Source organism: Dipteris shenzhenensis, chromosome 2 (assembly GCF_047967505.1).
Source record: "Dipteris shenzhenensis isolate YYH24624 ecotype China chromosome 2, Dip_SZ_1.0, whole genome shotgun sequence".
Lineage (NCBI taxonomy): Eukaryota > Viridiplantae > Streptophyta > Polypodiopsida > Gleicheniales > Dipteridaceae > Dipteris > Dipteris shenzhenensis.
The window spans coordinates 48,024,580-48,092,998 of record NC_141597.1 but is presented as its reverse complement, the minus strand read 5'-3'; the positions used below and the strand labels follow the sequence as shown (position 1 = coordinate 48,092,998).

Sequence of the window (68,419 nt, the reverse complement as noted above, 5' to 3'; positions counted from 1 at the left end):
GACAAACATGTTTTGGGAGACTTGATGCTTGGACAAGATGAAAGATCCCCATGTAATATTTTTGAATCACTGACCTCGAGGGTGGAATTGGATAATAGCATGAGAGTAAAAGAAGAAAAAAATCCATACGTAGAGGCTATGCAAAATAATATCAGTACTAGAGAAAATATAAATTTGGCAATGCAATGTCAAGGGCAAAGCCTACTAATGGGGGATGCAATGAACAGGTGGGTTCAACTATACCAATTCAATGTCAAGATGATGATTCTTGCATGTAGGGAGTGGATCCCAATACTTCAACCTTTACATGCTTGCCACAAGTGTTTATGAGTGTTCTTGCTTCAACTTGACAATTGCAGATCTAAGAATAAGAACAGATATGTGTTTGCATTTCTTTCCTTGCTTGTTGGAAGGGGAGTCTTTGAGATGGTTCAATTGGGATTCCTTATGGGTGGACACACACATAAAGACATTGATGCTTTGTTTAGTCGACGATCAGAATGTCTAAGAACAAGTTCCACACATTTCCACATCTAATGCGAAGCTTCAATGAGTGTATAAGTGCAAAAGCTGCACCACTCGTGGTTGGAGAGATTCCAGACTTCAAGGGTTTTGTGGATGATTTTTTGTGTGACAAGAACGATAGATTGGTTGGACACTCTAAACCATTGCAATGTCAATTCTTCATGCAACAAGGTGTTCCTATTTATATTTGATGCAATACATGATGCAACCCAAGGCAACCAAACTCCACAAGAAGGGATAGAACTTTGGAAATGTGATCTGCAAGGCCACAATGCTTTCAAAAGGCCAAACCAATACCGTTCCACTCTATAAGTACGTCAACTATAGTGATCAAGTCTTCTCAGGTTTGAAGAGTTATGTGGACTTTTGGAAACAAGGTGTGGATGCTCGATCTTGTGAGTCAAGCTTTTCTAAGTGGATGCAGCCAGTCATTGAATATTGAGATAATGTGATCAATTTTCCATCTTCATGGATGACAAAAATAACAGCTATGATGATGAGAGCAACATGGTAGGATTGGAAGATCTTAATGATCATTATTGTGGTCCAGCATGCAGTAAGCCAAAGGAAACCTTTGACCTTAAGATTGATGTTAAAAAGGATGACTTCATTCTTGTAAGGCCGCGTGACAAAATTTATCCAATATGGTTTGGAGTTGCAATGTTTGAAATTGTTCAAGATAGAGAGTCTCCAAATTATATGAAAGTTAAAGGTACAATATTGGGCTCCCACAAGAAAAAAAGTGAATGACACAATTGGAAACATGTATATAAACCATTGGAAAAGGATTGGCTATGTGAAAAAAAGGATCCACAGCGATGGGAGCATGTTAAGCTGATTTTTTGGAGCTGGACAGCCAGCACAAAAAGAGGCAAAGTGCACCTATGAGAATACTTGCAAGGGTATAAGAGAAAGCACAAGAAAATCTCTTATTGGGGAATGTTGATTGTGACATTACAATGTAATATGATCCATTTGGGCATGTTCCTTAGAAATCTGTTTGGAATATTCATTTTTATGCTATTTGAAAGATTCATTTTTGTGCTCTGAAAGATTGAGGGGGGGAGAGAGGGGGGATGGGCATTGGAGGGAGGGTTCGGAGGAGATGGCATGCACGACCAACCCTTTTTTTTTTAAATCTTGTTTGAAAAAAGGAAAACTGCAAACAGATTCAATCTTGAATATGAAATTTAATATCACTTGAAATCATTTTAATTCAATCAAGTTTAATAATATTAATTCATTCCAATATGATGTACTAATTAATTAATTTATCAATCAATCGAATATTATTGATTAATTGTAATCGAGATGTAGGTAAAATAATTGAGAAAAATGTTGTCCTATTTTAAGGAGATACGGACAAGATCTAGGACTTCTTTTTTGTGGTGTGGGTGGGATATCGGTTTGTTCAAAAAACCACTTTAAAATTGAATGTGACTCTTTTGGCACCTGCAAAAAAAACATACATGTTATTTCAAAATATTCTAAGTATTTTTACATTATTGCATTAAAATTCAATTTTCCATCATACCTCAAAGGCAACCAACCACCAAATCTCCTATTGTGATTGCACACTGAACTGTCTTGCATCATAAGTCAACTTCAAGGTCCAGTATTCTATTCATCATTGTCAAACTAACTCTTTCTAACTTTTTACCTTTGACCACCTCACTTTCATCAGAGTACAATCTTCAGAGTACAATTGCATTCCTCCATAGACATATCATAAAACTTCACCATGGCTTGCAGAACACTTTGAACTTCCAACAAAAAGTTATTGTTGATTGTCAATTCCAACTCTTTAGACTCTCCAGCCTTTGTTTTCAAAGTTAGTGTACTACATACATGCTGGGGCTCATCGACTAAATCAAGTATGCCCAAATTGAGTGCATGCCAGGCCTTATCAACATCAGTCGGTTTAGGAAGTAGGGCTTTAACTTTTGCTCCCATAGAAAGACATGTTGTTTTTAAGCTCTTAAATATGAGACGATATGCCCTTGTGCTTAGCCCTGTAGTATCACAAATTCTCTATGCACTAGTTGCATTGAAATGCTCCACAACTTTGTTCATTGGCTCAGATGTTATCTCTAATTTAAAACTTTTGAATTCTGGATGTTATATACCAGACTCCAACATTTTTTTTGTAAACACTTCACCCATAGCACCATAGTGTTCATCATGGATAGGCATGAGTTCTGAAACACTCCTACAAGCTCTCACTCGATGCTTCCAGTGACCACTTTTCTTGGATATTTCATCTGTTGGACGCAATTTCCTCTTACGTAGTCTTGGACCCATTGGAGTATCCTTCTCATGACTAATAATGTTTTTTCTAAGTTTTTGATCTCATCCTTCAGAGTTGTGTTTTGCATCTGTAAGTGAATTGCATTTATAGTGCTCTCTCCCACCTCAAGCCATTGAGTAATGATCTTTCCTCTTTTACCCACCACATGCCACATCTCAAGAGGGGGCTTGTCAGTAGCCACCTTGTCTAACTTGACGTCCGATGCCACTCTTGTTGACAATTTCTCTAACACACTCATGTCAGCTTACTCTTCATCACCATTATTTTTTAAGCTTGTCCATAGCATGTGTTGGGTATCTTTGGCACATGTCACCAACTCCATCTACAAGATGGATTTTGCCTCATCTTTTGCCAAAGGTTCAAAACCATTGTAGAATCTCTTTGCCATGACTACAGCATAAGTTGCACGGTCTTGTTCATGCTTGCACTCCTTCTCAAGTGTCATTTCTTGTTTTGATTCCACTGCTTCAAGGTTTCATCCATTTCGAGTCCATTTTTCCATTCAGATCACTCGTGCTCTTACCAGATGGAAGACAAGTCTCATAGGATTCTCTTGGCCTCTTTAGGCCACTTATGCTCTATCTTAATGGCATGCAAATATGATTATGAAGGGCTTAGAGCATGTTGTTTAAGATAGAAATGATGCTACTGCTAGTACCAAGGCATTATTCTTGGACAATGAAGTTCTAGGATATGCATATCATTACAAATGCAATCTTAAGCATGTGAAGTTGCTCTATTGTGTTACATTCTCATTACATTACATCCTCTTTAGATATAAATGCAATATTAGCATCTTTTGGACAAGTGTAATGAGAGAAGAGGGAATGCCAGATCAAAGCTAAGTATTTTTTATTTTTTTAGACCTCACCCACCCATGCTCCACCCACATATGGCTTCATTGAGGGGAAACACTACTCAGGCTAGTGGGTACTGTGTCCACAGCTTCATGGTCAAAACTATATGCACACTACAACCTCACTCATAGCAGTAGCAGTAGCTGAGTACTTCACACATGCTTATATAACCAATGTTTACACAACCAATAGGAATATATTAGTAATTAGAGGGGGATTTGGGCACAGGCTTGGGGGGGAAGAAAACCAAACAACTTTTTTCAAAAATGGATTTCCTCCAACCTGTGGCCCGTTCTCCAATCCTTATGTTGATTCATGCATCTGCACCATCATCCCATTATGGATTATGCAATTCCCTTATCCCCATACCAACAGCTACATTTATATTGAATAGCCCATATTCAATTCATTCCTTTTCCTCAATCAACCCATCTTTAGTACTAAGAAATACTCCATTGACTCCACCTTTGCATTGGGAGCGCGCATTGGGTGCAAGCTTTATGGTGATTGGAAGCTCAAATCACAAGTGGGCATTCATTTTACAAGTCTCGAAGGGTGTGATGGAGCAAGGAAACCCCATGGTCAGTGCCCAAAAGCGGTGGTTGGAATTCATAGAAATGCCCACAAAGATACCATAGTGGGTGACCAACAACAAGAGGAGCATATACTTGCCATAGCCATAGCCACTCAATCTGCTCCAAGAAATTTTCTTCTCCAAGGGTTTGGAAGGGAAGGGGGAGAAAGATTTACACCATATGTTTTGGGGGGGAAACAGAGAAACGTTCTATACCTGCTTCCTAGATTTAGTGATACACAATCTACACCTCTTTCAGCATACCGTGGCTTGCAAAATCTGAGGTAAGGCTGCATCTTCTACCTCCTCTCCTAATCTTGGGCATTTCAAATTGACAACAATAAAACACATGCAAGCCTTGCTCGTAGGAAACTCCGAGCATCATGATGCTAAACTTATCTCTAGTGCTAGAAAGACTATAGCACATCATGGGCAATCTATTAGAAGGCACCTTTTCTATGACATCAAGGTACAATTCATGTTTTAACATCTGTAAGCTACTTGAAACATGAAATTATAGCAAAAGTGGATTTGGCATAATATCTTTTGCAAGAGATATATTTACAAAATTGTCAAACTGAGATTGATGCTAATAAAATTTTGCAGAGTCGAGGGACCTTCCATAAAATCTATGCCAATAGAGATGATTTACTTGCAAAATTTTCCAATATCCGTTGCTACACCTATGATCATAAGGTGGTTCCTTTTTTTTTTTCCCTCTATGTTCTCTCATAATTGAAGGTTATAGTTTTCTTCATCCATTACCCAAATTCTAGTTATATAGAATCTAAAATTCCCCAATTCCTTGCCATAGAATTACTACAACATAGAATGACAAAATGAGGTTACTTAGAGTTTTGAGAGAACCTTCATATGGGCTGAAAAATATGCTTCCTAATTGCATCACGAAGTCATTTTTTGTCAAGCTTGCTCTGTTGATGACTACAAGTAACTTTATCAGGCTACTAGAGATGATGATCAAAGTCATCTCGTGTAGAGTGATACTTTGTCAAGCCTACTTAGGGACATCTACAAACCATTTGTGCTTGAGCATGAAGATGCCTTTCTTTTATTTGTGCCAAAGGTTTTTCCTGCACTTCCCTTTTTCCCTTCCCTGAAGATGATGCTCCCCAGGAAACAAAACCAAACATGGCTTCACAAAAAATAGTACCAACTTTTCCATCCTTTTTGTGGCATTGTTTAATCTACCACTTTGATCTTGAATTAAGGCACTAAGGTCTTAGGGAAAGTACCTAGGGAGGCCTGTGGGTGATCCGACGATAGCTAGGAGCCTGCAGGTCAACCTTGGTACTTTTTCGTCCATCAAGGGAGGTTGCAAGCAAGCTAATGGTGACACCTTGACTTTGCGAGCAAGACGATGGTGACATGGTGATAGTGACCATGAACCCTCCTATGCTTTATACTTTCAAGCATTAGTGTTAGGTTAGTTTCAAGAAGGGACATATTATTTCATGTTCGAAATATATCAACATATGTGTGAGTAGAACTCTACCATAAGGACTTTGTTGTGTATTAAAAAAGCCTTTATTCATCTGATTGTAAGAGAAATATTTTCTTTTTGCAAGATGAGAAAAGATTCAGAGATTCTCTAGAATTAGAAAATGCTTGTGGAGCAATTGTGACAACACAGAGGGGCTATCCCAGCCTTTCTACACAAGCATGTAGTGTGGAAAGTTGTTAGCAAAGTTCTAGCTTGAGCCCTAAAGAACTTTGTTTTTCCTTAATTCTAGATAGTTTTTATCTTGTAGGACACTACTGTTATAACAATTTACTACCTATTCTTCCCATCATATTTTGACCTATTTTTCCTAGCATATTTACAGCAATTAGCTCTGTACTATTTCGCCACTATTCTACGCCAGTTTGCCTATCCAATACATTCCAAATAGCCAAGTATGGTGCTTCTAGGTGCCACCCACATGGTAGCCTAAATTCTACCCATGTGGCAGCCCTTCTTTCTCCTTGTACTTAATGTACTCGATGCCCACATGGCAGCCCATGGGGCAGCCTAGATTTAACTGTTAGTTTTATCCATATGGTAGACTTTACTACTATCGACATGTTAACTAACTCTTGTTGGTCTACCCCCCCTCCAAAGTGCCAATGTCTCTATCAACTTAACTTGTTTAAGACTGTGGCCTTGCATGATACTAAAAAATTTGAAGGAGACTTTGAATATGTAGACAATGCTATCATGGAAAGCATGATATTTGACATGCTAAGTATGCAAGATGGATTGGCAACACCATTGGATAGATATCTAAAGCAATGCATGGATTACATGGGTCAAGTCAAAATCCAAGGGCCACATTTCCTAAACATGTGGATCTTACTAAAGAGCAAGTATTTGATCCAGTTTGTCTCCTCATGCTTCCTGTGCTAGCCGACATATCGTACATCGAAAATTTTTGCAAAAGCTTGAGCTGACATTCCTATATGGCAAAAACTTGATATAAGACATTATTATTCAAAATTATATATAGGAAAGTTTCTATATCAGCAAATTGATATAGGAAATTGCTATAAGAAAGTTCCTACATAGGAAAAACTCCTATATATATAAAAATCCATACACAAGAAACTTCATATAGGAGGATACTCATCTTTTTTCCTAGGTACAGTATTTAGGAACTATTCACTTTTTCCTAGTTAAGAGTTTTCCTAGTTCTTTTCATTTGGAACTAGGAAAAGTCATTTTTTCTCCTAGATGGGGATTGTTCAAAAGTTCCTTGTGGATCTACTATACCTTGTCTTCCTTTATTCGATCCTTGAAGCTCCTGTCATCTCTTCTTGCATGTTACGAGGTCTTGTTGTAGTTCCATTTCATAGCTTTGTATTGATTGCTTATGAGCACACAACTCTCTAAGAGCCAAGCTTCTCAGCTCACCACCCACAACTCATAAGCTACCTAGCCTCCTTGGCTATTTTTAGTTATAGCTTGCATATAAAATGGATGCATATGATCTCTAGTTTAAAGTTCTTGTATAGTATAATTAGGATATATGAATTATGATGTCTAAGTTTTGAATAGCATAGATATTATATAATATTTATTAGATATCAATGTAGTGTCATACTTGGCCTTTTGGCACAATACGTCAATCGCTTGATTTGTCATGTAATATTTGAGTCACCTTTTGGGCCATGAATTTGTATGGTGCTTATCTCTTTGCATTGGGTCATATCACTTGGTTGTAGGTGCAACTAGATAAGTAAGTCTGCATTTCGACACTTGGTCATAATCCTCGACTTTCAAGGTTGTTATAAGGGCTCCTTCCTCTTGTTTTGAAACTAGCTTGACTTTTGGTCATACCATTTGGATGTATGTGTTGTTCATGATCCTTAAGGTCCAATGCTTGGTCATTTATTTGGCTATTAGTGTTGCTTTCTTAGGAATATATCTTGCAAAATAACTAGTCTTTGACAATTGGTCATTAATTCATTTTTCGATGTCATCGTGGGATCATGAATAAAATGCTTAGTTGTTTATTTGGTTTTTGGTATTGTTTTCTTAGGCGTGCTTCTCCTCCAAAGCTTTTGAGTTTATAAAGCCAAGGTGGGTTTTGATGGAAGTTGTTAAAATTTTTGATCCCTTGAAATTACATATTTTCAATAGCATTGGCTTTGCATGATCCTACACTTCAAGTATGCCCAAATGGTTTATCATCTCTTGGACACCTTTACCACTTTTCAAAACACTTCTAGCATATGTGTACAAAGCAAATTCTTTACCCCCTTCTCAATGATGGATTATTAAATGAGTCACATATCCTTACCATAAATATATCTATATGTTATCACCCAAGGTTGAAAGAGTTTTTTTTTAAGGTTCTTAATCACATTCCCCCACTTCCTCATAAACCATTTCTGGCTATTGAAGAGCTATATAAAGCATGGTGTGATCTATGTATGCATTGAGTACTATGCCTAGTACCCATCATAAAGATAAGATTAGGGATTTATGTCTTAAAATAATTGATAGATGATGCCCTAATTGGGATGCCTCTCTACCATGGTATAAAGATGAATGCATAATGAATGAAGTTGATGTTGGATAATGACCCTCATAGGGGTGTGTATCCTTGCAAAGGTCTGAAAGGACTTCATTTGAAGGCTTCTCATTTGCTTGTTCTCTGATGTGGTAAGTAGAGATGATCAAACTTGTCTAAACCATTGGTTTGTGATAGCAAACTAGTGCATGGTGACCATTTGTCACTTGAATGGAACATAGTTGCACGTGATACAGAAGCATCAACTTATTTTTGGTCTCTACACAAAGTGCTAAGAGTGAAATACTTGGTCCTTTTGTCCAAACCAACTCCATGAGTGTTACATTTAGGTCGTGTATCTTTTGATAGAAGAGCATCTACTCACGTATGATAGAAGGGCCCACTAGAGAGTTAAGAGTCTTCTCAATTTGTATGTTTCTACCAACAAACCCAGTAGGGGTGAGACAAGTCTGAATATATGTCTTTCGTTATGTGACTATGTTTGATTTCATTGCGTCAATTTTCGTTCACGAGCAAACATCATTCTACATGGGTTATTTGTCTCTAAATCCAATAGTTGAGTACTTAAACTCACATCTTTTTGTGGTAGGATTAGATAAATCACCTCAAACCCCCACTTTTATTTGCAAGAGATTGTGCCCATTGTTAGCTATGGAGAGGATTTTTAGTAATGAATTTGAGGCCGTCCTATGATATGAGGATGACATTACAATGTCTATTAAAGAAGATTAAGATCCTTTGAGATGGGTGAAACAGATGTTATGACTCTTCCTTACCTTATATGTAGTTATAGAAGTCATAAAAATAGTTTTTGTTGGATCGTAATGCTCATTCATGTGTTTTCTTGAATATTACTGAAATAATCAACTCTAGCCTTTCTAGTAGGATTATGGGATTCAAGGAGGTCACTTTTGATGCACACAATGATGCATGGAAATTTCATCATAAGAAGATTAATGTGTTTTGGTTTATTAATAGCTCATGTGACTTCTTTATTAATATTCCCTCATCTATTGTCTCTATGCACGCCTTTGACATTACTACCTGCTAGGAGGCCATCCCTCATATGGGGGAGGATAGCCTAATGATTGCCTTGAAATTTCACTTGGAATTACTTAAGAAAAAAGAATGGTCCTTACTAAAGATAAAAAACCCAAGATTTCCTTTGATACATTTTTGCAATTAAATCTCTCCATTTTGACTAATCCCTTTGTGAATGTTGGAGAAAACATTGCCAAACAAGTGCGAATACCCATAGGATATTCTTCTTTCCCCTCATGGTGTCATCTATATGTTCTCAAATTTGAGATTACTTTCTTCAAGAGGCTTATGTTCCTTAATCAATGGAATGTGTCAGAGGCCTTTCTATACTCATATAGATATATTGATGATCTTAATTTTTGCAATAATGAATTTATATTGAGATGCCTTGATCCTTGTCAATGAAGAACAGCCAAGCACCCTTGGTGGATTGATCCTCTTGACATCATATCTTTGAAGCCCACGTTAAATTTCATATGTTTTGCAATGCAACAACTATATTTCTTAACATGACCTTCACATTACATAGACCTTTCATTCCAAGAAAGTATGCATCATCAATTGCATGGAAAAAATATAAGCTACCCATCCCCAATGTTGCCTTCATTCATCTACATAGCAATAGACCTAGAGACAATTGTTACAAGGTCTATCTTTCTCAAGCTACAATGCTCTCAACCCAGAGTAGTTTGGAGGAGTACTCTCTCTCTCTCTCTCTCTCTCTCTCTCTCTCTCTCTCTCTCTCTCTCTCTCTCTCTCTCTCTCTATCTATCTATCTATCTATTTATCTATTTATCTCGGCATTCCTACAAGATCCCCACAACACGTGAGTCACCACTGGAGACTACACATCATTCATTCATAAGAGTAAAATTGGAGTAACAGATACAACTAAATATATTCTATTTTGTTAGAATTCTATCTACTAAATCTATAAAAGTACACCTATATACATACCAAGAGATATAAATATTCTCTAGCTATATATATTGATAAACTTCACTGTACACGCTAAGTAAATCCATGTATATCCCACAAAGAGCTAAAATGAGGATCCTCAATTAAAAACCAATCGTGCTAAAATTACTATGAATCATCAAAGGAATGAATCACTCAAAATTGAACCACAAAAATACCATTGACATCAAAGGCAGAGCCTAGAAACAATTAGAAGCACCTTCTATACTAGCTATATGTATGGGGATATTTATATTTATGTGTCACCATATAAATCTAAATATTAATACATTATTATAAGAGTAGATTATAATTACCTATCTATATGTCCATATACATACATACATACATACATACATGTGTGTGTGTGTGTGTGTAGATTTAATAGTCCGGTCAATAAATGAGCCATACAATTAATTCCACCATTTAGATAAAAAGTTATATATGAGATAAGTACAAAAATATTTACGACATTAAGTTGGGACTTGCAAAAATTTGGGAGTTTGCAAAAATTCTAACAAAATTGAGAATTTATAATCATATTGAGTTTGAAATAGGAACACAAGATTGGAAAAGGGTGTCGAATCCATCAGGTAGTCTAGGTTCCAAGGTCAGGGTCCACTTACTTGCTACCACCATCCAAAGACACTATATGTTAGAACAATATAGCATGATTTAGGAAGATAGGTAATGCATGTGTTCCTTGGCTTATTATTGCTTTACCTAGGAACATGCACAACCTTCTAGATTCTAATGCATAAAAGGAGTCATTAAGGAGCAAAAATAAAAGGAGATAATCCACAAAAAATGTGTGAAAAAAGGGGGTGTTAGTCCACAACCATTAGAATAACCATCAATTGAAATAGACCAAGAGATGAATGATAACCTTAAGATAAATATTACACCTTGTTATAGAGGGGTAGTCCACACCCTTTTTAAATATGGGGGGTATTCCTCACTAAACTAGGTTGAAAATAGGTCAGAGAAATAAAATGTACATAAATTGCTTGACTGGGAATTTCTAAATTAGAGCAAAAAATCCACACCCTTTTTAGGAAAAAGTAATTAAAAATTAATTAAAAATGGGGGGTAATCCTCACCCATCATCACACAACAAGGGCAATCTAAACAAAGATTTCTTTTAAAGGGAAAATTAACCGATTTGCTTAAGAATTTCTATATGTATTAGTGGCAATTAATTGATTAAAGCAACTAATTAACCTAAAAAATAGGGAAGAACATCTAACTAAGGGAAATGAAAAGATTGGTTTAACCAAAAAAGATTTAATAAAGAAAAATAAAAGCAAAAAAAATCAAACATTTTAAAAAAGAATAAAACTTAGAAGTTAGGTTTAAAGAGCATTCGTCTACCATACACCTTAAAGCCATTAAAGAGAAGGAAAACCAATAGATAAATTTAAAAGAATCAAGCAATAAGACAAAGAAAATAGGTAAATGAATAAAACCTTAAGACAAATTAAAAGAAAAAATGAAGATGTAGACATATGTATATATCGAAAGAAAGACAATGGTCCTCCACACAGTGAAGCATAAACAAACTCGCCTTTCAAGAGGCGACCAAGAGGAGCTCAGTGACTAAGGCAATCGTGAAGGAATCACATGTAGATCCGTGAGGCTGGAAGGACTGCCACTGGAAGGCATGCAACTATGTACAAGAGACTACTGAAGAGCAATCATTAAGAGCTCGGTCAATGAGACAAGAGCTTGCAAACACAAGAGAAAGAACCTGTCTATCACATGCGCCCAAACAATTAGTGACGCAAGATGAAGAGTGAAGCGCAAGAGAAAAAAAAGCCAAGATTCTATCACTGTCAAGTAGGAGCATGGAGTGAAAGAGACCTGAGAGGCCATGTAGCGAGTCAAGCGTGAGACTGAGGTAGAAGGATGAGAAGGAGGCATAAGCAAAAAATTGTGTCCAAGCAGTCTGACAGTAGGGGATGAGGCAACACAGCATGCAACTGAGACCACGATAGCCATCAAAGCAATGCCAAGAGCTGAAGTAAGCAAGAGAAAAATTGAGACCTTGTATCATCAAGAAGGGTTGAAGCGCATGCACGTAGAGTACCAACGTACTAGCGGAACAATAGTAGTAGGATATGGGAGTATCAAGCACCAAAAAAGTGAGCAACCAGAGAGGCCATGAAGGTAGTTTGTAAGACAACGAGGTGGTGGATCAGTGAGATGAAGAGAGGCAACGATAAGAAGAGGTGGAACATGTAAAAAAGGGTGGGTATGGGCAGTGGCGTCTTGCATAACGAACTTAGTGGAGGCAAGAAGAGTTTAATGAATAGTTAGGGTGGTGGAGGAAGCAAGTGAGTTAGGTAGGGGTGATTATGTTAGGATAAGAAGCGGGTTGGGGGGGTTTTAGTGTAAGGGTTAAGGCGAACTTAGTTAGGGGGTTTAAATTAGTTAAGGGGGCTTAAGAAAAGGGGGGTTTTGGGGTTTGGGTTAGGATTAGGTAGGGTAAAGGGGTTTAAAAAGAGACTCGATTATAAAGACAATAATTAGAGGGTGAGAGAGAAAATTTAGGGGGTATTATAATAAGAGAGTATTAAGGAGGTAGTTAGGGTGTGTAGGGGATTAATACAATAAAGATGTATATAGACCCATGAGCATTAAGTATCAATTACTTTAAGTAATTAAGAAAGGGGCCAAGGGAATCATTACAAGTAAATGTATGTAATTATGTAAAGGGTCTAAGCTAGCCAAATAAGAAACAAAAGGCCACTTTTACCAAAAAGCAAATTTAGGTGTAGTTAAAAGGTGTAAAGGGTGTTGACGACAAAGGGGGGAAATTAGCGGGGTTTAAAAAGGGTATAGTAGATATAAGAATTAAAAGAAGGACAAAAATTTTTAAATGGGGAGTTTTTGGGATTAGTAGAATGAAATAAGAAAAGTTAAGAGGGAAGATAAATTTTTTTAACAAAATGAAGTAGAAAAAAAGAAAATGGGGGGGTTTATGTGCTTCAGTAAGAAGATTTTAGCGGAGAAAAATTTGTGTGTGTGTGTGTGTTTAAAAAATATTCTAAATGATTTTGGGGGGGGGAAACTAGGGCAATTTGTGTAGCCACCATGAGTGTAAGCAAATAAGAGACTTGTACATATATATATGTATGTGTATGTATATGTATACATGTATGTATGTATATATGTATGTACATATGTATGTGCATGCGTGCGTGCGTGTGTGTGTGTGTGTGTGTGTGTGTGTGTGTATACACATGTATATGTATATGTATATCTTTAACTTTATAAATATATATAATGAAATAATTAACATTAACTACCTATACTCTTATAATCCACTACACATAGGCACTTCCAATTAGGCTATCAAATAGACACCCGAGGTGAAGGAAGATTAGCTAGTGTGCACAGAAATTAATCATTATGCAAGAAAACGTTATGACCATTTATCCAATCTAAACAGATGCTCAAGCATATCGAAATGTACGATCCTAAAAGCAGAGCTTGACTTGAAGAGAATCCAATGGCACACTCCCCAATTTTGGATATTCCTCGAATGATGATGGAAACACAGCTGGATAAAGAGGTAGCTACTCGTCCTTTAAGAGATGCTCGCCTAGTGAGAAATAAGTGCCAGTAAATCAAAGAAAAGAAGGTTGGGTCCTAGAGACGGCAAGGAAATCCACCCAAAGAGAAACGCTTCAGAATAAGCTAAATGTTTCAAAGCCATACAAGCCAGGAGAAAGTAATAACATTCGAACTAAACTTCACATACAACCCAATAGAGAACAGACAACAAGTGAGACCAATAGCATACCCGTACCTAGCCACTTACTCAACCAATAAAAAATGTGAGCTACTCCCCATGAACCTGCAAGACAACAATAAGAGCGAGCATTAATCGAGCAAATAATGATAGGAGCCATAAGAAACCATACTGGCTCACCTTGAGCTCGAGAGAGTCAAGCCACCGAGAGGTGGCAACCGCGAACTAAAGACCCGACTAACCTGTCATCTCTGCCCGAGCAATCACACACGCCCCAGATGTAATAAAATAGAAGAGTCCTCAAGTGAAAACAAGAATTTGGATTGGCGAAAGAAAGGAGACTGCTTCAACGACGAAAGAACCTATCCAGGAACTGAACTCACGAAAGCCTTGCTCACATGCGAATGTTCCAATTGTCTCCAAACCTCCTGGCACAAAGAATAATCATTTTCCAGACATCACCTTTTGATCTGTCTGCCAAAAACACTAAAGCTAGCCCGTTAAGCCGATGCGGCTGCTCTCAAGGTTAAGGGATCTAGCTTTGAGAAGAAGGAAACCAAAGACTCAGGAGAAGCTAAAAGAATGGGTTGTGCTGGCGATCAAGCTTCAAAGCAGAAGAACGAAATGACAACGGGCTTATGCCATGCAGGAGCAAAGTTGAGGAAGGGAGGAATGAAAAACCGCTTCTTCATACGCTCCACACACCTAGTAAGCTGGAAAATTTGATCAGCAGATAACCAAAGCAAATGCCAAGCTTTCTCCAACGGATCCCTGACTAAGCATTCTATTGGGAGTACTGCAAAAACATAGCCATAGATCAAAGCAGCAAACACACGGAAGCTCAGAGAGGAAAACCCAGCGAGATCTACACGAGCTAGAGAGAGCTATACGAGCCCAAAGCCAGAAAGCAACAAGAGAACCGGGAAGCAAATTCGACCAGACAAAGAGGCTCCTGGAGGAAGAAGAAGAAAGCCATCGACTCTCGTTAGAGAGTGCCAGGGAGCATTAAGCTCACTTAAGACAGTCAGGCTTCCGAACACAAAAAGCAACAGGAAAAACGTTAAGAAAATGTATCATCCTACTATAATTAAATTTATAGAATATAAAGTTTCTACCAATATGAGGACTAGTTACCCTTCCCCCTTGCTCCAACCATGCTATAAACTAAGCTACAAACTCGAGAACATAAAGAAAGATAAACCCTTTAAAACACACTTTAACACTATATCTAGACCGCCAAAAGAATTTTTTGGTAACACAAATATGAGAGCTTAACACGAAAGGGAGACCCCTCAAAATTTTTACCAACAAATCATCTTAAATTAAAGATAAGTAACCAACTAGACTAATCAATTGACCCTCATCAAAAAATTAATTAGATGAAATTCTACTTAAAACACCTAGTAAATCTTCTATGCGATGCCCAAAACTTAAAGAGAAAAAACTTTAAATAGAATAAAGAACGTCAAACTAGACTCAAATAGACAGATACTTACCCAAATCATACTCTTGATCCATGGAGAAGACTGAAAATCACAAGGAATTCAAAATAACCACCGCCAAACACACACTCTCACCTATTATACGTATATATATATAGTCATAAACTATAAGAGATTAAACCAAATTAAGATAAAAAAGAACTCACACCACTTGCAAAGCGACAAGATTAGTACCATGGATAATGAATATGTTTTGTATATGTATGTTCAGCAAATTTGTAGTCGATATGTGATCTACCTTAATTGTTTTGTGGAGAAAGCAATAAGTATTCGCTTAAGATGGATATTATGAGTAATTTATCCATCGTTGAGGTAGTAAGCATGAAAGTTCATTGAACTTTGCAAAAATTCATAACGTGGAATAGCCCCATGACACACTCTTGGTCATGGTCTTTTTTAGTTGTATTGTAGTCTCCATGTTTTTTCTACATACCATTTTGAAGTTAGTAGTATCCTGGTATGTTTTTTTAATTTTTAATTTTGGCTTGTGTGTGTGTATGTTTGGGGGGGGGGGGGGGGGTAGGGATAGGTATATGAGATGCCATGATTGCCTATTTGGATCCCATGAAGTACACACCAACCAAAAGTCTTTTGCACTCATTGCAAACCTCAATTTCTTATAGCACACTTGGCTAAATTAGAGACCCTCCTTTCTTCAAGAGCAAGGGTTTCCACCTTTAGTTGTAGAATAGATCACTAAAGTAGACTAATTGGGTTCTAATTCCATGTCTGAGAATCTAGTTACATACCTCTAGCTCACAAATTAAGCTCAAATACGATGATAGAAAAATGACTTTACATCAAATGAAACCGATTTACCACAAGCCACCTACATGAAATAAAATTTTCAGGATACTACATACTACATATCTCACTTCTCATGTGTATGCACAAATAAAGAAATAACCCTTACTACCCATGTTATGGCCTACTTGCTCTATAGATGGTAGCTCTCATTCCTCTTCATGACAGACAATCTATGGTGTAGCCTTATCATCTACGCATAAGGGTTCTCTCACACTGTAGAAGAACTTTAGAAGATGGGTGCTCCTTTGCTTGTTATTGCTTTTTGGGCCTCCCATAGGGTTCCCAAAGGAATTATGATTGGATGTGCACGCTCTCTCTCTCTCTCTCTCTCCCCCCCCCCCCCCAAAAAAAAAAACATAACGAAAATGAGATGTCAAAACCATAGGGGATACAATACCCATAGGGTCAAAAATGAGATATCAATACCATAGCAGATATAATACCCATACACTTGTAGAAGCACTTTAGAAGATGGGTGCTCCTTTGCTTGTTATTGATTTTTGGGCCTTCCATAGGGTTCGCAAAGGGATGATGATCGGATGTGCTCTCTCTCTCTCTCTCTCTCTCTCTCCCTAAAAATAGAACATAACAAAAATGAGATGTCAATACCATAGGGGATACAATATTTAAGAGAGCATCTAAGCATCAAAACCCTTTCAACATCTATGCATCAACATCCTATGCATGTGATGCTTCACACATATGTATATTTTGAGATTTAGTAGACTTTTTCAATCTATGCATGGATGTCTTATCATAAGAGTGTTATAGAGACATGATCTATATTGTATGAATGTATCTAATGATAACTTTGAGAGTGCGACATGTAGTCAATGCACAACATTTGAGGTAGGACAAACAAAGGTGGTGGACATGTGCTTGAAGAAGAGCTACTACTTGTATCAAGATACGTGACACAACAAAATCCCAACTTTTCATTAAGATGTACAAACTTGTATGTGGTACAATAACAAATAAGAATTTTAATCCAATCATTAGGATTTGTGTTATTGCTCATGGTCCTCGAAAAATCTAGTATTGTGGTCATAGAGTGCATTGCCATTATTTTATTTTTGAATTCAAGCTTATTTTCTATTTTTGTTCCATTTTCCCTTTTACAAGTTATAAAAAAACAACTACATCTTTCTCAATTAAAAATGATAAAATGAATTAGAAACAAGGTTTTTTATTGCTTAACCTATTTGTATGTCAAAGTTTACTTTTGGAATTATAGGCAAAGTGCACGAAAGGAGCCCACAAGCCCTTTGAGCAAATCAAAGGCATCATGGAGTATTTATAGAAACAAAGATAAAATCTTGTGTTTGATTATCAAAGGAAAGTGGCCAACACAATGACAAGTATAGGAACTACCTCCCATTGATTAGGGAAGGGTAAGCATGCATGGATTTAAGTTCAAATTCTTAAGCTCAAACATTTTTAAGCCCATGTTTGCAAGTGTATATTTTATCTCTACATCAAGCTTCACTCACAGCATACCTAGAGGAAAGACTATAAATTGGAGCCAAATTTGAGAAGGTAAAAGAGGGAACCCTTATCCACTATCCTGTAGGGATTCAATGGATAAATTGGGCTGGAAGACTGAAGAAGTGTCTTAACAAATAAATTTCCTCTTATCAACCCTTTTAGGAAAGAAGAGCTAGCCTTTAATGTTTGCTTGCAATAAATAGAGGGTGAGAGCTATGAATCATGATCCCATGGAGCAACCAATGGCACTTAAGAGTAGGAACAAGGTTTCAAGAAGTTATGGGTGATAAGGAGGAGAAGCTAGAGCAAGAGATATTTTGAACAAATTGAAAGAGCTAGTTGTAGTTGTTAGAGAGAGTGAGCTCGCTATAATCATACATAGCAAATGAAGGCACTCAAGAGTAGCAACTATGGCTTTGATGAGTCAATGATGTTGAGGAGGAGGAATGGGAGCAAGATATATTCAAGATGGAGTGAAATGCCTAGGGATAATCCCTAAACAAGCTCTTGGTTTGTAATCCCACACTCTCTCTCATTTCCTCACTATGTAATTATGCTTATGAGTTGCATAGTAACCCTACAATAACACATTTTTCAAAATGCAACTTCACCACTTAGCAATGCTTTTTATAAAATTATGTCACTTAGCAATGCATGTACAATCACTATATATGCTTGTGACTCGATTGCAAGCACATATAGTAAGTGAAATTGCCAACATGACTATATCTTCTGAAATTTTTATATAGAGAATAGCGATGCCTATTCAATTGCTACAAGCCCTAAGCCTAGTTATGGACTATAACACAAAATAGATGGTGTTGAACATTTGTAAAAATAAATATATTGGGCAAGGTCATTGATCCAGTCCATAGACTAAAAAGAAGCTTCCATCATGAGTTCTTTCATTGGAGTAGATTTTGTGATTCAAGATAGATTGGAGAGCATTTCTTCATCATTTTTAGATGTTGATCATTGACTTTTAGCAAAAGCTATATAAAGCCTATATTTCACAAGTGAAAGGCTAACTAGTAACATGATGTCAAATGAAAGACATGGATGACCTCCAATTTCAACCACATAATGCTTTTACAAGATGAAGATATAGAGCCCTACAATCTCTCAACATGGAAGATGCAAAAGTAGGCACTACCCTCATGGAATGAGCATGGAATATAGTGTCAAGCTTCCAAAATATGACATTGAAAGGTGAATCGATGCTAGAGTACAAATATGTAGAAAAGACTTAACTTATCTCACCATTTACCTAGGAGGTATGAACTATGCCATCAAAATCCTTAGCTATTACATTTGAACATTAAAAAAGTGCATCTACAAGCCAAAAGCCCCCCAAAAGAGTATTGACACTAGTTAAAAGTATATATTGTCTTGAATGTAACAATATGTGCAACATGTACATCATGTATGGATTGCAACTTAGAAGGGGTGTTAGAGTTACGTCACATAATGTAAATGCATGATTGTCAATGAGACAACAAATCCATAAGAAGAAAATGGAATCCATAAACCTATCTACAAAATCTCGCTTTCATTGAATGAAAAAACAGTCCAAGAAGAGTATGACTCGAGTATGAAAGGAAAAAATTGACACTATAAACCTATCTAGGACATAATTTTTATTAAATGAGCTAGATGAAGATTGTAAGGCATGCCTTGGTTTTGTTGTGTGATCAATCTACCCTTGTGCTCTTTCTCCCTCACTATCAAATCTATTAGTCCAATTGTTTATGTCTTGTGCTTGCCTAACAACCTTTCTGCCCTCAAACTTCACTCATTAAATCCCTTATCTAAGAACTATACCTTATGCCTTTGCCACCCCAACCCTTCTTGCCTAACCGTACGCCATGCAATGTCCCAATTTGTCACCATATTCACACATGATAATAGAAACTACACACAATGATAATTACTTGATACTTATGTGCTAAGATAAATTAGTTTGCCTCAATTCTACCTTGGTTTTAGGTTTTAAAATAGATTTTTACAAGATGATGAAGAGAACCCAAGATCTTTCATGGGCCATGAATTGTTGTTACCCATCATGCATAGAACCCAAGATTAGAGAGAAGAATTTTAATCCCTAGCAGTACACCCAATAATGAAAGAGTGTGTATATCAAGTTGTAGTCCTCACCTCTTTCATTAAATTTACTGAATCCATTTGATTGTAATACACACAATTACAACCATGAGATGACCCCACGAAGTATTGTAATACAAACAATTACGACCATGAAGTATTACAGTTTCCTAATGAGAAAAAACATCAAATTTTAACCCTTTGGCCATATTAATCTTAATGTTACAGTCAAGAGTTCCATAATTCAAGCTTCTCATTCCAAATATTTGAAACATTATGTTCTTAATAGGCTAAAATTCCATGCTTATATGCTTGTCTCACCACAAAAATGGACTTATATAAAGCTTTTGGAATGACACGATCCATACACAAGGAATCAGAAGAGGGTGAAGAGAAGAACTAAAGGGGAAAAAGCAAAAGAACAAAGTGAGAAAGTAAAGCAAACTTTTATTCTCTTTATCGAGTATGTTCTTTTCATAATTGTTACATGAAAATGGTGAAGTTTCCTGTACCTTTACATCATTGATAGATACATAGATTCTTCCATTTACCATTATGATGAAGATTGTGGATGCCATGTTCTCTATTTTTTTTCCTCGAGATACACAATGGATGGTACTAATGAATTATGATCCAAATTATTGTCTTCCAATTGTGGCTTTCTATGCTTTACATTTTTTGAAAGTCTAGGAGATAATAACATTTTGCTTCCACTCACCATTTGCATTTACTTGAACATCTTCAAACATGCTCTCTTTAGCTTCTGTTGAACAAAATTTCCTGTCAACTATGTATTGTGCCTTCCTTTATGATCGCATCATCAACTGCTTGAACTAATGTTAATCCACCTTTTGCCCCTATAGCCTACTCTTATTTTCCGTTTCTTCAAAATGAAAAGCACCCATGTTATATTTGTTAAAAAATAAAGTGCGTACTTTGAGTAGGTAAAAATATACACAAGGAAAAAATAAGGTGTGTACTTGAGTGTGTGCAAATATACCTAGGCAAGGCATATATATCTTATACGATTTAGTTAAAGGAAGAATATGTTAATATGATTAAGGAATCAACACCTTTATACAATGCAAAGCATTTACTTTCCAAGTGGAAGGGCAAAAAAATTGTCATATGCTAGAAACATCATACACACAAGCACATAGATTTTGCATTGTGTGCATTCTTTTTTAGAAACATTACACACACACACACATGCATGCACGCACGCACGCACACACATTTTCTTAACCAGAATCTCGCACACAATGTGCTATAGGAATTGTGTTTGGAATTATTGATTTTCTTGTTGCACGGCTTTATTGATTTTCTAGTCCCATGCTTAATCAAAACTATACCCATGATTGGATGTTTTATGCATGACCTCCTATACTCGTAACCTATATGAAGGATTGCTAACCCACTATATGATACATCTAGTGTCTAGGGTTAGCGCCCACCCCTAAGTATGGACTTTTGGTATCAATGCTCGCTTTATTAGTCACCACTATTGTACTTGGAAGTTGGTGCCAATTAAATTTGGAAGGAAGCTATGGTAATATTGTTAATCTTAGGTGGTTTCCACATTTCTTTAGACGTATGATTACCACTAACTCTACCCAGCTGTCCTCCCCCATGCGTTTCATGTGGCATGATAAGTAAACAAATAATGCCAAGCTACCACTAAGGAACCTATGGGTACCTCCTCGTAGATACCCCCTGTGTACTCTAGTGGTAAGGACCTTGATCTATTGGCCTTTAATGTGAGGTCAAAAGGATGAAGGGACAATCACTATGTCATCCCCTCGTGTTTCTCTTTCCTTAGCAATTTCTTCATTTGCCTCATTTCATCTCCTCCCTCACTACAATGAAGGGCTTCATTACATTTCCTTGCCCCCTTTTGAAGTTTCCCTCTCATGCTCATGGCTCACCTCCCCTTAAAGCAAAGCTCTTTCCTGGCTCCAATACATCTCAAGTACAGCTACCAATGAGTTCAATGCCTTAAAGCTATCCTCGCTCTTTATCCAAGATTGTAAATGCAAAGGGACTTTTTACCAAGTTACGTATTTTATATTTGCTCCAATGCAAAATTGATTTTTACTTGGATTCTAGTTTGTAGAACCGCTACCTACACACACACACGTGCGTGCGCGCATGCAAAGGCCTTGCAACTCTAGAGATGCTCCTACTCTCTTATATGACATTCCACCCCTATTGCCTACACCCCTTGTTGCTACCAATTGTGAGTGAATCGATGGCATGCCATGTTGGTAGGGGTCATGTCCTTGTTGAGAGGGAATGACTTCTCATTCCACCTATGGATTGCTTTCTAGAGACAAAGGGCCTCCCAGTAGCGCTAGTAGTAGGGCACCACTAGCGATGAAATTTATCATCCCTATGGTTGCCTTGAGTATCGCCAAACAAATGTGGGAGCATTGTAGCTCTAGTCCAATGTTGGGAAAAGAGGCTATTCTAGCCTAGCCTAGGGGGATGCTCTGACAGATTTGCAAAAGTCACCCATGTAGAATGTCTAGGTTTTCAAAATGTTGAGCTAGGTTGGGATAGAACATTTACTTCTACTATTGTGGCATTGCTAGTGACAGCGCAAGGGGTCATGTTAGGGTCGTTTAGACCAAGTGGTAGCAAAGGAGGTTAGAAATAGCTTGGCTGTTGCTGTGTGGTGTTCACACGACTCAAATAGAGACGAAGCCCATTTGTTAGATGTCCAGCAATAATTTGATGCTGTAGCTCGCCAAAGTCTTCCACTGGCTATTGCAATCTTGACTAAGGCTTGGGTGTCGAACAACCTTCCTTGCCGTCCAATTTTTTTTTGCCATTTCAAGCAGTGCCCCTTCGACAAGTCGGCGTCTGAGCGAGGCTTAGTGCTCTGCTAGCTCTAGTGTACCTTGGCACTGCAAGGTTGAGGCCACGTCCTTGTGACAATAGGCTTTAGAGGCCTACCCCCCGCACTAGCTTCCTAGGGAGACTTTACATTAAATGTGGCAGCTAGCCAAGACCTTTGCAAATAGCCACACAAGCTTTAGAAGAGAATTCGGGGAACCTCGAAGATGCGAACTGGTTGGAGCTAGTTTTCAAATGGGGTAAGAGTATTTGCTTGTTGGAGTGAGGGGTGGGGGGGCAAGAGAGGGGCGACCTGTATCTCCACTCGATGTTGTAAGCTTTGTACTCCAAGATTCGGAGGCCCTCTATGACAAGCCCTGATAATCCTATGAGTTTCGTGAATTAGTGCTAATCAATACTAAATTTGTATTTAAAGTTGAGTAAAGTGGTGCATATTATTTACATAATCAAATGAAGATTCGTTGATTAGAATAAAAAACGGGAGAGCTGAAACGAGGTGGTTACAAAACATAATTAAGCAAATCTTCTTTCATCTTCATGTGAAGCTTCGAAGGTCTAGGTCTCTCTGTCTCTTGTTGATCTGTTTTTTTGCGTTGAAGATCGACAAAATACTGTTGATCTGTTTTGCATCGAAGATCGACACTCGCAGCAGAGGATTCTTGGAAGACCGCACTTTGTGTTCCTGCATCCCAGTTTTTTTGTGTCCTTGTCTGCATTTTCTGCGACGCAATTCGCCAACGGAATTTCTGGATTGAAGAGACGAAACGGCAGGCGCGGTGGACGGAAAGGGCGAAGAAGAGGAAGAGAGCCATTTCGGCGCAATTTTACCCGAGGGCGTCAGGGCATTCCGGTCGTGAGAGGTCGTGTCTGTGTGTGGATCTCCTGTGTGAGAGAGTGGAAGCGGGAAGAACGGGAGTAGAGGCGCGTGAACTCCTCGATTTTTGCATACGGGGAAGTCAGGCGGTCTATTTACGGTGCGTTCGGCAGAACTCTGCCACGCACAGAGAGAGAGAGAGAGAGAGAGAGAGAGAGAGAGAGAGTGCAAAGATTTGGGATCCGTGGATTCTGGAGGCAAGCTTGAGCGAAGATGAAGGAAGAATGAAGAAAAGAGTAGAGCGAGCGAGCCAGGCAGAAAGAGTGAAGATACCAGTGCGTTGCATTTCACTTCTGATAGCGTAGCTTTCCTCATTCGCTCATCACGACCTTCCATCTATCCCCATTCTCATGCCTTCAAATCCCATTTCTGCTCTTCGATTCCCTGGCTTGGCATCAGGGGCAACCGACTTGCAATGTGGCGAAATGCAACCACTTCTGCTGCTTAATATATGAGCTCTTGTGCGCTTGTTTGAGTTGCCTTCGTGTTCGCAAAGCGAGGATGACGCGTGGGAATCCGCAGCCGTATGGCGACGCTAGCTATTGGGACAATAGATACAGGCAAGACACTGGATCATTTGACTGGTATCAACAGTACGCTGGCTTAGCCCCTCTACTTCGAAAATACGTACCAAAGGCTGCACGCGTTCTGATGGTTGGTTGCGGCAATGCTGGTTAGCTTCCTTCCTAAAATGATTAACGGTTTCCTTTCCGTCGTGAAGCGAAATGGCTGACTAATTAGAGCCTGAAATTTGTTGTCAATTTTTCTAGATAATATTTGAGCGAGTAGTACTCCATGGCTACCCTTTCATAATGCTGCCTTTCCTCTTCCTACATTGATTACAGAGTTGTGAATCTACGATAATAATGCTACCAAACGGTGGTTTTTCACGAATTGTAAGCCGAATACAAGTTCATCGGTTCTCCAAGAAGACTAAGGGACAACGAATTCTCTTATAGGACAGGAATTTGACCTTTCACGCGCGATGTAGAGTCCTACTTACTGTGTTAGAGCGACGGCGTTGTATTGACTTTGAAGTAGGATTACGAAGGGCTTGAAGTGTAAGGCATTTTGTTAGTTCTGTTAAATTCTCGACTGTTTTGGAGGCCACGAATCCGGGAATGGGCTGTAAATAGAAGCGGAATGGAAGTAATAACGTGTTTAGGTCGCCACACCAGACAAATTGGCATACTGGTTGCGGATTACGAGACATGTTTGGTGCAAAAATGCAAACTTTAGTTGTCATACGTAGGAGACTCCTATAAGCTAGAAAGATGTGAAGGTTTTCAATATCTTTCATAAGTCTCCGTTACTCGGGTATTTACAAGCGTAAGTGGATGCCTGCTTCGGGGGAGACTTATGAGCACATAAAGGCACTTGAGGAGAGTGTCAAGGATGTGGAGTGACGGGAGCAGGGGGGAAGCCTTAATCAGATGCTGGAAGCAGATACTCCATGCTTTCGAAGCTATTATAGCTTGCTCCCAAGGCTGTACAACCCGTGTCCTCTCTCTTTCCATGTTTTAGGGTCAAGGATCAGAATTCTTTGAATTTTAGAATCCTTTCTTGGTTTCGCTTTTCTTGGGCACAAAAAGTTAACTCTCTCTCTCTCTCTCTCTCTCTCTCTCTAAAATCCTGTATTGGTTGGGCACCGGAAGTTGACTTACTGTCACTTTCGTTTATACGTCTTCATCCTCAGCTCCTCCTATACATCAATACATACATTCATTTAGATATATATACTAACATGGCACTCATCTCCTCGAAAGAATGCAGGCTGCAACGTTTTAGAGGTGAGATTGGAGTCACAAATCCCTTGAAAGTATATGGAAATACGTTAAGGAGCAATGTGGCAAGTACGGATTGCCCATCGTTTGTCTTTGGAACTACTGCAAGATGGTCACAAATGATCTGTTCTTGTGTGGAATGCTCTAGCCCTCACCCAACTTGAGAGAGAATCAACTGGTTTGTGGACTTAGGATCCTTCTTGGGTTGACTATCTAGTACCTATCCTTCAAGATAGTCCAAGTCTCATGTGGACTTGTGAATGGGATGATAATTTTGTTTATGGTCATGATCATGATAGGAAATTCGTCCACATTCTTTCTTCTGACTCTATGAATCACCTTCCATAGCTTATGACCTGAGCTAACTTTTGACCTTTCCACAGTTTCCAGCCTTCCCAAAGTTTGGATGAGGTAGGCTATGCGTGAAAGCCATAAAGATCAAAATAGATGATTGAGTGGACACCAAAATTTGGTGTCCTGTGACCTGTCTGTGTGAACACCTCTTACGGGATGCTTTGACAGCCAAAAACAGGCCGTGTAGGCAGCCAGAGTGCATACTGATTTGTTGCATGAAAAGCTGCAAGCCATAGGGAAAGAAAAATAGAGCAATCCCTCCACCACATTTATGCCTGAAGTCACCAAAGAAATCATCACTTAATCAGCCATGAATTATCCCTCAGAGAAAAGACATTAGTATCGTTGGGGGAGTCGGAAAGTATTGAAATGGAGTCAAGCTTATATACATGACCCTATCCAAGTGTTGGTAATACAGGAAGAGAGCCGTGGGGTATCAAAGGGCTATCAGATACTAAAACCAGCAGCAATGCACATTGTAGAGAAGGGGGTAGGGACAGATTTGGAGAAAGGGGGATAGAGGAGCAGAAGGGGGAGAGAGAGGGGAAGAAGGAGAGGAAGGGTAGGAGAGAGAGAATGAGGTAGGAAGAGAGGGAGTAGGGAAGAGAGAAAGAGAGAGTGAGTGAGCGTAGGCAGGAAGGAGGAAAAGAGAGTAGATAGGTTTAGATGTCACATCAAAAAGTACATAATAGTGGGTGGATGGAGACTTACATAGTCCCTCCACATTTTCCACCTAAAGGGCCTCTAACTTGGCCTCTTTTTCCCCTTCATTACAGCCATCCCTTCCCATAGAATTTTGCCCTCAAAATTTCATATGCAGGCTGTTAAATTGGTGCAGCAAACAGCAAATAATAATCAGCCCGGTAGGAGATAGGGATTGTCCTGGACAATGCTCTTTGGCTACCATGAGTTCTCATCCTCAGGGAGTCCTTGCCACTTGATAAGATACTCGGTGTAGACTTTGTTTTGGAGTACGTGATCCCTAAAACCCACGATGCGCTCCAAAACATAGAGTATGTGGCCCTCCTCATCCATAGGTGGTAGCTCAGGAAGGACTTGGACATGTTGTCTGACATGTGGCTTCAGCAAGGACACATGGAAAACATTATGAATCCTGGAGGTCCTGGGTAGCTCCAACTCATACGCCACCTCACCAACTTTGCGGATGATCCTGTAGGGACCGTAATACCTGTGAGCAAGCTTCGTGTTGGTGTTACCCTTCAGCGAGGCATAATGGTTCTTATGGAGGCGTAAGTGCACATAATCCCCTTCTTCAAAAGACAGATACCTCCTATGTTCATCCGCATACTTCTTCTGCTTGGCTTGGGCATCCTGCATATTCTTTTTAGCCAATTGCAGAAGGGCATCCATACTCTCCAAGTCATTTCTTGCTTGCTGATTTTTCACAGCCATGTCTGCAACTAAAGATGGCATACCCACTGTGCATCCATACATAGCCTCGAACGGGCTCATGCCAATAGAGATGTGCTTGGTACTGTTGTAACAAAATTCAGCAAGTGCCAACCACTTATCCCAAGACTTCTGTGTGTCATGACAGAAATGCCTCAAATACTCCTCCAGCCATTTGTTCACCCTTTCTGACTGTCCATCCGTCTCAGGGTGGTAAGCAGTGCTATGTGTAAGAGAAGTACCCACTGCTGTAAATAATTCATGCCAAAAGTGACCCATAAATTTTGCATCTCTATCGCTAACAATCTCCCGAGGGAAACCATGATGCTTAAAAACATGCTCAATGAACTGCCAAGCAACCTGTGATGCTGAATAACGGGTCTTAGTGGGTATGAAATAGGCTTGCTTTGTCATTCTGTCTGACACGTCCCAGCACTCCTAAAACCTCTGATCTGCAAGCAAACACAAGAACACACACAACATGAGAAAACTGAGCAGGCTGCTCACCACCCAACCATGACATCTACGGGATGTGATCCCGAATCAGGAGATGTCCCCTCCGAGCCACGAGCTGAACTATTGGCACGAACTCCCAATCAGATCCAAACCAGCCTGGTGTCCCATACCACCAGGTGGCGCTGTGAAGCCTGGGATCTGCTACTGGGCCTTGGGCTACGCTATGATGCAGGCGCGTGTCTGCAACTCACTCCAGGATCAAACCAAGCACCTGGGAACAGAACTTGCTTTTATAGATTCGGGCCCCAAGCGCCAAAAATAGCGAAGACCTCTAACTGGTTCGTACCCTTGCCAGTCAACCCGAGAATCAAGCCTGCCTAGCTCTAAGCCTCCCCAGGCTACCTGAGCTAGTCTTGTGTACCGAGTACACGTCAAATACCAATCCGTGCACATGACATACTCCCCCTCCTCTAAGAACTCACTCTTGAGTTCGCTAAAAAACCCGAAAATGTTCTCTGGAGGTTTTGTAATGTCTCCCATGTTGCATCCTCCTCAACATGATCCTTCCACTTGATCTTGTATTCCGTGATAGTTCTATTTCGAATCTGTCTTTCATGAAATTCAAGAATACACTCAGGTTCGTATGGAATAAAAGTCAAATCTGTAACTTCTATTATCTCGTGAGGAGAAACAAGTTGATCATCCGCACCCAAGACTTCTTCCAGTCTACTGACATGAAAGACTGGATATACTTTAACATCAGGAGGCAATTCTAGTCGATATGCAAGTGGTCCAATTCTTTTAATGACCTTGAAGGCACCACAGTATCTGGTGGAATTTCAGAACCAAACCATTACTTAGGCTCTTGGATTCCTTGGGAATTCGCAAATAGACCATCGTTCCTTCAGAGAACTCTCTAGGTGAACGATGTCTATTAGCATAAAATCTGTCCCGATCTTGGGCACTTCTAATAGACTCCTTGGCAAACTGCAACATTTCCTGCATGTCTTGCAAGAAGGTCTTTGTAGCATCATTTTGAATCCCTTTTAACCCAACCATAACTGGTGACTTAGGTTGAAACCCGTACATAAGCATAAAAGGACTGTAACCAGTACTCGAATGCTTTGCACTGTTATAAGCAAATTCTATCATAGGTAGATAATCTTCCCATGAAGACTGTCTCTTAGATACATATGCCCGAAGCATATCTTCAACCAATTGGTTAACCTTCTCTGTACTACCCTCGGATTGTGCATGATCTAAGGAACTCATACTTAGAGTAGTTTCTAACTTCTCAAAAACAAGTGTCCAAAAGTTACTTGTAAACTTTGAGTCCCTGTCACTGACTATGTCAGAGGGCAAACCATACAGCTTAAACAAGTGGTCCACAAACTTGTGAGCCAGCTGAACAGCTGAAATAGTTGTTCTAGTAGGTAAGAATCTAGCCATTTTTGTCAGACGGTCGACTATGACCCAAATGGAGTCATGACCCTTGTGCGTTCGAGGCAAACCAAAAATAAAATCCATGGAAATACTTTCCCGTTTATTACCTGGAATCTGCAGTGGCTGTAATAAACCCGCGCTTCTAAGGTGTTCTGCCTTAGTAACCTGACAAACCGGGCAACCTACTACATAGTTTTCAAAAAATGCATGCATCTGAGGCCAATAAAAGGTATGCTTCACAAGAGACAGAGTCCGATGTATACCCGGATGTCCAGCACTAGGAGCATCATGACACTCCCAGAGAATCTTGGATCTAAGTTCCAGAACATCTGGCACACAAATCTTTCCATTCTGGAACAGCAAGCCGTTCCTAATCATCCACTGACCTCCCACCACCTGTACCGTAGGTGGCACAATCCCTAAGTCCTGGTCAACCATGGAGCTCCCATCCTGGACTCTCTACCAATAAGAACTGAAATGACTATCAGTTGCGTAAAGCCCTCTCAAGGATTGAAATAGGTCTGAGGATATTTCCGTAAATGACATAGCATTTACAAATTTGACTCGACTTAAGGCATCTGCCACACTATTCAATGAATATTTCAAAATCAAAATCTTGCATTAATTTTGCCCATCTAGCTTTCCGTCCTCTCAATTCAGACCCATCACACACATACTTAATTGACTGATGATCAATCAATACAAGAAACTTCGAACGATACAAGTAGTGTCTCCAAACCTTAAGCGCATACACTACAGCATAGAGTTCCTTTTCTAGTGTGGGCCAACGATATTGGGTGTCGTCTAGCTTCTTACTCTCAAAAGCTACAGGTCTGCCCTCTTGGAATAGAGCTGCCCCAATCTCAAAATTACTCGCATCGGCCTCTAAAACATAAGGCCGGGTAGGATCGGGTAATGCAAGAACGGGTGCTTCCTTGATAGAAAACTTCAAGGTTTCAAAAGCCTTATTCAATGCATCATTCCAAGAGATCGGCTGGGTAGACCTGCGTCCACGACCTTTCAATATGTTTGTCAGGGGTGCTGTGATATGTGAATAATCACGCACAGACTTCCGTAGAAATACTGTAAATCCTAGGAAAGAACGAAGTTGTTTCACAGTCTGAGGGATAGGCCATTTTAAAACCTTCTGGATACGATCCAGATCAATGCTAATACCTTCAGAAGAAATCTTGTGTCCTAAGTAAATGATCTCCTTCATAAAGAAGTCACATTTACTCATCTTGACATAAAGCTTATGCTGTCTTAGAATAACTAAGACAATCCGGAGGTGTCCTATGTAATCCTCAAGCGTTCGGCTATATACCAAGATGTCATCTAAGAACACTACAATGAATTTGCCCAGAAAATCTCGGAACAAATCGTTCATCATTTGCTGGAAGGTGGCAGGAGCATTGGTCAAACCAAAAGGTAATACAAGAAACTCGTAGTGGCCATACCTAGTTCAGAATGCGGTTCTATCTATGTGTTTAGCATAGATACGGATTTGGTGATAACCCGTACGCAAATCAATCTTAGTGAAATACTTTGCTCCGGTCAAACGGTCTATCAAATCATCGGAACGAGGTAGAGGGTATCGATTCTTAATTGTCACTTTATTCAATCGTTTACAATCTATACACATTCTCCATGTAGAATCTTTCTTCTTTCTTAAGAGGACAGGTGCTCCCCAAGGTGATTTACTTGGGCGAATATAGCCCATATTCAGGTAATCCTGTAGTTGTGAAGCTAGCTCATCCTCCTCAAGCTGGCTCATCCTATAAGGTGGTACACTGATAGGTTGAGCCCCAGGTACTAAGTCTATGCGATGATCTACTGCCCATTCTAGAGGTAAACCTTCCGGCAGTTGAGCAGGGAATACATCCTTGAAACCATCTAACAACATTCTCAATTCATGGTGTTCAAACACACTTAAATCATTCTTGTTATTAACAGAGATAACAAATGAAGAGAGTGGAATCAAAACACACTGATAGACATCATAATGAGAAGTGTTTAATATATTCCGAAGCTGCATCGCAGATACAATAGGTCCCTAAGAAGAGGGAATATTATCACACTGAATACAAAATTGGGTGTCCTTATCCACAAAAGAAAGGGTATGTTCCGTCCATCCAATCCGAATATCGTGGGTTTTAAACCACTCTATTCCGATTAACAAGTCCACATGCTCCAAGTACATAACATAGCACGTAAGAGCTCCTGTGTATTCTTGAATCCGGATAGAAAGCGCTTCAATCTTGCGATCCCAAAACTGCTTCTTCCCAGCTGGAAGCTGCACCTCATAGGTGTGATCGCTAGGTATCATGGACAGCCCCATCTTCTGCACAAGTTTGTAATTAACAAAGTTGTGAGAGCTGCCCGGGCCAAAGAGAATGTGAACTCTTTGGTCCCTAACTTCTCCATAAACTCGGAAAAGATCATGGGAACCAAATAACGAAGTATTAAAAGTGCAATTACAAAAAAGTGGGTAGGTAATGACATTTTTAGAAATACCTGTCATCGAAACTTGGTTCGCTCCCTTGGCTTTGGTACCCGGACCCGCTTGGAGCTTCGGTCCCAGCGCTTGCTTTTGATTCTTGCGCTTTGGACAATCATTCTTAGTGTGGCCCCGCTCCTCGCAGAAGAAGCAACGTCCTTCCTTCTTTAGCTTCAAGGTACGAAGGAAACAGGCACGACAAGTGTTTCTTGGAGGCGTTGTCTATAGACTTCGTCTCCCCGGTACCAGTGGTAGACTGGAAGAACTTCCGTTTGTTCTTCCCACTCGTGTCAGAAATTGTGGTTCCCTTTGCACTTGCCATGGTATCATCATAAATACGCGCGTAATTCATGGCCTCTTGCAACGTGGTACACTTGTTGTTCTTGATCTGCAACTACAAGTCAGGCAAACCATCCACAAAGAAACCTAACAAGCTCACTGGATCCATCTTTGTAGCTCTGGTCTGCAGATGCCGAAACCTCTGAAGATAAACCTCAAAAGTCAAGTTCAGCTTGGACATATCAAGGGCTTTGAGCTTGCCTACGATATCATAATCGTCCTCCTTCTTCAGAAACTCCTTCCTGAAGACCCCTTCGAAATCTATCCATGTTGCAGGCTTGGGTTGGAGTTCCTTCCACCATAATAAAGCCTTTCCTGACATGAACCCGGCTGCAAGCTGTATTTTCTTGTCATCTGGGTACGGGTGAAACTGGAAGTGTACTTGCCACTTGTGCAACCAAGTGTCAACAACCTCCTTGGTACGAGACTTCTGATCTCCGGGAAAAGGATCTGGAGTGATGTTCGGACCTAACACTGAAGCCATGGCATCCACATGCGTGAGCGCCTGAACAGTGCTAGTCAGAAGTGTGAGCGTAGTCTGAATCCCTTGGAGTTGCTGTGTTAACCCCGTTTGATTCGCATTAACTTGCTCAAACTTTCCATCAAGAGCAGTGGTGAATTCACTGAAGGCTTTCTTCGTAATCAGATCGTCGTAGAGACCCTGGTCTTCCTCCGCAGGGTAGTCCAAATCCTGGTCACCCATGGCAAACTCAGGATTTACAGAATCAGCCATGTCTGAAATCTGATCTGAAAAGAGTAGCGAACTGAGAGAAGTGACTGGTGGAATCGAAGCTGGAAGGAGAGTGGAGCAAAGAAAAAAACCGTCCCAGGAGGAGGTGACGAAAGAAGAGAAGTTGGCCGAGAAGAAGGGGTACAAAGCTGTCGATCAACTCGAGTAGGTGAACCCAGGGACTCCCCCCTGCTGGTTCCGCTGCTGGCTGTACCGTACGGTAATCTGCTGCGAACTGTACCTAGGTGATGAAAATCTGGTAGAGGTGTGGAGAGGTCTTCTTGCGCACACTTGCATAAGCTGTGGCTGAGCTTGGGATTTCGTCGAGCTATAAAGGAGACGGTGTAGCTATTCTAGGAAGCTATGCTTTCTAGAAAAGCCCACCCTCCCAAACTTGGTAGAGGTGTGGAGAGGTCTTCTTGCGCACACTTGCATAAGCTGTGGCTGAGCTTGGGATTTCGTCAAGCTATAAAGGAGATGGTGTAGCTATTCTAGGAAGCTATGCTTTCTAGAAAAGCCCACCCTCCCAAACTTGGAGGGTTGATGCTTTTTTTTAGCATGCACACCCTCCCAACCTTGGAGGGTCGATGCTTTTCTCGCCCCACCCTCCCAACTTGGAGGGTGGTGCTTTTTTCACACATCAGCCTCCTCGGGCAGCCTGGCCGCACCCTGCTCCAGCCTATGGCGCACCCCCCTGCCTGGCCGAATCACGCTTCAGCCCTAGGCGCACCCTCAGCCTCACCTACTTGTGTCACCTAACCTCTGCGCAGCCCTGACCAAAGCACGGGATCCCCTAGGGTTCCTGTCAACCCTTCGTCTACCCAACAGCCCCTCTCACGCCTCTCCTCCAATCCTCCCCACTCTCTCCTAGCTACACCTCCTAGCTACACCTCACACCCTCTCTTACCTAAACCCTTCAGCAATCTCGAATTCATCCTCACTCTCTTCTTCCTACCTTTTCCCTAAAGTCTGACCACTTCCCATAAATGATGAACCAAACAAGAACTTGCAGCACAAATTTTGAAATTAGGGCATACTTGGAGGAATATATCGTCCAAAATTCTTGGAACAGAAGTTCCTACCTCAGGAGTTGGCTCTGATACCAACTGACACGTCCCAGCACTCCTGAAACCTCTGATCTGCAAGCAAACACAAGAACACACACAACGTGAGAAAACTGAGCAGGTTGCTCACCACCCAACTATGACATCTACGGGATGTGATCCCGAATCAGGAGATGTCCCCTCCAAGCCACGAGCTGAACTACTGGCACGAACTCCCAATCAGATCCAAACCAACCTGGTGTCTCATACCACCAGGTGGCGCTGTGAAGCCTGGGATCTGCTATTGGGCCTTGGGCTACGCTATGATGCAAGCGCGCGTCCGCGACTCAATCCAGGATCAGACCAAGCACCTGGGAACGAAACTTGCTCCCATCGACTCTCTGAGAACTGAACCTCTGGGCCCCTTTTATAGACTCGGGCCCCAAGCGCCAAAAATAGCGAAGACCTCTAACTGGTTCGTACCCTTGCCACTCAACCCGAGAATCAAGCCTGCCTAGCTCTAAGCCTCCCTAGGCTACCTGAGCTAGTCTTGTGTACCCAGTACACGTCAGATACCAATCCGTGCACATGACAGTGTCAACCACCACAAAAATGCTATCCCATCCCCGCTCTGTGGAAGGCAACCTTGTGATGAAATCCATAGCAATGTGAGCCCATTTGCCTTCTAGAATAGGTAATGGCTGCAAAAGAGACCCGCGGGTAACCGGCTGTCCACTTTATTTTGCTGGCAGTGCAAACATTGACTGACAAATTTAACTACATCCCGCCACAAGCCATCCTAGATAAAGGTCTATTTAACCTTTTCATATGTCTTAGTAATACCCGCATGTCCTGCCATAGGAGATGAGTGCATTTGCTGTAAGACCAGGAGTCGGTACTTTGAATCTGGCACCAAATAAATTCTGTACTTGCACCACAACAGCCCATTATGCAGCTTAAATTCAGCATGCCCCTGGCTCGATGGCCTCTGTAACTCCACAAATATGGAAGCTGCCCTAGAATCCTGCATGTATTCTTCCTGAATACCATGATTCCACTCCTGGTAGATGGTAGGAATGGCAAACAAACTGCAAGCCCACATACGGGATAAGGCATCTGCAACCACGTTTTCTTTCCCCTTCCTGTACTCGATGTCAAAATCATAAGACTGAACCTTAGCCAGCCACCTCTTCTGCTTCATTGACAAGTTGGGCTGCATAAGGAAATACCTGAGTGTCCTATGATCTGTCTTAACCTTGATTTTGCTACCGTACAGGTAGTGGTGCCATTTTTCGAAAGTATGGAGGATAGCCAACATTTCCTGATCATACACATGATAATCTAGTTCCTTGGCATCCAATTTCCTGCTTTCAAAAGCAATTACCCCGTGTTCCTGTCTTAGCACAGCCCCTAATCCTTTGCCACTGGCATCTGCCTCCACAATGAAAGTACGTGAAAAATCAGGGCATACCAACTCAGGAGCATGAGTGAGGGCGAATTTCAGGTCTTCAAAGCTGCGCTGTGCATTTGTAGACCACATAAAAGCATTCTTCTTCAAAAGGTATGTCAGAGGGGCTGCGTGCTCGGCAAACTTGTGAATAAAGCGCCTGTAGAAGGAAGCAAGACCTAGAAATCCCCTCAACTGAGTAGGGTTGCGTGGCTGCAGCCAATCCACAATGCATTTCACCTTTGCAGGATCCACTTGAATGCCATCCTTGCTCACAATGTGACCAAGATACTCAACCTCTTGTGCCATAAAAGTGCATTTGCTGGCTTTAGCATAAAGCTGATGCAACCTCAAAATTTCCAGCACTTGCTTGACATGTCTGATGTGCTCATGCTTATCCTTGCTGTAAATGAGGATGTCATCAAAAGATACCAGCACATATTTGAAAAGGAGAGGCTGCAAAATCTTGTTCATGAGTGCCTGAAAGGTAGTTGGTGCATTGGTCAATCCAAAAGGCATCACCTTGAACTCATACAGTCCCCTCTCTGCGCGAAAGGCTGTCTTGTGCTCATCCCCAGCTTTCATTCTAATATGATGATAGACAGACCTCAAATCAATCTTAGCACCTTGAGTTCATCCAACAGGTCGTTTATCCTGGGGATTGGAAACCTGTTCTTGATGGTGACCTTATTCAAGTCTCTGTAGTCAATGCACATACGGTAAGAACCATCCTTCTTCTTCACCAGGAGCACAGGGGATGCAAAAGGAGAAGTGCTATGAGTGAGGACTCTTCTGAAGTAAGTCCCTCACTTGAGAAATGAGGGGGGCAAGGGACCCCTTTTATAGGGGGCTAGAAGGCCCTTAAACTGGCCGACTTTCTAGTCAGTCCAGGGGCTAGTAGGCCAACCTGCTAGTTGGCCCTTTCTTTGCCTCAAACAGCTCCCCATGGGCAGCCTTAAGGGGCTGCCAGGGGGTTCATCAAGGCTTGCTGCCCTGCCATTTCTGGCCTTCCTCCAGCCCCTTTTTGCTGCTGTCCTGTAACCCAAAATTGGTTCCCAATATCCCTCTCCCTCACAGTCATGTGCCCCCCCATGTCCACCTCATATGGGGGCTCGCAGGTGGGGGGACATTTACTTCCAACACCCCCTCTCAATGATGCCACTGTGGGCCGATCTCCAGGTGTCAAATGGGGTGTTCCATTTGCTCCCATGGGAAAGCCTTCTTGAATACGTCGAAAAGGTTGTCAGTGGTCGGTTAGTACATGAGCTCCATGATGTCATCGGTGATGAGCTTACAAAGTGGTAATGGACTCCGATGTTCTTCATCCATGCATGAAACACTGGGGTTCTTTGCGATGGCTATGCAACTCTGGTTGCCACACATGACTACCATCGCCTCCTCCTGAGTCACATCCATATCCTCAATCTAGAACGCGTCTCGGGATTGTCCATTATCAGAGATTCCTACAGGGTCTTAAGATACCAAGTCGGTAACTTCCTTTCACTGGAGTTGACTTCGGGGGTGGATCTAGTACACGTAGCTCCTCCTCTGGTTCCTTGGAATCTTCAGTCGTCTCTACCTCTGTAATGGTCAAATTGGGTGTCGAAAGTTTGGGAACTTTGATGACCTCCTCTCTGCTTGGCACGCTGCTTCCTCAAGGATCACGTCCCTACTAATCAATATCTATTTTTTCATCGGGTCAATGATATGGTACACCTTAGATTCTTCACTGTACCCGACAAAGACACACTTCCTGCTCTTGGAATCCAGCTTTGATCTATCGTCTTTATGCACAGAAAGAAAAATCCTCAAATGAGAGATAGTGGGCTTCATAGGGTGTCATATCTGCAATGGCCTTGGTCTTGGTCCTGTTGAGGGTGTGAACTATGGTATTGACTGCTTAACCCTAGCAAGCTTTCGAGGGATCCCTCCCTCTGATCATGGTCAATCCCATCTCCATAACTGTTCGGTGCTTATCCCCTTCTGCTGAGATGTGCGTGCACAAGTAAATTGACGCTTGATCCCATGCTTCTTGCAGAAAGAATTAGACTCTCTGGAGGTGAACTTTCCCCCTCGATAACTGCGGAATGCTTTGACATCCTGTCTTGTTTCCTTCTCTACCTTGGCCTTCTATTCTTTAAATTTCTGAAATGCCTGAAACTTCTTGGCCAGGCAGTATACCCAAGTCTGATATGCCTGAGACTTCTTGGCCAAGAAGTATACACAAGGCATCCAACTAAACTCATCCACAAATAGAAGAGAGTAACTCGAACCTGCAAACGAGTTTGTTGACATTGGTCTGTAGATGTCGGAGTGGATGAAAACAGATCCGACAAATCCTAAACACCCTTCTGGAATCAAATCGTAGCAACTTCAGGGTTTTCAGGTAGATCCCAGCAGAGAAAATGCATCCCAGAGCAATTCGCAGCAAATCCAGGGCTTAGTGGAGGGCAGGAAATCCAAATTGCAGAAGGTACAATGACCCCAGGTGACTGGAAAACAGTTCGCAGCAGGATCTCGCCCTCAAAAACAGATTCTGCATGCCAAGAACTAGTACATATGGCTCTGGAATCAGCCGTACAACACCTCAGGAAGCATGCGAGAGTAGAAGTAGTGATTCGCAGCAAGAAAAAGGGGACTGGAAGAGAGAGAAAAAGGCAGTACACAGAACTAGGGCCCAGAAATAAAGGCTGGACCCCCCGAAGGTCTTGCTTTTAGCCCACCTAGGAGCAGCTTTATGCTCTTTTTAGAACCCAGTGGGTGCTTCTTTAATGACGTCATCTATAGGGTGCTTTTTGCCTTGTGGGACGTGCTTTTGGCTACTTGCTCCAAATTTTTTGGCCTTTTAGCACCCTTCCAAGTCCTACACAAACTCCCTCACTTCAACCCATTAAAGGTTAGCAAAATGCATGCATTCCTAGTTCTTGGACTAATCCTAGTGCCTTTTAGGTGTACCCATGGTTCTCTTTTTCTAATGCAAAGCAAAAGTAAAACAATAAAACTTTTTCTTAGTTAACCAAAGTCAACATTCTTTGACCGAAGTCAATTCTATTAAAGATTATACTTTTTCTTGAGAGAAGTACCAAATGGTGACAGTGGATCAGCTCCAATGGTCCCTTAGCCCTCGATGTAGCCACCTCTGGGAATCTCTTCCAGTGTTGCTTGCCCTCCAAGCAAGCCTAGCAGACTTTATCCCATGCTTGAGATCGGTGGAAGTCCCTCCACCATCTTTGACTTTTGCATTTCTGTAAGAGTACCATAATTGACATGACCAAACCTTTCATGCCACAACTCGAGTGCCTGTGCTCCCCATGAACAACTAAGGCATGTAACCGGTATAAGCCATCCTCCTCGACACCTTGGGCCACCACCTGTCCGTCTTCCTTGGAAGTGATGGTGACTTCTCCAATTTCGAAGAGTATGACATCTTATGTTTATTCATCTGACTCATGGAGAGCAAATTCTTGCAAAGATTTGGAATAAACAGCACACTAGATATTACCTTTTCTTCCCCTGCTGTGGTGATGAACGGAATACTGCCTAACCCCATTGACAGGGCATGTTCGGCTATCCTCGGCGGTCACCTTCAAGTCAAAATGGGTCTTCTCCATGGTCTTGAACCACTCCTTTGTGTTGGACATGTGTTTTGAGGCATCGCTGTCCACGTAGCAAGCCTTCTTGTGATCACTTGCGCTGCATGAGTGAGCAATGCTCTATGAACAAGAAGAGCTCTTCTATAGTGACATTGGCGGTGTCTATCTTGGGCTCCTCCTTGCTCTTGGACTCCTTTTTCTTTTGATCTACCTTCATCTTCCGGCAGTCATGTGCATAGTAACCAAGCTTTTCACAGTAGAAACATTTTACCTTCTTTTCCTTCTCTGAGTCATTGGCCTTGCCTTTGGAGTCCTTGGGCTTGCCCTTACCAGTGCTTCCCAAGCTCTTTGAATGTTAGGGGCTTGGTCCTTTCTCTTGCTGTCACTGTGGTGACAAATCCCTTTAAGCTACGCGTGGTAGCATCCCAAGTGTTCGTAGTGCCAACTGACTGGAGTCCACCTTCTAACCAACCGATGCCAGTTGATCTCTTATCACTTTGACTTTTGTCAAGTGGTGATGTGTCGAGTCAATATACGAGAAGTGTTATCTATCTCGTGAAGGTCCTTAAGAGTGGTGCATTTTCCATCTGGATATGACGAATCCCAAAGTCCACTGTCGTCCCTGTGATTAAAGCCAGGGCCTATGCATCTCTAACCTCCCATGCTTTGAGTTCATCTTTGTTCACCGGCACAAGAAACCTGCCCTTGTTGTCTACAACATCCTCCGGCTTTGCGTCCACTCCCGTTGTGATCTTCCACAGCTTCCAAGCCACAAGGTGACTCCGGATCTTTACCTTCCAGTTGGGGTAATTTCTCCCATCCAGCTCGCGGACTCTCCAAAGTTAGGGATGCTATAAGACGGCACATGACTAGAGGAGGAAGTATGAAGAACCGAGGTAGAAGAAGTTTCCGACTTTGACATGTCTGCTGCAAATCTCACACATCCAATAATCTCCAAATTGAGCGCGGTAGATGAAATAGAACTCTGTAAACTTGATTCGAATTGGAGTCGCTTTCGAGAAGATGATCTCCTTCCTTCGATGTGAGAGTGTCTAGAGCTGAGAACCGTGCTCTCATACCATGTTGGAAATGAAGGATAGAATCTCTCTAACCTCACAACCTATGCGGAATACAAGACAGAGAATATGAGAGAGAACTCATATGTATGCCTCCACTGAATTGTGGGCAAAACCAAGCTCAAGGTGTCTACAAGATATCCAGCAAGGGGCTGGGAAAAATCTGGATCTCTCCTAGTAGACTACTCGTGCTCCGTGCTGCCTCTGTAGGCTTCAGTGGCTGATGAGAAATGAGGGGGAAAGGGGCCCCTTTTTTAGGGGACTAGAAGGCCCTCAAACTGGCCGTCTTTCTAGTTGGTCTAGGGGCTAGTAGGCCGACCTGCTAGTCGGCCCTTTCTTTGCCTCAAACAGCCCTCCCTGGGCAGCCTCTATAAGGGGCTGCTAGGGGGTTCACTAGGGCTTGCTGCCTTGCCTTTTCTGGCCTCTCTCCAGCCCCTTTTTGCTGCTGTCCTGCAGCCCAAAATGGGTTTCCAATATCCCTCCCCCTCGCAGTCAAATGCCCTGCTCATATGGGGGCTCACATGTGAGGGACATTGACTTTCAACAAATTCAATATGTTGCAAGAAAGAGTTCTTCCTAGTCATAGAGCGCTGCTCAGCTGGTTGCTACATTGACAACGGAGAGTCTAGATGCATGTACAACAACAAGAATTGGTCTAAGGTATTTCAACCTGCACATTTGGATTCATCTATGATGTGTTGGAGACAACAGGAAGTGCTCAGGAGAAGGAATCGGGAGCATTCCATTCATCATGAATTTCAGGTGAAGAAAACATAATTATAAATGTGCTTTATGTTCCTAACCTTTGCAAGAATCTTCAGTCTATCAACTAGATCACAAAGAATAGGATGAAGGCTGAGTTTGATGACGGAAGAGTCGTGATTCAGTCAAAGGACACAGGAAAAGTGGTGGCAAGAGGAACGGAGGAGCACGGGCCGTGCAAAATAAGGCCTTTAATGGCCCAAATGGATATTGGTAGTTCAAAGTTGTGGCACAAAAGGTTTAAGCATGTCAGCTATGGGACTTTGAGATGCAAAGAGTTGTGTTAGTGGATGGAATTCCATACATTGCCAATAATTAAGAGGTTTTCCAGTCTTGTATGGAGAGCAAGCAACACGGGGAGCCATTCTCGAAGGAGGCTATGCAAGCTTCAACGAGCGAAGGTTCTGCTAGAATGGTCCATTCTGGCATATGTGGAAAGATGTCCACGATGTCATTCTTTGGAGCTTGGTACTTTCTGACATTCATTGATGATTTCAAAGGATGGTATGGATCTACTACATTGTGAAGATGTTTCAAGCCTTCATCAAGTTCAAGGAGTGTAAGGCTAGTGTCGAGAAAGAGTCCGGGAAAAAATCAAGGCCTTTCAAACCAACAAAGGGGGAGGGATCACTTCAGAGGCTTTTGACGCCTATTGCAAGAAAGAAGGGATCAAAGGATAGTTGACTATTGCGCACACATCCCAGCAAAAAGATGTAGCAGAAAGGAAGAATCAAGCAATCACTGAGATGGGTCTAGGGAGGAAGCTTTTTGAGGTGAAGCCATTCGTACGGCTATTTACATCCTAAACAGAACAAAGACCAAGGTGGTTGAAGGAAAAACTCCATGTAAAGCATATTTTGGTAAAGAGCTCACTATTTTCTCATTTAAGGATTTTCGGTTTTGATGCTTATTTGGACAAAGTAGAGTAGAACCAAATTGGATCCCAGGAGCAAGAAGTGTATCTTTGTGGAGTACAGTGAGGAATCGAAAGCCTAACAACTGTATGACCAAGAGACAAAGAAGCTAGGGGTAAGCAAGGATGTTGTTTTCTAGAAGACAGATTTTGTGTCACAAGCAAACCCATCAAAGGTTCCGTTTTTCCCAAGAGACGGAGGCTTTCTATCACTCAAGAAAAAGAGACAAAGAAATTAGAGACTAAAGATTCAGAATTAGGAGTTTGAGGCACATAATCCATTAAAATAGATCCCGCTGACGGTAAGAAAGCTACCAAGATGGTACTTGAAGAAGTTGGAGGATTCAAGAGTCACAAACATTCCAAAGAGTAGTTTGGAGGTAAGGAGGTCTTAGAGAAAAGCACCTACCATGAACTATGCTGTGATGGTTCCGATCCAGAAGATTATGGAACCAAAGAGTTTGAAGAAGCAAATGGAGTTTTAGAGTGGCAGGCTACCATGGAGGCAGAACCATACTTGGAACCTGTTTGATAGACCTCGGAAGAGGAAGATCATAGAAACCAAATGGGTTTACTGTGCCAAGTACAAATCCAATGGTGCTTTGGACAAATACAAGGTTAGACTTGTTGTCAAAGGCTATGCACAAGCAAAGGAAGTCCACTACAGAGAGGCATTTGCTCCTACAGCTAGAATGACTACCATACACACGGTCATAGCTTTGGCTGCCCACCATTTGTCCAATGTTTAAGATGGACTTGAAGACTACCTTTCTAAACGGTAAGTTGTAGGAAGAAGTTTATGTTGAGTAGATGGAAGGCTTCCATCAACCAGGTGGAAGAAAGAAATGTATGTTAGAAAATGACCCAACAGAGGGTACACGCAGCGGAAGACTTATAGTAATGCCCAGGAGCTCACACAGTGTGCGTGTGGGGTGTGGAATCACAAACTTCTTTACTTAATGTGCATAAAATAGGTGTGCAGACTCATCAATAGACAATGAACCAGCCAGATAGAGAAACCACCAAAATATATATTTCCATCCAAAACTATGGACACAATACAAAAGAGATAGATCCAGAGTCCCACCAATGGTGTGGTCCTCTGATCTAACCACAAGGTCCTTCTCCTATCTGCCGGCTATCTCTAGACTCGAGCCCGCGTGCTCCACCTCGAGCTTCTGTAGACTTTCTGTCCAGTGTGTTCTTCTCCACCTTACTACCTGTGAATCAGCCTAGGTGGGCAGCCCCTGCCAAGCTTTGTCTACAACACACAGGTCCCTGTTCCACTGCTCCAACCTGCTTGTGAATGGCTGCTCCAGAAGGTATGATGATCACAACACCTTGCTGCTCCAACCTGCTTGTGAATGGCTGCTCTAGAAGGTATGATGATCACAACACCTTGCTGCCCTAGAAGACAGCCAAGGTCCCAGCCCTTAGGAAACTCAGTCTGCAGCACTCCTTCAACTCTCCTTTACCTCCAAGATGAGGCCAAAGGGAATGCCTTCAGGCTGCTCCTGTCTGCTCCACTTTCTGTTGGATGTTGGATGAATAATGGGGCATGAAGCCCCTCCTTTTATAGGCCTAGGGGCCTGTCAAAAACCCGACCAGTCTGTTCCAATCTGGGCCGACTGGACAGACCAGGTTGGCTGGCCCAACCGACCTGGTTGGCTCAGCCCAACCAGCCCTTTAAGGGCTCACAAAACTAGGCCTTTATGGCCCACACTTTTAGGGCTTGTGGCCCTCCAATCAAGGCAAGGGCCCAGCCCCTAGGTCAGCCCTATATAAGGCCTGGTTGGCTGCCTCAAAGCAGCCCAACCAGCCTCTCTCCTGGCCGACCCATGTGCTGGTCTGTCCCGCCTCTGCTGCGCCACTCGTATGCAGCGCCGTACTGTTCCGTACATTGCTGATGTTATCGCGCCTTTCATAGGGTCTTGCTGCAGTCCACTGAGTGCCTCATGCCAGGCCTGATCCAAGACACTGTGTCCCCGCCATCTTCCTGCACATGAGCTGCTCCTGATGCAGCCTTTCATCCTTGGGATACCCCACCAACCATGAATGCTCCAGATCTGTCCCAGATCCACACATCCAGGTAATCTCTCTTTGGGCACATCCTGCCGTAGGTCTCCCTCCCCCACGCTCTCCTCATTTGGGGGCTTACAGATGGGGAGGTGGCCTTTCCAACAATGTAGGCTTCGCAGGGCACTTTGCGGGCTCAAATAGGCTGTGAGAGCATGGTACTAGAGGATAAATGAGTGCTTCTATGAGATAGGCTTATGTCATAGTCCATTTGATGCTAACCTCTACCTCCTCATAGGAGGTAAGACCATCCTCCTCCTCCTTTGTGTTGATGACTTAATTGTCACAAGTGATCACAGGAGGAAGATCCAAGACGTCAAAGAACTCTTGATGCAAGAGTTCAAAATGACAGATTTAGGACTTTTTCGCTATTTCCTTGGTAGAAGTCTGGCAAAAGAATGATAGCATCTTCATTTGTCAAGAGGAGTATTGTCGGGAGGTGCAAAGAGATTTCAAAGGGAGGAATCCAAAGAAGCACCAACCCCAATGGAGGTGAGGACTAAGTTGAGCAATGAGGACACATCTCAGTTGGTTGATGCAACAGATTATCGAAAAATGGTTGGTGGTTTGTTGTATTTAACTAATACTCGCCCAGATATAGCTTTTGCAGTGGGATTGCTATGTCAGTTCTCATATCAGAGCCAAGGGAGAATCACATGAATGCCACATTAGGGGTTCTAAGGTACTTCAAAGGTACATCCAGCTTTGGGATCACGTATTGCTGGGGAGCGAACTTGGAGGATTGTATGACTCAGATGGGCTGCAGATTGGGATACACGGCACTCGATGTCAGGCTACTGCTTAATGCTTGCATCAGATGCCATTTGGCAATAAGCAACCGACAATTGCTCTCTCTTCCACCGAGGTAGAATACAAGGTGGCTTGTTTAGCAAAATGCTAGTCCGTTTGGCTCAAATGGATAGTGGAAGACATGGGAGTTCTTCAAGAGGAGGTGATAGTGATCATGTGCAACTACACGAGTTGCATAGCGATTGCAAAGAACCCAGTATTCCATGCTTTGTACAAAGCATATCAAGGCTCAATACCACTTCATTCAAGAGTTGATTCTGGACGAGATCTTAGAGCTGCTTTACTGCCCAACGGAAGATAACATTCCCGATATTCTCACAAACACTCTCCCAAGAGAGCAGTTGGAGCATCTCATTAGCACATGGGCATTGGCCCATAGTGAGTCATTGGGAGGGGTGTTAGAAAATCACTGACCCACTTGTGAGCCCCCCTATGAGGAGGACAAGGGATCAGTAGACCAGGGTAGGGGCTAAGACCTATAGGAAAACTGATTGCGCCTTTTCTGGAGAAGTATGCCGAGGATCTTGCATCAGAGGTGACTTTAGCAGAGGTGTCACAGCAGATATGCAGACGCAGATGTACAGGCCTGCATGGCAGCATCTACAAGCCTCTGGAGAGGAATAGTTAACAGACTGGGGGACAGTGAAATACCTTAGCAGGTCGGCAGTTGCAAGTCGGGCAGACTGCAGACAGGGGCGGCCTGTCTGCAGACCCAGTTGGGTGATTTTGCAGGGTTCAAAACCCTCCTCTCTGTCTATAAATAGGCGCTTACTCCTGCACATTTCCTACATCCACTGAAGCCCCTCGAGGCCCCGCAGACTAAAGGATTGTGTGACCACAGGTTTCTCTTTTCTGGCTCTCAACAGTGAGCAATCTCCCTTGATTTCTATTTTTCCCAGCATCATCTGGCTGGATGTGTTCAGCTCGTTAGTCAGTAGTTTTCCCACACTTGTGGATGAGTTCTTCTCCTTCTTTCTATGCTGTATTTTCTGTGTGGAATTTCAGTGAGTTCATCTATCTTGAGAGAGAGACAATTTGAGAGAGGTCATCTATCTTGAGAGAGAGACCAGTGAGGATTTGAGATCATTCATTGCGTTAGGGTTATTGTTAGGCAGTCTTTTTCCCAGGGTTGACACAATGCAAATAAAATCACACTTTGCCTTGTGAACACAAGTGTTATACATACATCTAGATGAATACACAGCCAATGAATATCTGATACACTCCCAAAAGGGACATTACCATTGCAAAAGACCTGCTCAAAGCATACCACATGGGCAGCTTGCTGCTTTTCCACCCTGCACCAAACTAAGGGCTTCAGCTGTTGTCCTACTTTTGTTCTCCTTTCTTAAGATGTGTGCCGTAACAATGGCCTTCAATGTCCTCCAAAAGTATCTCCAAGGCAGGACTGAATGCTCCTCCAAGAGGCCTACTTTGTGATCTTCTCCCAGGTGGAGTTCTGCACACAACAAGACACTCTAATGACTGTCAGGACCCCCCATTGCGGATCCTTTTATAGGGCTTGTAAGCAGCCTGACATATTGACTGATCAGTCTGTACATCTGCCGACTGGACTAGTGCTGTGCCGACCCAGAATAGCTCTTACAAGAACCGTCAATAAATATAGGGATTACACGTGCATCGTATTTGTCCTGAAACAATCTTTCAATGTATTGTGGATGTATGCATTGCATTCGACTCTGGTATGATGTCCTTTGAGTCACCTAAACACGAGGTAAACAAGAAGCAACAAGCTATAAAGATTATGTCAATTATTTGGTGGAGGCCATTGAGATACAGTACTGACAAGATAGTAAAGGTGGTTTGCCAAAAGTTACTAAATGGGGAATGCTTTTTTGGTAAAGAGTGTCAAGCCCAGTGTGGCCCACACACGACCTGTCCTCCTGTCCATTGACCTGCTGTAGACCGAAATTGCTCCTTTGCCTATAAATAGGCCCATCGCTGGCCTCTTTTGCTGCCATTCCAACCATACTGCTAGCCATAAGTGCTGTGCTTGCTGACTACATGACACTGCTGCACATTATTTTCTCCCATGCCCTTCTCATTTGGGGGCTCACAAGTGTGGAGGCGAACACTGGATCCCAACAACTTGCACTTGCTGATCAGAAATATTAAATAGCACAAATCTTTGAACTGAAATTGGGGGTTTCAGGATGTGAGTGGTTTCCCTCCAACAACCACTTGCTTTTTCAGCATCCAAAATTGCTCTCAAAGTGTACCATCACCAACCTCTACTTGACCATGTTGTATTTGATAACTTGATTAGGCTTTCTACACAATTTAAGATTAAATTCACTGCGATGGGCCTGGAAATCCAGTTATACCTCTCTCATTTATTTAGTTGTGCACACTTTTTGGTCATATGTGTGAGTATTTTATGCGAGTTCTTTTTACAGGACTGCATACACTTTTCCAGTGTTCTATCCATGAATTTCGGCTGCCTTACAATGATATCACTTTTCACGGTCTATATTAACCTTAAGCAAAAATTCAATAATCTCACGTATGTAATCAATAAAGCATTTTTAGGCACCGCAACAAAAGCACACCTTAAGTGTATGGGTATATTCATATGTACAAACACGGAAGTACCTTGTCATATGGGACATGAATTGTTGGGTATTAACTTCAGGTGTACAGTTCAAGCGTGGGCTAGGTTTGAAGATGCTTTTGTGACAATGAATGTTATTAATAAGGTGTCCCAGGATTTCAACCTAATCAAGCATGTGTTTTGGTATTGCAGTTATTTCTGAGGACATGGTCAATGATGGCTATCACGAAATCGTCAACATTGATATTTCTTCTGTTGTAATTGAGGCAATGCAGAAGAAATATCAAGGCTTTCCTCAATTAAAGTGTATCCATTTGGTTGGGATCTTGGGACTGTTGCATAGATTTGATATTTTGAAGACGAGATATTTGCAATGCTTCAGATCTTGTAAATCATGATCTGGTTTTCTGATCCCTTTGTGCTGATTTAGTGGTATATGTAAGGAGGAGTTTTTGAAAAAAGGTAGACTGACCTTCTTTCTATAGGATCTCAGACTCAAGTTTCAATTATAGTTTCGATTTTGATCTACTGATGTAATCCAGTTTTTGGTTCATCAAATGCATACAATGCTGGTGGTATGTGACTTTATCAGTGGTGACTTGATGTATGGAGTGCAGTACAGCTAGAATGATGCAACATGCTTGTAGCACATAATTGTCTTGGAGGTGCTTCAGCCCTGCATTTCAAAAGGGCAATGTTTCAGAAATGAACGGAAGTGATAGCCTGAAATGTTTCATCAGTTGTTTTCACCTCTGTTTTATTGGCTGGTCAACTCTTTTATAGGTCAGCGGGTGTTTCCTTTCTTTTTTCTAAAAAAATAGAAAAATGAAAGGAAAATATATATCCTGCCTCCCATTGCAACATCTTCTCTTGTTTAGCAAGGTCACACAAGTCACTCCTACAATTTAAGCTACCATCTTCTACATTCACATAGCCGTCATGGCCTGCCTGAAGGATTCGTAGCGGGATAGTTGAATGCAAGAGACCTGAGTCTTACTTCTTATATAAACTCAAACTAATAACTGCTTGAGAAATGATGTTAAATATCAAAGTTTAAAACACTCTGAATCTGTAGAAATTCCTTGACTACTTTATCAGATTTGACAATGGATGTCAGAGATATGTCTTCCTTTGCAGACAACGAGTTTGACTCGGCAATTGATAAAGGTAGAGTGTAATGTCTTTCATCCTGAATACTCAGCATCTGCATAAGAAGAGGCTCTTTATAAACTGAGCTGATTTTTAAGTGACAAATAATGTATCTGTTGTGGTAGCATATTCAAGCAACAGCAGTTTGACTCTTTGTCAAATGTTGTTTGCATGTCCAGGCATGTTGGACTCTCTCATGGTAAGCAGCTGTCAACATAGGGACATCTGTAAGATTGATTATATTTGTGCAGGGTGAATTAAGTACCGTACATGTCTCATATATAATAGACTGATGCTAAGTCTTACCTTAGTTCTACTGTTATTTGTAATCTGGAAATCTTTTTCCATTTGGTCAGTGTGGAGCCAGTGCACACTTGAGTGCTACAAAAATGCTCGAGGAGGTCCGCAGGTTTGTGCTTGCTGAGCTTATCACTTCAAGGCATTCCCTTCGCACAGCTGGTTTTTTAGGAAAAAATAAGATCAATCTGATAATGTTTTCCTCTGCTGTTTTCTGATCTTTTAATAGGGTGCTAAAACCTGGTGGCATTTATATATTGGTAAGGTTTTATTTTAGTATCAAGCACATTTCTTGAGTTTTCTAAAGACAGGGTCGGCATGTAGCCCACCTGGTTGCATGATGGAAGATGGTTAAAGCATTACAGGTCAACTCTTTGCGGTGAAGGGCACAGTGTTTTGACTAATTTTATACAACACACGTTTGTTGAATTTGTTACTATCTTGCTACTAGCCCAAGCTCTCCCACGATCTAGGTGTAGTAGGAGATCCAGCAGAGTAGAAATAATTTTGTGATGCTTTTACTTTTTTAGCGAAGTTCAGCTTGAGGGAAAGGTGTAAGTACAGTGTAAGCTTCACAACACTTGTCCCTTGAGTTTTGCAGATAACATATGGTGATCCCCGTGTTCGTATGCCTCACCTTAAATCTCATGATAGCAACTGGACTGTAAATGTGCACATGTTGCGTACGTACTGTTACTGATGGCTAGTTTTGCAGATAAAATTGCATGGCTCTCTGGATGATGTTTCTGATGGTTTTCTCCTAGATATGTGATGTGGAAACTTGCACTGAATTCATGCCTATTATATTTACCTCTGTTGCAGCCAAACCAGGATCCAAAAGAGCACTAGAAAACTGTTCATGGGAGGTGACTGATCCAGTGCCTTTGAAAGAAGATGGCAGTCTGGGATCAGGTTTCTCAATACAGGATCCAGACCTGCATTATGTCTACATATGTATTAAGGTGAGTATAAATCTTAGAAATCGTTTTAAAACTTTGTTCACAAAGTCGCCCACCAGGTCCTCACTCAGGTCATAAGCCACATGTCTTCTTGCTGCATGGTCATGTGCTTTCTATTCCCCTTGTAGATACTCTTTCCTGGACATAAATGTGTGCGCGCGTGGGTCAATACAAAGAAGAGATACAAAATAGCGCTAGTGGCCCTATCCTTTCAGAAATCTTCGTTAATGAAAGAGGTCTTTGCAGAGAATTTTCAATTTTTAAACCTACTGGAGTTTGCTTTACAGAGAATTTCTACAATATTTGTGAGCTATTCTTTATGACATTGTATAGTGCTGAAAAATTTGGCGTTGCTGGGTTTGCTAGATCATGATTTTGGGATGAGTAGTGGTAACAAGCTTAGGACTATGTCCCTGGGCATGCTTGCGTCATAGATGCCGTCACATTGGGTTTCAACCGTTCATGCTCCTAAGAGAATAATAGTCTTCACTGCTTGAATCTCAAGATCTTCTTGGTGCCCCGATGGTCTAGCTTGCACTATCCCGGTGCTTCCCACCTTGCTCAAAACCTTTGGTGGGCTGCTCTAAAGGGCATCCTAACTGTCTTAATCTCTGCTCTAAGATGCTGCCTTGTGCTGCATGGCCATGCTGACTATGGTTGCATCAGGATCACACTTGCATGGCTACTTATTAGGCTGCTGGCTATTTGTTCCTATGCAGATGCTTCACTTGCTTGTAACAACTATATTTGGACTGCTGGGATGCTGGTCCAGTGATGCCTCAATTGCTTTGGAGGGGTACTTTTAAAGACAGCTTACGTGCAGGCTACAAGGTCGACCTATTCTGTGGAAGGCCGTGCCTGTGTGCTGCTTTATGAGCCTTGCTCCTGCTCATGTGTAGCACAGTGTGGAGTGCTGACTGGCGTGACTGTGTACTTGTGTTTGTTTATGGCTGCTTCTGCTTGTTGTTGGCGACCTGTAGGGTCATGTTGCGCTGGTTCATGCTACCAGCAAGGCTCTCTCTCTGCATGGAAGCTGCACATTCTAAAACAGCGGCAATGTGCCCAATGTCCCAAGCCCTTCTTCCTGTATGTGCGTGGCTTTCATATTGTGCAAGACAGCAACTGAGGTGTCTAAGTAGGCTTTGATAGGAGAGCTATGAATATCCTCATGTTGCAAGACCATATGTTTTTCTTTTTAGATATTCATAATTCTTCAAAAAGGGCATCTAAGGTTTGGTCCATGGCTTTTGGACAGAGTTGGGAAGTCTGTATATATATTAGTTCAGCCTTGGCAAAAGATATGTTTTACTAGGGAGATTGGGTAGAGTAATCTAGATGGGTCTGAGGGTGGGGGATCCAAGGTTAGGAATCTTGAATGCCTATGCTCCAAATAGACAACAACGAGGTCCCTTTAAGTATCAATTGACTAGGAGCTTATCTGGCGTTGACTCTTGGGTGGTTGGAGGTGACTTTATTAACTTTGAGTTCACAGAAGATAAGTTAGCTAGTAAGCGTGGTACTTGGGACCAGTTCAGCTTTTCAATTAGAGGCCAAGACCCGTGGAGGAAATTGATTTCTCCAGACTTCACAATGATTTCAGATTCTCCTTTGATCAATGACTTCATGATGTTTTGTTGGAGAGATTAAAGATAGGACCATGCATAGAGGTGGGACCATAAGTATTCTAGTGGGGGCGATAATAGCAGACCATTTGCTGATTGTCCACCACTGGCTGGACCGTTCCTGCTGTGATGGACCTCCTTAGAAGGGAGGGAGGACTTGAACAAAGATTGTTTTTTCCTAAGAGAAAAGTATTTTGGACAACCTTTTTAATTTCTAAGTGGCTATGGATTGTACCCCATAATGGAATGAAGCCCAGACAGCCCAGACTCTTTGGGGCATTGTATTGAGTTCTACTTTGATATTCGAAGCAATTGTCTCCAAGTGTCCATGCTTCCTTGCACTCCATGTCCAAAAGCATGTCTTAACCTTGCAACTCCTCCTCCCCTCTCCTCCAGCCTTGCAACGCCTCCTCTCCCTCTTCTCCTCCCTCCTCCTCCCGCTTCTCTTCCCTCTCCTCCTTCCTTCTTCTCCCTCCTCCCCCTCCCTCCTCCTCCCTCCTCGTCCTCCCTCTTCCTCCTCCCTTAGATCCTCCCTCCTCCTCCTTCCTTTTCGTCCCTCTCCTCCTCCCCTTTGCTCTTATACCTCCTTCCTCTCTCACTCCTATGCTCCCCCTAAACCCTTGACCTCCATTATCTACGAGGGAGACGAGTTCTCCGCCATGTACTCTACCCTGAACCTTGGATCCTTCTTCTGAATCCTGAACCTCTTGTAGGCCTTGAAACCTTCTTTTCTAAACCTTGGAACCTCCTTCTGAACCTTGAACCTCGCTCTAACCCTTAAACTTCTTCTAAACCCTTCAACCCCCAATGAAGGCGAAAGCCTTCATTACCTCAATCATGATGATGCACACTCCTTTCACACATGCATGCATTATGTTTGCTTACCACACTTAAGCCTACGTCTCTCTCTTTGGTATTACCTATGGCAAGGTTGGTGGGTATGCATCTTTCCATCCAATAGGAGGAACTTCTAGACTCAAAGTTTACAGATGATACAACTCTTTTTCTAGAGGGGATGGTAGGCTTGCTTTCCTATATAGCATCATTCACAAATGTCCTTCTAGGAGTAGACTTGTTGTAGACGGTCTTGAACCATGCTTGTTTGCTTAAGTGAAGCCAAGCTTTTGAAGTTGGGGTGTACAAACCTCTTGTTCCATCTTGGGACTTTTCTTTCCTCCCGAAAGAAAAAAATCTTCTATCAATGCTTGAGAGAAAAGAAACCATACAAATCAGCTATCTGTGTGGCGCTAATCGTGGAAAGAAAGTAAAAGAAATAGCGAGCTGTTGCCCAACATGCTCCTGGAGAACCCATCACTACCTAGGGATCTCAAAAATAGGTGCCAATAACCAAGGTGGGGGCTATACAACCAATGGATGCCTTGATATGTGAACGTGTAGAATATAATTGCAGGCCAAGCCTTGCAAAACGTGCACACCTTTCCAGTTGTCTGGGAATCTATCGTCCCTTGCTCCCATATGTCATGCAAGGTATAGATGCTGTCCTGTCAAATGGCAATGAGGGTGGCTGCTAGAGGCACCTGTTGGCCCTCCATCACCAATTCACAACCAGCAACCCAAATGCTCCAAGCAGTAATTATGGACACTGTCTCCCAAACACTATCCTCGGGTGAGGGTACATGCTGCTGATGGGATGGAAGAATCAAGTCCTACACATCAATTAAAAAGATTCTCTACCCAGCAATCCTTGAGGTTGGCGAAAGTGTTTGGATTTAATATAGACAACTCCCATTTGTCAACAAGGTTGTCATGCTTCAAGTGAAGTCCCGCTGCATCCATTGAGCCCGAGTCACTATCTGGAGGGCTCCCTCCGAGATTGCCTGTGCTATGTGGCAGCTCCACAGAAGTTGTGATACAAGGCAGCTCAATAGAAGTCATGCCCCAAGTGAAGTCCCGCTACATCCTTTGAGTCCTAGCCACTTTCCAGAGGGCTGGTAATGGCCTTATGGGGCACCTTCTACTCTACCCAGTGCATCTTTCTTGAAGGGGTTTAGGTAGCCGAATCTAGCTATAGACACCAACGGATTCACACAGAGTATGAGACAAAAGGAACCTCTTTTATCCTCTCTATGTGCCTTGCTCTCGAGGGCATCTTTGGACTTGTAAGAAGCTGTCAATTCTCTCTGACTAGGCACTGATAGTCCATTCTCTTTAAGTCACCTGATCAAGTGACAAGATGTTTTGTGTCATAGTTGGAACATAAAAACATGTCCTATGCTTTGTGTATGGCCTTTATAATTGTGTAGAGGAATGAAGGTACACTCTTTTTGAAGGTGTATTACTTGGCTGCTGGAGCCAAGGTCAACTAGCAAAAGTCTTTTTGCTTTTCCATTGGTATAAAGGACGAATGCTTTGGGGAGAGACTCTTGGTTTTCATTGGATTCCAAGGAGTTAGATCCTGGCTACAAGATTAGGATCAATATCTTAGCAGAGCAGCAAATTATCTTGGTCCTAAATCGTGTCCACTGCAAAACACCTTTACTGGTGTTTCGACCAAACTTTCCTAGGCAAGAAAGAGCTTTGGTAGTCAATTAGGTTCTACTAACGACGGCTTGGTACATAACATCTTGCTGGTGTTTTCATAGAGGATGCAGGTGCTTGTTGTGTAGCTTGTAGGTAAGATCAGATGGCTTGCAAAGCACTGAGGCGAGGCTGGCTTGGTGGATTTTGATTTTGGGATCATTCAGAATGGAGGAGATAGGTGCAACTATTCTAGAAGCCTTGTGAGAGGAGATTCATCGGGGGGTCACCAATGCCTATGGTGGGCAATAGCCAATCATATGTGGTGAAATTTTCCAAAGGGGATTCAGAGGTTTGGGATCAGTGCATTCCTGCCGCAGTGTTGTGGATTCATGAGTATGAGGAGGCTCTTTCCTTCTAGGTTCTGGATATGGACTGGATCAATATTCTGCTTTCCAAGGAGTGGTTCTACCACGTGAACCCATTTGTGGATTAGTCATACGGTTACTGTTTGCTTTAGTGGAGAACATATCAGACTGTGGACATCAATGGCTCAATCACCAAGTTTGTACTCCTCAATTATATAATAAAGACAAGCGAGTTTGTTTCATGGTGTCTCATATAAGTTCCCTTCATGCAATGTGATGGAATTTTAAAATATTCTCATGTATAATGGGACTTTATCTAAGCATAAAGAACATTTGAAGATAGCTCTCGCTATTCTTTGTCATGAAATTCTTTAGACTAAGATGTCCAAATGTGAGTTCGTCAAAAGAGAACTGCCATATCTTGGCGATATCATCACTGTTGATGGTATTCTAATAGACCATGAAAAGGTTCAGGTAGTGAATGAATGGAAAACATTGCATATTGTCACATAAGGGACATCCTTTCTAGGATTCACTCAGTTTTTATCCTGAGTACCTGTTTTTTGCACTACCACTCTCAAACGTTTTGAAAGATAGAGAGCAAGGGGTCCTATACAAGAAGATTAAGTACTGACGTGTAGTTTGTTGAAATGCTCTAGATGCATGATTAAGGTTTTGAAGCATGTGGTAACCACTGCGCCAATGTTGCATATTGTGGATCTGAGTAAACTATTTGTGGTTGATACAGACGCTAATGATTTTGCCATCAGAGCTTTGTTTTAGGAATTGAGACGTGTAGCTTTTGTGAGCCAAAAGCTGACTTTGGCACAAATCAAAATATCCTTCTCATATGAGAAAGGGCTCTATGCACATTGCAGTCGTGCATGCTAAGTGCTTTAAAGAAGTGGATCATTATCTTTATACTCCAAATTTGTGGTGTGTGGATAACACATAACTTAAGTACTTCTGTAACGCTTTGGATTTAATGGCTGAAAGGCGATATGGTCCGAGCTTATGGCACTAGCTTGGTGGCTGATGCATTGAGTCGCATTGGATATGTAAACCTTGTAGAATATTTGGAGAACTGGGTTGCTGCAGCCTTTTGATGATGGCACTCCACGAACTTGGACTCTTTTCTGCATTTGTGCTACCCAAGTCTTACTACTTGCACTTGCTAGTGTCTTAGGTTCCTACACGTCACCAAGCTTTGCAGCCTCTCAATTGTTTGGTTCAGGTTTTCTCATATCAAATATCAAATGAGGATGCAGTCTCTTAATAGACACATCATGAAGGTTGAAGCTTCAAACTCTCTGGTTGTATTTTTGAACTGTATTGGTGCCAACTACCCCCCATGTCTAGTGCAAATTATAAACTAGCTGCAATTCTGGAGAGACAAAACCAGAGAAAGTGATGAAAATGGCATCACACAAACAACTGTACGGATTAATGAGAGTTATTAAATAGACAATTCTGCTAATGCAGCACTTGTAATGACTCGGGAGACGTGCTGAAACTGTACAGATGCCTACAAACACCTCGTGAGCTCAAAGGTTGTGTGTGTGATCCTACACCATACAGACGTAGATGAAGCGGAACAGGGGAAAACATCTGCAGATGCAAAAAGAACAAACTGAAAGTCACCCAGGGAGTGGTCTGGTATCCAAATGGCACTAATAGCTCATGCATATAGGATACCTTGGATAAACTGAAACACTAAACTATGTGCCAGTTGTGTGATGACATGGTGAAACACAGACAAAGTACAATGGCTTGGCAGCAATTAGTGAGTGGCGACATGGTATCAAAGTAAAATGTTGCAACTGTGAATATGCAACAAATCAGCCAGGCTGGTTGTAGCAATTCCTAATAGCTTGTGAAAAGCGCCTAGATGAGTCATCACGGGAGAAATCTGAGAAACGGATTGGTTGAACTTCTGCTGGTTTTACCTGCAGGAGCCATTGTGGGGAAATTCAAATGATGCAATTTGAAAACCAAGGTTTTGATCTTGAATTGCAAGACAAACAGACTCCCAGGAAATACTAAGCAGTATGGGACAAGCCAAAAGACAAACATACAGGATTTTAACTAGTAACCAGACGGGAACTGAGGTGCAAGATCCTAAATGTACATATTACCTTGATCCCAGGTCAGTGCTATTAATGTGTATAGTATCCTGCAAGGATATTTGTTAAGTAAATAATAAGATGGCTGTGAACTTAACCTATATGGTAGACCCTCAATTCTGTGAGCCAATGTAATCATTTTGATGGGCTATCACCTGGCTTTGTATCTTCTCTTCACTGTTTATGACGGATTTAACGCTTTGAAACTTTGTGGGAAGACCGCATACTTTATTCTGTTTGCTGGTTTTGGAATTAATAGGGCCTCCATTGGAGACGGAGTGTCCTGAGTTTGTAGTATAACTGTCAATCTTTGAAGGTGAGGGGGGTAAGAGTGAAGCTCTGCTGATTGCAGGGTTTCGATGGCATATAAATTTGAGTTTGCAGAAGTTATTTGTCAACTTTTTGGTGAAAATGAATGTGGACCTAATGACATTTATATGAGCAAAACATGGCAAGTTCTGCTCTCATCTCTCTCATTTTTTTTCCAACCCTGGTTCAGGCTCACGATGTGGCCAAAGCACCTTCAAAGGGAGTAAAGCATGGCAAAGGAAAGTAAAGGCAATGCATCCGACATATTGTGGGCCTTTCCAACTGGTGTAAAAGCTGAAGGAGAAATCTTTCAAGGTTTTTGTGTGTGCTTGTTCAACTAAAGTCAAACTTGGATGCTTGTTTTCTACAGCCGCTCTTGTTCGTATCCTTGCTGTAACTTGATTGAGCCTGGCTTTGTGTATTTGGGGACTGGAAATAGAGGGATATTTCAAGATGAGGGTTCCAGCTGTGGGAAAGGCACTTCAGTATTGATGTTCACTCTTTCATATATTTGGTATGAGATGTTGAGAGTGTATCGTGCCTTTTCCTGAGCCTTATAGTTTTGGCTGATTGTTTCACAAGCACCAGCTTTTACTTACATGTGGTCATTTAAACTTGTGTTTTGGGTTGATTCAATTGTCAAGCATAAAATGTAATAGAAAGTAAAGGGTATATCGTCGACTGTCAGCTAAATCTGCCGTATCAAGATGCTCAACTGAAGTACTGTAAAATGTACAGTTTCTTTAAGGCCTGTAGCCTTTTTGAGACCTTAAACTGTATGACCTACAATTTCAGACAACGATTATGAGGCAAGTATTTTTCTGAATGAAGGGCTTCACACCCTCTGCTTAAATTCATTTTTATACTGGATACAGGACAGTGTTAGGTCGTTAAGGTGTGGTGAATCTGTTGCTTTTCAAAATGTGCTTTCACTAGTGTAGCCACGTTGCTGTACAGGGAAGGACTTTTAACAAAGCTTTTTCATGATCTTATTTCCTCCATATGGAAAGGCCGGTCAAAACATACGAACCCTCAATTAATGCAATGAAATACCAAGAGACTGATATTATGAATGACTAGGTCTTTCATGTCTCTCATGAAAATTTGGTCATGTACGCCACCAAGCAGTTGGACTTCACAGGGAAGACATATTGCTCGACTCTAGATTAATAAACCTTCTCATCAGTACCATGGAATCTCAATCCACTAGAGATGTGTCTATCTAGCTTGGAAGGTGGATCCATGCCGCTAGCAAGAATCCTTGTGCAAGTACTAATCAATGTCCATACATTGACGCCCCTATGTTGATATATGGCCACAACCCACATCTATAATAAGCATATGTCAAGCTCTGTTCAGCCATGTGTGCGGCAAGCATGATTTAGGCCTAGATGATGCTTAATTTATCTAGGCCTAAATCACCGCTTGGATGAAATAAGCATCATCTAGATGATGCTTAATTCATCCAAGGGGTGGGGGATGAAAAAGGAACCCCTGGACCCACGCATGTGTGTTTGCCTAATTCACACACACGAGTGGGGTTCATTGGGTGCCTTTTTCCTCCCCCACCCATTGGATGGGGTTGTAGGACCAAAAGTTGGAAGAATCTCTCTCTCTCTCTCTCACTCACACACACACACACACACACAGAGTATGGAGTACTCCTACACTACATTGAATACACAACCACACTCACATATACACATTTTTCTCTCTCTCACACACACACACACACACACACAGTATGGAGTACTCCTACACTACATTGAATACACAACCACACTCACATATAAAATTTTCCTTGTGGCACCTACCCCCCCTTGCTTTGGAACCTCTCAATAGATGGTGGTGCAATTATGTTGCTGATAATAAAATTTACCCTTTTGATGTGCATTTGGTATTATAGCTTAACCTAATTTGTTTTCCCTACCCACTTTTTTTCAATTAGAATAAAATAAAATTCTTGTATTCCATCCCCCACATTTTTTCTTTTTAAACCCCTCTAATTTTTTTCTATTTTTTCTCTCATTGTAATGGAAATTAACGCTTATAATGAATGTATAAGGTATGGAGAACCAAAATGTGTGTATTAAAATTTCCCCTTTGTAATGGTTTCTATTTTTTAAGAATATGCTATTATATATCTATATATATATATATATATTTATGACACTCTCTTGGAGCAATTCCCCTTTCATCTCTCCTATTATTTTAAAATATTAAAGTTATATATGTCTAGTCTATTTTATTGACCCCGCCTTTATATATGTAAGGATTTTTTAATGACCCTTCCTCATGCGCACATTTTCCTTATATGCACATGCTCACACACACTCACATAAACACACACACACACACACACACACACACACACACACACCCGCCCGCCCGCCCACCCACCCATACACACACACTCATCACCCTCCCCTACATGTACATATGATTACAACGTTACACACATGTAAATCTCCAAACGCCCCCCTTATGCTGCCTTTTCTTTATGCGTTGCCCTTCAATCTTATTTTCGACCCGATCCCCCCTTACCTAATTACCCCTTTATCTAACATATATATATACTACACAACCCCCTTACCTAGGTAACCCCTTTTAACTAAACACTTTTGCATTCTTTCCCTTGCTCGTGGCGTTACCGCCTTGAACATTTTCTTGTTCAAGCGTTTCTTTCTCTCTCTTATTTATCGCCTTTCCCTTAGCCCTCCATGAGCGAGTCATCATCCCAGCTCTTTACTCCCTCTTCACACAGCTCGTGAGCCCTGACTTCCCCTCTAGTCTAGAACGACACGCTTCTCTAATTTAAGTTGCCATCAATTCTTGGACTGCTCCTCCTCAGGCTAAGGTGATGCTTATTTCCTTGCTTGGCCTCCCTTCCCTCACTTGTGATTTTCCTCGATCATTGCCTCATGAATTACGTTCTTCTTCTTCAGTCGTCGACGCGCTATGTTCGTGCTCGCTTCTTTAATGCTTCACTTATGGGCTCACCTTGGCTGTTCTAACACCTCCTCCTTAAACTACGAGCAATTACTCTCACTGCGTACCTTCGTTATGGCTCACACTACCGCCGCATTGCCCTCAGCCTGTTATTGCGACTTTAGCCTCACATTTTCGTAATTACGAGCTCGACTTTTGCCCTTCTCCGTTGTTGCAGGTATTTTGCTTCAAACTTAGCGATGATCTTGTAATAGGCTCACCTTGCCTCTCAGCTGGCGGCTTCTCCTTGCCTCTCGTCTTGTCTGTCGACTCGCTCAACTGCTACTCCTTTGCCTTTGCTCAACCAACTTTCACTCTTGTGCTCTTGTTCGTCCGACCTCTTGGCTTTCACACCTGAGGAGTGCTCACGGATAGCGCCGCAGCTTTATCCAGCCCCGTGCTTTGTAGCTCTCTATGAGCCTTAGATTTGTGCTTTTGCTCAAGCATTGAGTCGTACCATGTCCTTTATTAGCACTCCCCGCTAGGGGCAGGCTATAGCAACGAGAAAGTTGCTTTTCTAGGTCCCTTCTAAAGCGCACTTGCCTTTTTTCCTATCCACTCAACGTTAACCACGTGGTCAATTCCATATTTGCATTTGGGTTGCCTCTTGTTTCTTTTCGTGGGATTCAATCTTACAACCATGATCGCTGAGCCAGGCATATGGCCTCACGGAGCACAGTTGCATTGCTCCAGATTGAGTCCTTCTTGCTCTGAGATGTCGCCATTCTTGTAATCTGCTAAGCCTGCCAAGCTTCCTCCTCTCTCAAGGAGTTGTGTCAGCTGCTCAATAGCTGGCCCAAATTTACCCTCAGGTCACTGAGGATATGTGGAGTAGTGTTTGCCTATAACAACCGTTTTCTATCAGCCTTTGTTTGGGTTTATCCTGTCGAACGTTATGAATTTCTTATGGCCGTGATACTGCATGGAGTGCACCGTAGCGTTCGTTGTAACGCAGCTTGAAAATAAGCTTTGGTGATTTGTTTGTGTGGAGTCAGAGCTGTAGAAGTTCGAGAAGGAGACAGCCCAGCCATGCACTAACGACGCAAACCTCTCGGAGGTGGAGTTGGAGGCGCCAGCCAGCAAGATAGGTTTTTTGTTTAGCATCCCTAACAACCTGTTATTACTTTAGAAACTTTGATCTCGTTCTCGAATGAGGTGCAAAAGGTTCTGTAGGTGCGCTGGTGATGTGTCGACAACGTGTTTCATAAATTTGCCACTCGTGCCCACCGATATGAGTGTCCATGTTGATCCGACGGAGAGAAAAAGACATCAGATAGATCATGAGCACCTCGGGTGTAAGGCTACTTGAAGTTGGTCGTATAAGGAAACATCAGGAAGAATGCCCTCTTCGGTCATTTGCTCCAACAACCTAGACGCTTCAATTAACATTTCTTCTTTGCAAAGACCATCGATGACTGAGTAACAAATGTCAAAGCCAAGACAGCCACTCATCGTTTTCATCCATCCCAAAAGTTTGTAAGTCTCTTCGATGTTGCCTACCTTGCAAAAGCCAACCAAAAGGGTATGACACACAGATTGATCCGTGATAGATGCTTGTCGAGTGAAGTGATGAAAAACCCTAGCTGCATCTACCATGTTGCTGTCCTTGTAGAGACCACTTACAACCCAAGTAAACGTTTTCATGTCTGGAACGCCAACGTTTCTTGGCATTGCTAATAGAGACCGGCAAGCCTTGTTGAAACTTCCTAACTTGCATAAGCCATGGATCAAAGCAACATACATAATCTTGGATGGTACAGCTTGCCTCTTTTCAAGTTCCTCAAAAATTTCCTCTGCCTCTGCCAATTTGCTTGCAATGCAAAGTTGCTTTACAAGAGAATCTTGAATGGTTAACGTAGGTGTTCTCTCCTTGCTAAGTTTCTTCCAAAGCTTTTTCCACTTCTCTTAAGTCACAGAGCATATCAATTACCCTGGTAAGACAGACGAGATTGGGCGTATAGCCCCTCTCTATCATAACCGCCAAAACCCCATGCGCTTCATTCGTTTTCCCTGCCATGGAAAGAGCGTTAACTAGAGCATTGCAAGCCGTAGCGCTTGGTTCAATCCCATGCTTCAAAATTTCGCTAAAGATTTTGAGAACTTCTAGAACTTTGCCCGCTCTGCTGAAAACAGTAACTGCGATTCTATACGTCTCAGCATCTGGAGTTAAATCCATTGCCTTCATTTCCTCAAACAAGTAAAGTGCGAAGCATTGGGACTGATATTGAGATTCTTCATGAGTTCGAGTTTCAACTACTTTATCAACCAATCCTGCCCAGCCATAACCCATTAGCAAGACCAAGAATGACTCTGGCGTCATAGAACGGAACCCATTTTGAGCATTGTCAAAAGTCTTCAAAAAGGCATCAAACCGTTTCTCGTGACTCCATCTTCGGGAGAGCACACCGATTACGTTGGGGCTAGCTTCGAAATTCTCTTATTTCGTGATCCAGATGAAATACCGCAGGGCTAGCTTAGCTTCGGACAGAGCTTTAATGACCTCCACAGCAAGGCCGTCGGAAAGCGGGATAGCAGAGGCCTTTTCGACATCAGAGTCCCATTGACGCTCCTCGATGATGCGGCGACAAACAATGGCGTCACGCTGGAAGTGAGGCAAAAGGTAACTAGATTTTCCAAGAGACCGCAAGACACAGTGAGGAGGATATCAAAAGTGTTTGGCCCTTTCGGGGGTTTCCAACAAGGTGGAAGTGGCTAGTGATAAGGCAATCTATCTTTTTCTTTTTCTTCCAATGGTGGCTAAGCGGTGTGATAAATATTGTGCTCTGTCATGTTCATCTTGGAGTCTAGTAAAAAAAGGGCAGTTCTCTTGGCACCCTGTGCCTCTTTTTTATACTAATTAGTTTGTGCCCTTGGCGAATAGTCAGACCCCTTGGTGTCTTTTGCCTTTTCTTATGTCATGATACGTATAGTTTATTTAGTGGCCTTTGCTTGCCTTAGACACGTACTATCATATATATATGTTCATATATATATATATATATATATATATATATATACTCTTTGATGTATGTTCTTTGAAGAACGTATATATGTTCCCTCTGCCTTTCCTTTATAATATATAGTGTTGTAGCTTGCTCACAAACTATATGTTTATGTATATAAATTTATCCTCTTTTATGTGTTCCTTTAAGAACTTTTGTCTTGGATTTCATCTATATAATTTTTGTAATCTCTCACGCTAAACATTAATATAATTTCTTCCTTTTATTAATTCTTCTTTTTTTAATATTGGCTTAATTTACATACTTGTTTTGGGCTTATATCTATATATAAATAGATATATAGATTCAATTTGTTTATGTAATTATTTTATTTTTCATGTTCCTTCTCAAATGTTTCATTTTCATTTATTTTTTCTCGTTAATCCTAGAGTTGCAGTTACTTTGCTATTTAAATAATCATTGGCTATACACCTTTTTAAGTAGCCTTCAAATTGCATTGCTTTGATTTAGATTTCTTAATTTTCCTAATTTTTCTAAGGCATTGCTCTTACTTCATTTTATAGGTTTCTTTTTACTTTTCTATATAATTACTTTTTTCTCATTTAAAAAAAAATTATATCAATTCAATTTATCTAGATCCTACCTTTTCTACCTAAAGAGGCTCTCCACCTTATGCCAAATTTTATGTAAATTACCCTCCTTGATTCTGTTCATTACGGGTGTGGACTACCCCCATGTTATAATTTGTTCCATTTTTCTACAATTATTTTCTTTCATTTACAAGGGCATGGAGTAACACCCTTTGTTTGTTTCTTACAAAAAAGACAATTCAACTATCTCTTGTAACGGTGCAGAATCCCTCCTTTTTTTACTTTTTTTACTTTTAATTATTGTTACCCTATCATCTTAGAATCTTAATAGGTGTCGTGCTCTTTGGTATAAGCAATAACAAGCTGGGGTTTACATGCATTACCTATCTTCCCTCACAAGACTATGATGTTCTAACACATTGTTTTGTCTGGATGGTGGTAGGTAAGTCTTATCCTTGCATACAGTCATGATGTTCTAACACACACACACACACACACACACACACACACACGCACGCACGCACGCACGCACGCGCACACACACACACACACTAACGATTGTATCTACATGATATTGACCGGCTAGACTATCATTGCAAGACCTAAACATTTTTCATCTCTTCATGGTTTACATCTAGTGGAGAATTATATCTTTGAAAAATATGGGTGGACGTCACAATTAAGTTATATACATTAAAACAAGGTTTGTGGCCCATACCTTACTTGCCACACTAACATTTCTGTACATATTTTTAACCAACACTTGTCAGATATTTTTTTAAATGACTATATACCATTATGAACTCATGTTGGAACCTTTTTTCCATGCTTTTTACATAAAAACGTTTCTTGCTCATATGATAAGCTCTACATGGGCTAGGATCCCATTAATTCGTGGAGGAACAAGGCCCCTTATCTAAAACAGATAAATGAAGACTAGCCTATGAGCATTTGAATTGGACATGAAATATTTCTCACTTTCACGTATGGAAATCAGCCCTTGCCTAGTCGATTCACATCCTAGTGTACTGTGTAGAGAAAAAATGGATCATCATGATAAGTGTCAAGAAGTGATGTCGCTAGTGTAAGCATGTTCCAGTTCCATAGTAGGGTGGTATCCAAGGATTTGCACATAAAAGGTAATAATTAGTACTCCAATCAAATGGAATCAAGACATTACCTATTGAAAAATATTTATCACAAGCCAAAAATTACCCAATGATAACATGACTTTCTACAAACTATACATAATAACGAGTTATCCAATCAATGTGAATTAACTGTATGGCACTAGCCCGCCGACCAAAGGCTAGTTGGGAAATCAGTTTTAACAGGGCCAAAGTATATGGTTTGCTGTACTCGACTAAAAGAACCACAAGATCTATTGGTAGGTCGAATCTCCTCCACTCGAGATTATAAAGAACAACGATGATCATGGCTTCATTAAGATATTGTTCCATTTACTTTTGGTAATATTCCAATGCCTAACATAACCAATTGCATGTGATGGAGAGCATACGCTTGCATATCAATGTTTCGCATACCCCCAAAAAAGTGGCATCCTAAAATCGACCATCGACTCTCAGATCTTGACCTAGATATCTCTTTCAACGAATAGCAGTGAAGTAAGCACATATTGCTGCCTGATTATTCAAACCAGTCAAGCACGTTCATTGGAAAAAAGGTATCAAATAAAGTAAAGCTATAGGAATACTTACCTACATATCATGTGTTGGATTGGACTTTGTAGACCTTATGACTTAAGCTTGTCTATTGGAAATTCCAAACTTATTTATTACCACCCTTCATAGTTTGGTCAGCTAGTAGGTGTGTAAGAAAAGAAGTGATAATGACTTGGACAAGAGTTACCTTCACCAAAAAAATGTATAAGTTGAAGGTTATAACCTCGAATATGTAAAGGATCGGAGAGTACGGGTTTCACGATATAGTGGCTTTTTTTGACCCCCTACTTAGGGTGATATCTAAAAATGTGTTTCAGAAAGGGTGATAATCTTACACCATGGAGCATCTGGATACTTGTGACTCAAACATTGAAGTGTCAGTGGATGCACCACCATCCAAGGTGGATACTATTTGCTATTATAGATGGCTTGTGATGTTGCAACATCGATAACAAGTGGAGCTGTGCATTGAAGCCTGTAGTCCCACAATTAAGGGTTCTTGTTCTAACTTATCCTTTTTGTGAATGGATGCAGGTGAGTGGAGCTCCTTCAATATCATTCGGTATTTATAATTTAGCAGATTGAATATATTTTCAATGCCTTCTTGTAAAAATTATCGTGTCAAAAAAAGGTACTAGATGTTTGGAATTATATGCGACCCTACTTAAGATGCAACTGTATCAATGTAGGATTACAATGCCCAAACAAGGTAATGTTGTTCGACCATGCTATATGGTACCTATTGAATCATGTACACATATTTATGCATGGTAACACCCTTACAGTCAAAATGTATGCCTTCATGCAATGGTGCTCATCTTTTCTTCAATTCTTGGTTAAGCAAGCTATGATTTTCTCCTATTATCGGGAGATAGTCAATGAGGGTTAAAAGCTACAGTAAACGATCTAGACACTGATCCATTTCAAGGACTTAATGGCAAAGGGATTAACTTTTTGGTCAGGTCTCTCAAACCAAAACGGGCTAGAGTTATGGATGAAAGGCAACCCATGAGTTCTAGAGGTAGTGGCAACTCAGCACATGGTGGGAGACGGGGTAATGTACCTAGAAGAGGAGGCTATCGCCCCCCCATGGGTAGAGGTAGAGGGCAACGTTCAGTTGATACCTATGGATTTAATAGAAGCAGTGATGTCGGGAGAAGACATGAAACTTTTGATTTCTCCCCTGGTGGATCATCCATGATGGAAAACTCAAGACATGGCAGCACAAGATTTGATGCTGAGGAGGGTAGTAAAAGCTCTTCGAGAATATCTATTATGGATGAAGGGGATCCTACTAAAAGGATTTTTTTTTGAACAGGTTCATAGATGGCTCTCTTTTCTAACTCATGGAAGGAAGATGTTGGAAAGTACAAGAGAAAGTAACTTTTCACACTTCATCCACGTTCTTTTTGATAACCCGCTACTTGAGGGCATAATTTTGAGAGACTTTTTTCTAAATGCCTGTGATGTATGCAAAGTAATGGTGGATAATAATATCTTTGATGAAATCTTGTTTACGTGGAAACTCCACAAAAATTTACTCGAATATGTTTATTCTCCAAAGGAGACCTTCTGTAATAGTGTTGAGTTACAATGCTCGTGCCACAAATTTGAAAATTTTATCGACAGTAAATGGGGTCATGTGGTTACTTGTGATTTAAGCATTATTGATTATACGAACCGTTAAGACATGAGCTCATAAAGGGATTAAACCACATACCAGTTAAAAGACCTTGTGTACGACATGCCCATAAATCCCTTGAACAAGCGTGGAAAAAATTATGCCACATACTTGGCATATCCCTACATACGACTTTACAAATTCTCAGAAAATTTTCTTATGACTGGTTGTGGAACCAATAGATAAAGTTACGCAAACCATAAGAGGTTTATGAAAGATGTATGGAGTGATAAACTTCTAGGAAAATTTAGGTATTCTCAAAGAGCATTTTTTCATGCATGGAATCGACAAAGCTTCTAATGACTTGGCATTGGTTTGTCAAAAATTTGCCCATGACTCGGCATACAAGAGACTTAATGATGGAGATTTCGAAATTATAAACACATTAAATTTAGAGATTAAAATAGAAACCGAACTCCATTCATTTACTATGACACCTTTATCCACCAAATTACCATTTATTATGGGAATATACAAAGCCCATAAAAACACTTTTAGATGGATTACCAATGCTACTGGGTGTACATATGATGAAATTGGACTTATCAATACGTGCCTACTAAAAACATGCATCTCACAACTCAAAAATAAATGTGCTAAAACTCAACATGAGATCTTTCTCAGGAGTGGAGTTAAATGTTCTTGTTGGTGGGGGATTGAATCCCTTTACGACTACACTCTAAATCTTCCCGAAAAAATATTCAGTAATTTTCTCGCTGACATTGCACAATGCTATGAAAACATTCCTCTAGAAGGTGAAAATGTTCTAGTAAACATCATAAGGGAAATAATCACTATGGTGTTCAAGGATAGTAACTTCAAATTCATCTCTTTTCGAAGGATGCCCCATTCTCCCATTGAAGGAATTTGGACCACAACAGATGGACTTTGATTTGTACTATGATATGGAAACTTTCATCAAAATTAATTCATGGCTTATCTCAAACATGTACATACAACTAGACAACATGACTTGGAGACAGAAGATGGGAATTCCTATGGGCTTATTGTGCTCACCCATTTGGTGCAATGTATACCTATTTTACTTTGAGTACAAATTTTGCATTAATTTGTCTAGACAAGGCAGATGGGATATTCCAAAATGGTTTCAAAATCCCTTTAGATATATCGATGACATTTGCTTGGTCAATATAACTAACCCTATGAGGTTTTGCTCCTATGGTGAATATTGTATTTAGCCTTTAGATTTTGTGGAGATTATAGCTGACACCATAACATTTTTCCAGCTAGAGAATGGTTGCATAATTGGAACCAGCGCTAAATTTCTTAACACAGAGATCATTATCACATCCGTACATTATGGGACGTTCACCATCCTCAAATATGATATGAAGGAGTCCCTCCCTTTTAAGGAGTCGAGATTCATCAAATTGGACAACAATAGACCATCATAGCTATGCTATATTGGGTATATGCTCTCAAATTATGCCTATCATTTACATTTGTAACAACCCTAAATAGGCTAGGTATTTTTATCCATAAACTGTTCAGATACTTTTTTGATAATGGATGCAATAGCCTGACACTCAAAAGGATTGTATGTAACTTTCTCAAGAGTGATTTCAATCAAAACTAAGGATCTAATAAAATTTGTATAAATTCTCCGTTTGAAAAGTATCAAGATTCATCAAAATTGATAACAATGGGAATTATAATTAAATGGTTTCTTTTGTAAGATTGATCAGCATTCATGATCTAATTAAGCTTGTTTAGATATCATTCATTTCTAAAGGTGGGCACCATGATCCCCTCCATTAGGAAAGAAGGGAACTCATTTTGGGGCCGTCTAAGAAATTCACTATTTACCTATTTTTGTTGCACTCAAAATATGGGAAATGCCATAAAATACGGATACTCATCAGTTGCAAAAATGTCAGTCTAGTACTCAGGCTTCACATTAAATGCATATATAAGATCCTTGATTTTTTGTGTAGAATTTTATGAGTTTGACATCACCAGTGTGTCCACAGCGGGCCAAAACTCCCAAATCAAACCTGGAGACACCAAAAACGCCCGAAATGAAGACTAGCCTATGAGAATTTGGATGGAGGTTTCGCATAGCCCGAAAAAGGGCAAAAATGAAGACTAGCCTATGAGCATTTGAATTGGACATGAAATATTGCTCATTTTCACATATGAAAATGAGAGAGGAATGTAAACTAGCAAGAATAGTATTCATTGATACCTCACCTTACAAGGGTTGTGTCAATCCC

The 68,419-nt window shown here is 41.3% G+C and overlaps 1 protein-coding gene and 1 pseudogene across 1 annotated transcript; one reads left to right on the top strand and one right to left on the bottom strand.

The window, feature by feature from the left end:
- The first annotated feature begins 23,320 nt into the window (after window positions 1-23,320).
- LOC147904886 (uncharacterized) lies at window positions 23,321-57,086 on the top strand. The gene is made up of 9 exons (XM_087396056.1): window positions 23,321-24,344; window positions 47,169-47,282; window positions 48,075-48,143; window positions 48,305-48,324; window positions 48,482-48,534; window positions 48,652-48,682; window positions 49,024-49,105; window positions 49,245-49,384; window positions 56,472-57,086. Exons 1-9 carry the CDS (start codon window positions 24,173-24,175, stop codon window positions 56,526-56,528), a joined length of 738 nt encoding a protein of 245 aa, XP_087252182.1. The 5' UTR covers window positions 23,321-24,172; the 3' UTR covers window positions 56,529-57,086.
- Window positions 57,087-60,547: 3,461 nt separating this feature from the next.
- Window positions 60,548-61,922, bottom strand: LOC147904885 (uncharacterized; annotated as a pseudogene).
- Between the last annotated feature and the right edge of the window lie 6,497 nt (window positions 61,923-68,419).

Bases quoted from the DNA above. Each gene is read 5' to 3' on its own strand.
- LOC147904886 (XM_087396056.1), top strand. From the start codon at position 24,173: ATGACGCGTGGGAATCCGCAGCCGTATGGCGACGCTAGCTATTGGGAC. The intron at 48,144-48,304 runs GTAGAGTGTAAT...TTGCATGTCCAG, and splicing joins TGACTCGGCAATTGATAAAG to GCATGTTGGACTCTCTCATG. The intron at 48,683-49,023 runs GTAAGGTTTTAT...TGAGTTTTGCAG, and splicing joins CTGGTGGCATTTATATATTG to ATAACATATGGTGATCCCCG.